Source organism: Elaeis guineensis, chromosome 11 (assembly GCF_000442705.2).
Source record: "Elaeis guineensis isolate ETL-2024a chromosome 11, EG11, whole genome shotgun sequence".
NCBI classification, from domain to species: domain Eukaryota; kingdom Viridiplantae; phylum Streptophyta; class Magnoliopsida; order Arecales; family Arecaceae; genus Elaeis; species Elaeis guineensis.
Genome location: NC_026003.2, coordinates 6,090,740 through 6,162,131, shown reverse-complemented (window position 1 = coordinate 6,162,131; position 71,392 = coordinate 6,090,740). Strand labels below are relative to the sequence as shown.

The 71,392-nt window shown below is 35.1% G+C and overlaps 1 protein-coding gene across 2 annotated transcripts; it reads right to left on the bottom strand.

The window, feature by feature from the left end:
• Positions 1–10,774: 10,774 nt before the first annotated feature.
• Positions 10,775–30,054, bottom strand: LOC105053515 (SAP-like protein BP-73). Of its 2 annotated transcripts, none has more exons than XM_010934709.4 (2): positions 29,909–30,054; positions 10,775–12,077 (listed from the first exon to the last, which is right to left on the bottom strand). In XM_010934709.4, the coding sequence occupies exons 1-2, from the start codon at positions 29,916–29,918 to the stop codon at positions 11,152–11,154; spliced, it is 936 nt and encodes a 311-aa protein (XP_010933011.2). In that variant the 5' UTR covers positions 29,919–30,054; the 3' UTR covers positions 10,775–11,151. The 2 variants fall into 2 exon arrangements, with proteins under 2 accessions (XP_010933011.2, XP_010933013.2); XM_010934711.4 differs by having other exon boundaries at positions 10,775–12,038; positions 29,909–30,041.
• Between the last annotated feature and the right edge of the window lie 41,338 nt (positions 30,055–71,392).

The window sequence follows — 71,392 nt, the reverse complement described above, 5'->3', positions numbered from 1 at the left end:
CAAGTTCATATAAGGAAGATGTATACCTTGTGATAAAAAATATCAAATAACTTTTATTAATTCATAATTTATATTTAATTAAAAAAGTATAATCATCCAAATGATTGACTTTAGAATACATTTTCTAACACTTAATTAATACAATTGGATGGGATAGTACCAGTGGTCAAAGTGTTAGAGTTAGTGGCTCTTGTTGTCCAAATATAATAACCCAAGGGGGGAGGAGAGGGGTGAATTGAGTTCTTTAAAGATTTAAAGTAATTACATACACTAATAGTAATTTGAGAGTGCAAGTGAAGTGAATACAATGGAATAAAACAGTAACTATAAGTGAATATGATGTAAATAAGTAAAGATAAGATGCAATTATAAACAAGCAAATTTATAGTAGTTTGGTCTAAATCCAGCACCTAAGTCTACTCCTAAAGAATCTCTACTTGAAAATTTCATTGTAATTAGCGATGACTATATACTGATTGTTTTAGTAGGGCTTACAATTAATCCAATTGATTTTATATAGGATCACCAACCAAAATCTTTCCAACTAAATCTTCTCTAAACTTAGTTAATATAATGTCTAATTCTAGACTTGGACAAGCTTTTCTCATAAGTTTCTATCCTAAGAAACTTGCAAAGAATAGAAAAAGTTTAAGAAAGAACTAAATTAAATGAGCTAGGGCTTAAAGAAAGAAAAGTTTGTTGAAGTTTGGCTGAAGTTGAAGTTGATTGTTCTTTGAGGCTTGGACTTCATTTCTTCAACCAATGAAAAACTTTTGATGATTGCTCACAGATGTACTCAAGGTTGCGCACTCAATAAATGCTGTTGCATTTCTCTTAAAGACTTAAATGCACTCTTAGAAAGGACTTTGAGCTCTAAGTATTCATTCCTTTCATTTTACTTTATTTTTCACTATTTGCTTATGATCTTTTGCTTTCACATTTTATTTCTTATGTTAAATAGCTTTAATTTTAGCTAGAAAGGATAAGCCAGCCATTGTGGAAGAAGTCAAAATAGCCATTTGAGTTAAAATCTGCTCATTGAAAGCTATCAAAAAAATTAATAGTTAGGTTGTCATTCATAGAGAAGTCAACTTATCTACTTCAGAGGTCGACTTGCTAGTTTCTAGGGTCAATTTGTCTGACTCTTAGATTGATTTGTGAAAGCTATAGTTTTAATGATCCTCTGTTTTTTGCCTGTGGCCATTTTTGGGTTGACTCATGTAGGAGCTAAGATCAATTCATCTACTGATTATTTTTGAACACTCTCCATCTTTCACCTGTGGCCATTTCGAGGTTGACTTATGCTAAAGCTAGGGCCAACTTGTAAACTATGCCAATTTCTTCCAGCATATTGAAGTCGACTCATGGATTTTTACGGGTCGACTTCTGAAATCTTCAAAAATATGGATCTTCTACTTTCACCTATGGTCGTATAGAGGTCGACTCGTGGATATCTAGGGTCGACTCCTCTAAACATAAACTTGTATAATCGATCTTTAAAATCCTTTTGACTTAGCTCATTTGAGAGGTTTTTTTTCCTTAGTTCAATGGGTCATTGTGAGTACCCAAGAGATCCTACAATTATTTTTAAAGCATTCAATTGGTATTATTTGCACTCAAATATTTTGTTATCATCAAAATCTAGATCTTGGATCAACAACTCTATACACTTCTAAGGGGTTCTCTAGAATGACAGAAGGATGCAACTTTAGTTTGGAAAGCAACTGTTCATCCAAGAGTGAGATGTTGCTCAAAAGCATGTTGTCGACCAGAATCACTATGATGCACATTTCGCACATGGAGAACAGTGCATGCTTAGATGGTCACCGCATTGCTCATCTTGGAAATCGGTGCTCTCACTCATCTTGGAAATGAAGAACATCATATTGGAGTACCAAACAAGTGGGGTAGAGAGATGAGCAGGAATCCTCTGTTTTTAAGATGAGTGACATGGTGGCTTTCCAAGCATGTACCATTTTTTGCGGTGTAAAATGCGCACCGCAAAAGATTCAAACTCCACTTTTAATTATATTGTTGTGGGATTTCGGATCCTTTGTAGTATATATTTTGCAATATAGAAGATGGTGCATGGTTTGATAAAGACATGCTACCCATCTCAAAAATGGATGGCTATCATTCCTCACATTGGCAAATGGATGGCTATCATTCATCATGTTGGCATACCGAACACAACAGATCAAGAGATAGACAACAAAAGTCCATTTTCGAGATGGATGACATTTCATCCATCCAACCATGCATAGCTCTGTGCAATGCAAAATATGAATTAGAGATGACCATGAATCTTGCCAAGATCGATACTCCATATTGATCATATTATTATGGTATCCAAATCTTATTATTGTATTCTATAATTCTAAAAATAGTTGTAAATATTTAGACATCAATAGTGTTATTTCAAGCACTAAGAAGAAAATTATTTTTTCTCTTTCTTCTAGATGCTAGAAACCACTATAAAAAGAGTAGAAGATCTTGAACTTCGAATTTCATAACATAAGGAGAACCAAAATCCCCTTTCACGGTAGAATAGAATTTAGCTACTTAATTAATAAGAGACATATCATTGCTCGAGCGAATAGTTCATCATAGTCTTGAATGATTAATCACTTAAATATGGAACCTGAATCTGTAATAAGAAAATAAAGGAACTTCAAAGTAAGTTTTTAGTCTTATCTGCTTTCATAATTAATTCATCTTTAAAATTGTATACAAAGCCTCTTGAGGTCCATCTCCTCAATTCTAGGTCAGATTCCTCTTTTTGTCGAAAGAGGTGAAAGATTTTCTAAAATGGTAAGGAACATACATCAAAATGAAACTTGTCAAGGAGCTAAATATTGACTTTTATATTAACTTTGTCTCCTACCGTATTTGTTAAATCTTTCCTGATCGGAAGATAAACTTTACCCCATATGGAGTTCTATTTTGACGTATCCATTTGGAGTCCAAGGTGTCATCAAACCCTATGTTAACAGGTGTGATATATTTATATAAATTCTTGCACATAGTGCTTGATAGGAGATTCGTTTTGGTGCTTGAAGAAATAGAAAACAAATATCAGACAAGAAAGTTATGATCTTCGAAAATTATACTTGGTAATTTGGTTGCGATTCCTAGACTTTATCCATACCTACTCGAAGTAGAAAACTAGTCCACAATGATCCTCCTAGATCACCGCCATTCAATTAAGAAAATGAAATGATACAAAAGAAGAAACCAAAACCAACAAAATTGGGGGGGGAGGGGGGGGGGGGGGGGGAACAGAAAATTTCCACATCCAAAAAGCAGCAAAAAATTAGAAGCAACTAAGGCATGGTGGCAACCTGATTCCCCATACATCTGACTAATAGCTTAAGCTTTTAGGACCAATTGATAATTAAGTTGACAAACCATGAGCAAATGCGTCAAGCATGCTCCAGTGTCCACATTTGGTGACCAGAAAGATATGCTTAATAATTATCTCGATGAAGCACCCTACAGTGAATGTTCTCCAGTCCATCCAGCAAGAAAGAGAATCAAAGCAAATTATTTTTACATAAAATTTCACTATGTTTTTCCAATTGAAACAAGGGGCCAGCAACCAGATTTACATTTACTGCAAGAACCAATTCCATATGCCACACTTCCGACCACCGTCCGATGTTTCAGTGGGAAGACACATGGAATAATATTTATTCTTTCCTATAAACTAGTGCATGTGAGGATTTGCTTATGTACTAAAATATGAGACTGATTTCTTATCAAAATTATGGAGTTCAAGCTTCACCAATGTTCTCCCCCGAGGAATCCATGCCTTCGGGGCCTATCCTTTGCCTGTGGAGAGAAAAAAAAATGTGGAAGGTTTTTGTTTAGGTGATCATCTCAGGACATGAAAATAAAGATTTAGATTTAGATACATGAGCCTATGGCCCATTAATTGGAAGACAGAGAAAAAGAAAAACTCCACCAGCTCCCCCTCCTTTTTTTCCCTTCATTGTTTAACTAGAGAGACAGCTATATTCCTTTAAGCATAGCTGGCATTTCATTCGAGGGCATGGGTACCGACATGTTGGAGTTAGTTTTGGTAATCCTATGTCAGAAATTTCAAACATGAGACTATCTATAAAAAAGAAGCTTGCCATCTTATTGTACGAGGACATGGCCTGGAAGCTCAGACACTAGCTTTTTTTTTCTTTCTTTTTTATGCTACACAAGCCAGTCTGGCCCCCATGATATGGTGTGGGTCCTCCAATTGTGCCTCAGGAGCCATTAAACAGTCAATCTGCTGCTATATATAAGAGAACATGAGACACTTCTCTTCTGCATCCATTCTCTCCCATTCCTTCCATAACCTCTACCTATCAATCATTAGCATAACCAATGGCCGTAGTTGAGAGAAACCTCTCTCTTAGTGCAACTTCTGTAACGTTCATTCTCCTTGTGCTTCTCTTCCATCCAACTAGTGCAAGGATGCTGGAGAGGCGTGCACCAATATGTCCAAAGTACTCTCCTACCAAGATGAAACAACCATGTCCATAGAAAATTTCAAGTCTCAATTGGGCGATTTCCCGGCTGGAGATTCCCTACCTACCAACCCTGGGCATGGCCCCGGTGTCGGCCACGGCGAAACCCCGGGCGGCCACCTCTGATACTTAATAGTCCTCTCAGATATATGTGAAAGCTTTGGTGGTTTGTATCGTGTGTTATGATAGAATAGGCTGCATGAGGTGATTATTATCTAAATATGGTGAGGTTGATGGGTGCTTGGAGTGAAGGTGGCTTCCCCGTGGCTCCATATATGCTTGTAGGGGTTCACTGATGCAAGGGAAGCTCGAGTGTGACTGAGTGTACGTGCTTTTTTTTTTTAATTATGTGGATTTCCTGTATGGATATATTAATTATATGCATGAAAACTTTGTTTGTTGTAAAACAATATTGGCCAACTACAAACATGGCTATGGATTCGTCCCATGCAAGGAGGTTCCATGTCCTCCCATTTCCTGGGGACCTTGGGAGATGATCTGCCGAGTATTTGACGTGGGTAATGCTTCCATTATTCCCATGCAATTACGAACATTGAAGAAGAAGAAGAAGAAGAAGAAGAAGAAACTGCCTGTGGAACTTCATTAAGAAAATGATCACGTATTAGAATCTTGTTATGTCACTCCATAGATTAAATAAGGCAGTTCAATTTCTGACGAACAATTTCATGGAGTGACATAACAAGATTCTAATATGGATCTTGATAAATAACTCTTGCTTGCTTCGTTTTCTATCACAACAGCAAACATGGTTTAGTCGGTGAGATTTGTAATACCAATCTCATAGGGATGAAGCCCAGAATATATACTAAAGAGAGAAGAAGCACAAAGAGAAGACTGTGTGTGTGCATGGGTGTGCGTGTGGTGCATGGGTGAGAGAGAAGAGAGAGAGGTGGAAGAAAGTCAAGAAACTACTCCATGTAAATATGATTGATTAAAATTCAAGTCTGCCCTAATCTAACTCTAGATTGCCTTATACCCCTTCCAAAATTTAACAAAAATCGTGATTCCAGAACTTCATTAAAATACAAGGAATAATCAATGCAGAGTATACATGAAATATTTAGCCAATTGAGACTCATTGGACCGGTGAAATTGAGAAAATGGGTTTCATAAAATGGCAACTTCCCCTTCTATGCACCCATATCGACCTAAGTAATTAAATTTGGAATCAAAATTTGTGAATGGACTCTGTTAATTGGCAGATTATCAGGCTCTAAATGTTGATGCCAAAAAGGATTATATGTGCAATTTTGATGAGCAGATTGAAAGTTGTCTCTGTTCAAATGAGGCTAATGTTCAGGAAGAGTAGGCTATCTCTGATGAGGCAGAGTATCATACTGCATGATGGCTGTTCAGGAGTCAATTTTGCTCATAAGGTTGATTAATAATTTAGGTCAGGATAGTGACTATATGGTTCCTCTTAATTGTGATAACAAAAATGCTATTCGATGATAGAAAATTTGGTGTGTCATGCAAGTAATCTGATATCTGCTATAAAGTACATCAAGATTCATCGTTACTTCATAAACAAAAAAAAATACTAATAAAAAGATTTGCTCTCAATTTTTATGAAGAACCAACTCGCTAATATTTTCGCCAAAAGATTGATAGTTGAGCGGTTTGAAGCTTTGCACTGCAAACTGGGCATTGTTACCGTGGAGGTCATAATGACGAAAAGTGTTGAAGTCATCACAAACTACAACTCATCATTAAAAAATAAATATTTTATTTTTAATCTTTTATGTTGGCTTATATTAGTCAAGCAGAGCCATAGACTCAATGTATAAGAGTTCATTCTTTAGTTAAAGATAGATAGTGATGTTTTTGTCCTTTAGTGGGAGATATTATTCTTGTGATCTTGTAGTAGGAGAGAGTGTAGTTTTATGAAGAGAGGGGAGTACTTTGGAGTTTTTAAATTTGAGAGGTATTTTTGTGAAAGGGAATAAAACTATTTTTAGCCTTTTTTTATTCTCTCTCCAAAAATTTTTTTTCCAATATTTTTGCTTGATTTAATTAGTATATATTTTGGATTTTGGATCAATGTATTAGACATACTCCAAGTAGAGTGGCACTCTACAACTACTCCATCAAAATATAATTGATTTAAAAAGATAAATTATAAAAATATCATCTCAACTTTAGTCCAATTTTTCTTATATTCAATCGACTTTAAAAAATGTGACCTTGCCATTCACTTACCAACAAATGATATTAGCATTTTATTTCAAAAAATGAAAATGCCTCTCGCTCATATAGAAAAGACTGTCGGCAAAGATGGGGTGGTGGTGGAGGGAGTAGCCATGGAGGGGGAGGATGAGGTCGCAGAGGTTGGTGTAGAGGGGAAAGATGGGGATCAAAGGCCTCATTGGTAGGATGAGGAGAAGGTGAGGGGAAAAGGGGAGGTTGCCAGTAAGAAAGGAACGAAGGTGGAGGGAGCCATCGTGGAGAAGGAGAGCTAATGGGCGGGTATGAAAGAGGAGGACAAGGAAGAGGAAAGGGGGTTAGGTAGAAAAAGAAGGGGAAGGAGAGATTGCCGACGAGAAGGGGCAAAATGAGGGAACCGCCATAGAGGGGGAGAGCTAATGATAGACTTAGAGGGGGAAGACTGTGGACAAGATTGGAAAAGAAAGAGAACGAGAAGGAGAAGGGGATAAGAAGGAAAGGAATGAGGAGAAAGGAGAGGTCACCGATGAGGAAGAGATGGAGATAGAAGGAGCTACCATAAAGGAAGAGGACTCATCGATGGGCATGGAAGAGGAGTGGGTGAGAAGGAGGAGAGAGGAAAAGGAGGGGTTGCCGATGAGAAATAAATGGAGGGGAAGGGCTCATAGGGGATTTGGAGGAAGAGGACGATGAGGAGGAGAAGAGGATGAGGAAGGAGAGAGGGAAGGAGGGATGATGGTGATGGAGGAGGGGAGTAATTATTGAGAGAGAGGAGGGAGGCGGGCATAAAGATAGTTTGGTCATTGTATAAAATAATGATATCATGTGATAGTCATATGACATTATTTCATTAATAAAGATAAGCGGTAGGACTACTTTAAAACATCTCGAAAATTTGAAAGAGTAATTTGACACTTTGATGGGGTACAAGTAAAATTAGACTAACGTTAAAGAGATATTTTTATAATTTAGGAAGGGATGGAGATGGAGGAAGCCATCGTGAAAGAAGAGGACTCATTGATGGGCATGGAGGAGGAGTGGATGAGGAGGAGGAGAGAAGGAAAAGAGGGGTTGTCGATGAGAAATGGACGGAAGGGGAGGGGTCATGGAGGGTTTGAAAGAAGAGGACGATGAGGAGGAGAAGAGGATGAGGAAGGAGAGGGGGGAAGGAGGGATGATGGCAATAGAGGAGGGGAGCAATTATTGAGAGAGAGGAAGGAGGTGGATATAAAGATAGTTTGGTCATTTTATAAAATGATGATATCATATGATGGTCATATGACATCATTTCATTAATGGAGATAATGGTAGGACCATTTTGAAACATCTCAAAAATTTGAAAGAGTAGTTTGATACTTTAATGGAGTACAATAAAATTAGACTAAAGTTGAAGAAGTATTTTTATAATTTATCCTAAAATTTTGAATCTATCTTAAACTAACTCTAGATTACTTCTACAACAAATCCATACAAAATTTAACAAAATTATTAAAATCTAAATTGAAACTTCATTAAAATATCAAGAACAATCAATGTAAAGTACATATAAAATGTTAAAATGATTGAGATTCATTGGACCGATGAAATTGAGAAAAGAGATTCCTTAAAATGGCAACTTTCACTTCTATGCCCCATGCCGACACCAAAGTAATTAAATTTGGTATCAAACTTTGTTAATGGACTCTATGAAGTGGCAGATCATCAGGTTCTAAATGCCGATACCAGGAAGGATTATATGTGAAATTTTGATGAGTAGATCGAAAGTAGTCTCCATTTTAATAAACAAACCATAATTACTCATGTCCCCCACTCATTTTTTTTTGGCACTAACGCACCTTCCCCCCCCCCGGTACAAATGAAATGTATAATTAGCTCAAGTAGCTTGAGCAAGGTCCTGGTTGTCAAGCATTCACAACAACTTTTTCTCCAACTTCCATCTTTATTCTTTGGCCTTGGTATACCATTGGTTTCTTTGCTATCAGAATATATCTTTTATTTCTAGTTTTGTTCCAACATGTATTGGTGCCTGACATTTTATTTTCCCTTTCGAGACATGTATATGATTCGAGATATGGTGTTTTTTTTGGTAATTTCTTTGCATTTTATATATACGTAGGTGCTTGGATAAGGTTACAAATGATTAAATTCCACTCAAAGCTTACCCCTGTCAATAAAATAGATTTGTTTATTTTCAGACCATGGCGTTTAGAGCACAACTGTCAGCCTCTCTCATTCGAATAGATCATATGCCCACCTCTTCTTTTCCTAAAGTTTCAGATGCAACACATCTTTTCCTGAGTTGGCCTGATTACCCAAATCAGGAAATTAGGCTCATCAAAATACATAGTGTATGGTAATCTCTTCCTATATCTTCAAACCGAAGCTATAAAATTGTTAACATATTAAGTGATGTCGGATTCTTTCTTAGTGAAGTCAGGTTCTATGTTGTATGAACATGAGAGTGGCATGATGGAATAGATTCTGCTCGCGATACATGTACTGCAAGGTGATTCGTGACCGACCATGATGATTGGTGGATAACCAATTCTTTATCGGATTGGATAATCATTCTGGCTTTTCTGGTATCTGCAAGGCCATTACATTTAAACTAGTGGAGCAAGAGAGGGAGAACTCCATTCAAGATGTTTATTAATTTTGTGAACATGCTCCAAATTTGAGGGAAATGGTAACAATCCACACAAGGGATATTTCAAGGATCTCAAAGCTGTAATTCCGTCTTGGTGAACTCTAGTAATCAAGATATCTCATGCCTTTCTTTTTAAGGAAATCATTATGATAAAATAATTTTGTTAAGAAAAATGGAGTTGCGAAGGAATTCTCTCTCAACCAATATAAGTGAGAAGGTCTATGTATTCTTTTATAGTGTTTATGCACAGTTGCTTACAATGGCAATAGATGTAAGGATGCAAATATTTAACAATAGATCCTGAGAATATACTTTGGGAATCCCATATGATTTTGGATATTTCATGAATATTCCAAGAACATGGTTCAGCAGTCCCTCAGTAGAAAATATATAATAATAAATTTCAAAAATATGCTTTGATGATCTTTTGAATATTTAGCTATATCCACAGACATTTCTTAAAAAATTATACGACCAACAAATTTGATAAGAGAGTAAACATCTCACGAAACACAAAGAAGATGTACTGCATGCACAAATCTTTGGAAGGAAAGTAAATCTTTGGAAGAAAGGTATTTGGAGGTGGTAACTGAGATGGCTGTCTCCCCCCCCCCCACTTCGAAGTTGGATGAAACAAAACAGAGTCCCGCTATCAGAGTGCAGTAGCAGGATGGTAAAAAGGTTCCATAAGATGCTATTTAAAAATCAAGTTGCTGAATCCAATCATTTTAGGGCAAGAACTAGATGCAGCCAAGTTGTTGGGTTAACCCTCTTTACAAGGAGATGCAGCTTAGTGGAATAAACAATTTATAAGCATGGCCATGATTAGACTTCGTATCTTTTTATTGTGAAAAGTGGAAAAAAAAGCAAAGCAAGATACGGTTTAATCAGGGAATCCTTTTCTTGATTTTTTTTTCTTTTTTAAATAAAAGATTTCCTGCGCTGAAGATTTTGTGGAGGAAACCATAGCATCAACAGTTTTATGTTCTTGTTGGTGAAAGCAAGAAGAAAAATTTATCAAATTTGGGATGACTCATCTACAAGCTCACATTTTAGTTTTCAGCATCTCCAATTCACGAGATTTATGTGAAAAAGGATCAGTCTCATGAATCTAGTGTTTATTTCTAGAGATATATTTGTGAATTTAGTCTCATGATAGTATGTAGTTTACTATTAATCAGCGGTTCATGTGCAAACTAACAATCCACATAAGCCAGTAAAAGAAATATACAGCCCTCCAATTTGAGGGCTTGACATGGCTAATGAGCAGGAATCAAGCATGGGATGGTCTTGGGAGAAGAATGAGAATTTTTCCAACAGAGCTAGAGCACATACTTGAACCTAACCTCTGGAACAGAAACAGAGAAACTAGGAGTCAACAGCAACAAAACAAGGACTCTAATTACAAAAAACAGAGGACAGGTTATAAGTAATTTCCCCAACATAACCAGAACAATATGTCGAATTACTGCATTAGTACACAAAACGAAGCACCTCATCAATTTTAAAATTAAAGTGTAGGCAGTGCCAAAAAAAAAAAAAAAAAAAAAAAGAGAGAGTGGAGAGAAACCAGATACTGGCTGAGGGAATAAACAGTGATGCAGATGCCTGAAACAAAACATATGAAGAGCTGCAACTAAGATTAATATGACTACTCTGTCGATATGATCAAGCACCATCAACTACCTAAAACTTCCAGGAGTTCGCCTTTCTTCATCTTTGAATACCCCTTGATGCCTCGAGACTTTGCAAGGCCCTTCAACTCTGGCAGTTTCAAGGAGCCCAAGTCAGGATTCTCCTCTATCGCAGATGATTTGCTGGTCTCTTCAGAAGTTCCATCAGTGCAGATTGATCAACAAAATATACTTCATCAGGTCCGTCCAATGATATGGACTCTGGATCAGGAGCCAGCTGTGGCTCATTGTTTCCTGTCTTCCTCTCTTTTTCTTGAGATTTCAAAGATGAAGTGAAGCTGACATCCTCCTCAGCTGACAACACAGATTGGAACTTTACTCTAGGGACAGGAGATTTGCGTCTGAAATTTGATGCCGGCCTAGTAAAGGGAACTGGGTCTGGTTCACGAACGTCCTCTGACGTGATATTATTAGGGCCAAAAATATTTGAATTTTGCTCATCCTCAAATTGATTGCTTCTCTCCGGCTGGTCAAGATTAAAATCTTCTTCTCCACCACTCTTCTTCTTCTGGTCAACTGAATGCTTCCTTAATAACTTTAGAAGGGAATCGACGGTTCCCCTCTCTGCCTGCCCTTGTTGGGCAGCTTCAATCTTCTTCTCTTCCTTGATAGCTGCCCGCTCGCGTAGCTGGACTTGGACTTTTCTGAACAGCTCAACAATCTCCTTCTCCCTTCGTCCTGGAGTGGCAGTAGCCTGATACCTGGGATTGCTGACCAGAGAAAGCAGTGGCCCATTTTCAGAAGACGAAAGATTTGCTTCTTCAATGTTCTCAGAGTTTTCTTGATCTTGGAATTGCTTGATCTTGCCCCCGGAAGACCCCTTCCGTCGTCTTGAAAAATCTGGGCTCCTCCTTTGGTTATTAGAATTACAGACAAAGGACACCCTTCTTGGACCATAAACAGGGAAGGTCTTCAATAGGACATTAGTGCCCCGATAGAGTATGGGATCCCCGTTATGAAAATATGATGGAAAACTCATTCTTCCTGACATCCCTGAGCACGGAAGGCATTTCCCATCAGAGACTAGATAACCTGCATGAAAAGCAGTGCTCAGTTTACTCAGTAATATGCATATATGATTTGTTGTTAGCCATGTCTTGAGGAATAAAATATGTGAATCTATGCTTCTTCCCACAAGACCAAGTTACAAATGGATGGGCTGTGTCACAGTGGTCATTAGCCAAAAAAATAAAATAAAACACTCCACATAGTATTTAGATGCAAAAAAGTCATACCTTGTCTAGGAGACATTGGAGCTTAGTAGCCTTATTTTACAGTGGCATGAAGATATTGCTAACCTAATGGGCGGATATAGGCTCTCACAGGATTCACCCTGCAGCTAACCTGGAAGACCAACATGGAATTTCTAACTGCTAGGATGGGGTCATAATATATCTTTTGGTGGAGCATAAAGAACATGGAATTGTTCACTGTAGATCCCACATGACAAGATTCAGAGGTGCAATATATAGAATTACATTGTTAACCGGAGGATTTCAACTTGAGGCTTCCTCAAAAGTGTCATTAATGATTCCTTGGGTTCATAGCTAGAATGGTAAAAGGGAATCATAAGATGGGTATCGCAGCCATAACAGAAGTTAGGATAATGTCACGGTTCAAAAGTCGAGGTAACAAGATTTTAAATCCCGTAGGAAGGCTGTCCCAATTTTTTCATAGAACAGAATGTGCGCCATTCCACCCCATCCCGACACTTAGAACAAGAGATGTCCTAAAACATCCCAATCGGAATGCGAAGATGATGGTAGGACGGTTTTATCTCAACATATGGGATAGTGCCCATCTCGATGTCTCGCAGGACGTCCCCCAGGACCTGAATCCTTGAGGTAAGAGTCCTATAAAGCTTCATATGATGCTAACTTAATGACACACAAGGTCTTTGTCAGACAGGCTTCTCACATGATAAAGTATTCTCAATGAAGATAATGACCTACTAGTACTTCTATGTATCAGAATGCTATGAGCATAAGTCAAATTTCCCTATTGTAATATATGACATATACCTATACAAAAGCAAGTGTAGTATCAAGCCGAGTTGCTAACAATGACCGACAAGATTCACCATACCAGTTAGTACCATACCATACCAAGCATACTATATTGTACCGATATGCAGTCTTGTATTATAGCAACACTTGATATCTCGCTATCCCATACCGTATCATATATAGATACTATAATAGAATAGTATCAGTATAGGGCCCAATACTGAGATAGCAAACATTGGTGACCCATCAATTGCACAGTTGGGGCAACCAGTCTTTTAGGAGTGCATGGTCGGTAACCTTGGACAACTATAGACATGGTATGGTTACCTCCAATAATACTATTATATCATACTATATTTATATAATTATTATACTATTATATATAGTATAGTCATATATCATATTATAGTTATATATCATATTAATTATGATATAACATAATTTCATATCATAACATGTAACATAATAATGTGATATGACATAATGATAAAATACAACATAATTTAATAACACAATATATACACAATACTATAACATATTATATTATAGTATATAATTCATAATATAATATAATATCAATCCATATAATTATTACCTGACAATAACTATAAAATAATAATTGTTATTTTTTATATATTCATACTCAACTATTAATTATATTTATATATAATCACAGTAGTATTATCATCATATGATTATTGGAGAGAAAGGGAGGTGATGTAAACCTTTAACTCTGCAACTATAGCATGCAACTTGAGATGCAGCAGTTTGTGGCTGCATCTCAGGATGCAGGGAAAGAGCCTGAGGGGGCAACTCAGTTTCCTAAATCTAGTCGATATATAGGCAATCAAACACCTGCATCTTTCCACCTGCGAATGGGATGCAACACATCGAAGACCTAGATGCAGGCAACCAAAATGTCTTACAAGTCGAAAGCACTTTAGATAACAATGGCACACCAGCTGTTTGATGAAATGCTTTGCCAGACATAACAACATGATAACCATGGGAACTCAGAACAGATTGTAGTACTTAACATTGATACAATATAAATATTTGGCTTATTTGGAGGAAGGAACCATCATCAATTCATTTGAATATTAGGTTATTCTATCTACATATCGGTTATCAAACTGTTAACAAGGGAAAGGATTTTAGGCACATCCAGTGGGCATAAAGTAGGACAAAGGCTTGAATCGTTATGCCTGGAAAACAGCCTTCCAGAACAGGCAAAACCAGGAATAATTATGCTGCTGCTTCTAACAAGTACAACTATTCCAAGGTGGAGTTGTCATAAGCTATCCCTTGGCACATAGGCATTGCTTTGCCTACTTTTTACTTTTTACGAGTGACTCTAAAAAAATAAACCAAACAAAAAAATTAGAATAAGTTGTACTTGTAATATAACTATGCCATGGGCATAATTTTTACTATTCCCATTTTTCTTAGTTCTTGTAATAACGCATCCCTAGATTCTGATATATATTATCGATATAGTGCTCATTGAATACCTCAAAAATGAGAATTCTAAGTATTTCGCCAAAGAGGTTAAGGGTAGAGGATTTGGTGACTGGTGGAGGTCGAAGTGGAGAGAGATAGTAAGAAGGGAGTTAATGGCCATGAGAGGAAGCGTAGGGGTGAGGAGATTAGAGCGAAGGTACAAGTGGAGGTGTGGAGAGCAAAAAGACTCATTGCTAACCATTCCTACTTATCATGCCAATGCTCCCCAAGGCAACATATCATTGCTGCCCGCCATGAGAGGAAATAAAAAGTAACACAAAAGCTATTCTCTAACAGGGAACCGGAGATGGATTCACTTGTAAACCAAGATCGAATATATATATTATAGGACTAATGCTATGTTGCACCACTATATTCACTATCAAGTTCTTCATATAACATGGCGGCAGCGAACTAGTGCAAGTCATGAGAGATTGGTGTCATTGACATTTTTGCATCTTCCATTAGGTGCTACAGCAATGCCATGTCAGATGGGAATAGAGCAGTGACTATAATGGTGCAATAAAGTTACACGTAACTGCATGCAAACCCTATCATCACTTGAAATTCTGAATGTGAAACCCTCGCTAGTGGAGTTCTTCATGTTGTCATTTGAAGCAACAAATATTTTCCATCATCTGGTTAAGCACTCACCTTAAACATGAAATGTACAAAATATCTTAAATTTAGTGAGTGAATTCGCATATGAGCAAATAATGTTCTTGATTTGACCACATGACATCAAATGAAAACCACATTTCCAATGTTATCTCCATAGCAACACACTAAATTGGATAGTTAAAAAGTCTCATCTAAAAGTTGGTAATGAAAGATAACTGGATGGTCGTTGAGGTTATCTAGTGGAAGAGAGGGTTGACAACAATAACAGCAACAACCTTAAGAATGATGCAGAAACAAAAATTACAATGACAACAAAGTTGATTGGCATGTTGGCTAGGCACGATCAGTTTGGTATATTGGGTTTGATATTGAAATTGCCTAGACCAAGTGAAAAAAGACGAAATGGGATGACAGGCATAATAGTGAAGATTGTGGCATGAAAACGAAAAGAGAACTTCGAACAAATTGTTTCTACTGAAGTTTAGTCCTAAACTTTATTTTTAGTCAACAGACTAAAATGAATTACTGGCCTAGATAAATCATTCAATCTATGCAACAGATTTTCATGTTTAATCTGTTAAATTAATGAACTCAACCTCAAATCGAAACTTTGAAAAACCAATGGATCGCCTTAGCCCAAGTGCCATATGATGAGGCTATCATCCTCAACTTTTCTTTGTTTCGTAAGGTTGCAAAGCAAACTCGCTATGCAGGTAGTCAAGGTACTACATAGTGCTTCAATGGTGTCTAGCCACTTAAAGTGGGTCCTGTGCAATTCTTATTCAACAAAGATAGATAAATTTATAATAATAGCTAAAAGAATCAAAATTTGAAATAGCTCAATAAAAATTATGGAAAGAAAGGAAAAAGAAAAAATATAAAAGAGGTAGGTTGCAACATATTCAGGCTTCGCCTTACATGAGTCACTTAGGCAGCCACCATGCAAGCAATCTACATACAAAGACAGCCTAGATCCTATGTGAAGTGGTCAAGAGACCATGTATGCATATGGGGACAGTGTTGCTTCATCCTCATCTCTCTTTCCTAAACTCGTCTTAATATTGTGATCATCAACTTCAAGGAGGAAAAGATTGACCTCTTGTCTCTCAAATAAACATCATGCCCTAACAACAAGCAGCAATCTAAGTTAGCCCCAAACTGAGGTTGCAGTAACCATCTTGAAAGTGTTGAAACAAAGAGTCACAAAATAGGATAACCAAATTCCTTGTGGTAAATATTCATCTTCGCTCATCGATTGAAATATAATCTGCAGTTTAGCAAAAGATATCATTCTATTTTTCAAGCTGAAACTTCATTATATATCCACCCATCACATAACCTATTTCCCTTTATCCAGCCAAGCCACTCACATTAGACCCAATCCCCTACCAAATTAACCAGGTTAGGGATGGCAATTGGTAGGGTACCCACAAAATTTTCCCTACCCTTATCCAAACCCATTTAAAATCTTACCACCCAAATGCATCCCAAACCCAATTACAAAATTATCCAAAAATCCAAACCTATCCCATTAAAAAAATGGAAACCCGGCAGGTACCTGATGAATACTTAATTAAGTCGCTAGAGACACTAGATATTGTAATAATTGATGTTATTTTATTAAATTTGATGCTCTCGAATCTATTTTGCAGTAATTGGAGTTTGGTTCATATGACTCAAATTAGACTCAAATTGGATCAGACTTGAGTGAACCAGGCAACCAGCTCTATTCCAGTGTGAACACGACTTAAAGATCAATGGAGGAGAATCAATATGAAGATTCAAGGTCCTTATTCACCTCCCACCTCTCTTTTCATGAAATCCTAACCTCCCCACTCTATAAATAGAACCCAAAGCCTCTATCTTCTTCAATGAAGTCAACCCTAAGTTCTCTTCAAGCTTCTCTTTCTCTCTCCTCTTCTTCTTCATAAGTCTAGGGGAGGTACTAACCCTAGCACGACACCATATTCCTCCACAGATCCTTTTCCACATCCCATCAAATCTAGAAGAGGTCCTAATCCTAGTGCCGCTACCCTTTCTCTTCTACATATCGCTTCCATCTATCTTTTTTCTTAGAGTTCCTAGACCAAGCCTTCCACTATCCTGCCGCTGTCTGCATGGAGAAAAATGAAGGATTACACATCCACCATCGGACGCAGCAAAAGATCAACTTGGTTTAGTTATCTTGTATCGCAATTTTATTTCTTTTCTTTATGTACGCTTCTTTATTTGATTAATGAAAATAATTTTATTATAATTTTCATACTTCTTTCTTAGTTTCTTACGATCTATTATTCTTTTTTTTCATTTTCGAAACAATCAACTAAGATCCCTGCGGATACGATCTCGACTCACCTATCTACATAGTAGTGAGTAGGGTTAATTTTGGTGTGCTATGACACGCATCAAATTTTGGCGCCATTGCCAGGATCTTGACGGATTGTTTTAAAAAAAATCAAAAAAAAATTGAAAAAAATAATAAAAAAATATTTTACTGTTTTTGATTTTTATTTCTTACTTTAGATTGCTTGACTGCGTTATATGCTTTACTGCTTTATATTTCTAGTTGATTATTTCCTTCTCTTGTACTCTTGCTTTCCATACTTTACTTTGCTGATTAATAGTTTGCCTTTTATTGTTAGTTAATTTATTTTAATTACTTAATTACTTCTATTTATTTTTTTTAAAAAATTTCTGCCTCATATTGCTTTTCGTATATGGTAGATTTACTATTTTATATCTAATTTCTTTATTTGCATGCATAGAAAAATTTTCTACTTTCTATAGCCTGTGATCTACTGCTTTCTTTAGGTTAGAATAATTTACTGCTTTATATAATTAGTGATTTCTACTTCCTAAGTAGATTAGATTCTTTGCCTTTTATTTAGATTACGTAGTTACCTTTTATTCTTAACTGTGAGATTACTTTATTTGCATAGTGAGTAGTTACCTTATTTATTATTCCCATTATTCCAAGTGATTTACTGCTTTCCATAGCTTAGAATAATTTATTGTCCTAAAAGTAGATTTGATTTGTTGCTTTATTTGTAGGCTATCTACTTGTCTTTTAATCTTAGCATTATTTACTTTCTATTTAATTAAATTTACTAGATCTTCTCATACCTAATTAACCTAATTTAAAACTTACTTCTTATTCTTCTTGCTTAAAGATAATATAATATAAAAAGAATACAAAGACACCATATAACACTTGACTAATATAAATAAACCAATTAAATCTTAAAAGCTACTTAACATGTTTGGAACTTTTTCTTTTTGCATTGCATATTTTCATAAAAAATCTTAAGGGCAAAACCCTAATTAACATAAGGTGGGATTTCATCACCCTTTCTTGGCCCACAAACCACCATTTTGCAATTCATTGACCTAAACCTCTAATTTAAAATCGATTAGACGTTGACCCTTAAGGATCCTCGAGCTCAGTAGGACAAGGAACCCTAAAAGTTGAATCGGATTCAGTTTAGTCAGTTTAACTGGTGTCTAGGAAAGTAGTTCAGGGATTACGTCTCGAAGGAAAGGTGGTTCATTAATTATTTCGTTCGCTTACCTGGCTAACGCAGTTGGTGTCTAAGAAAAGCAACGGGGAGACCCCCACCAACCTTACACTTATCTGGTCAGTTGAGCGGCTAGTCTGCTACTTGGAGTGCTTGAAGGTGACCTTGACAGTTAGGAGCTGTCTAGATCTAGGATAACCATAGATAGGATTGATTGAACCACTTGATTGTTAACTAAAAACATCATATCTAATTAATTCTTCTCTATCTTCTTAGCATTAGAACTCCTTAGGTTCTCTTCTTTAGAACTCTTTTTCCTCCTTTTCTCCTCTTTCTTTCAAAAAAGAAAAAAAAATTGTTAAATTAAAACTCGATGAGATCTTTTGGGTGCATGCTAAGACGTCGATCATTACAACCTGATTTACACCCATTAGACCTAGAGCTAGAAAGAACGATTCGAATAAACCAAATCAAAACTATGAATCCAAAACAAGAGACTGATCCACCACGATAATTGAGGGAGTATTTTACTCCCTCATCTTACACCTACTCGCCATGTATCCAGCCTCCTCCTGTGGAGGCGCACAATACGAAATCAAGTCTAGTATTATTCAAATGCTACCATCATTCTATGGACTGACGAATGAGGATCCGTATAAACACTTGGACGAATTTTTTAGATATGCTCCACAGTAAAAATCAAAACTTCTCCGATGATGCCCTCAGGTTAAAACTGTTCCTTTTTCACTTAAGGAAAAGCCAAGCATTGATTAAACTCCTAGATTCCATAATCATTTCAACTTGGGACCATCTTCAGAGAGAATTCCTTAAAAATACTTTTCAATAGAAAAACAAATCAAATTAAAAAAGCCATCACTAGTTTTTTCCAATTGGATGGTGAACTTTTTCATGAACATGGAAAAGGTTAAGAGACCTTATTCGTAAATGCCCCACCACGCTGTCCCCAAATGGCAACTTGTTCAGTGTTTCTATGATGGTCTATCGGAGAAACACGATAAATGATCGATGCATCGTGTGGTGGGACATTCATGCTAAAGAGTGAGGATGAGGCTTGGCAGCTCTTTGAAACACTTAGTGAAAACTCCTGCATCACATGTCTGCCACCTCTCGAGAACAACCCATGTCTCAACAAAAAAGAGATGGAATCTATCAGATTGAAAATGTTATGGATATCCACAGTAAGGTAGATGAGTTATCCCAAAAATTAGACCGTCTTCTGAATACTGGACACTCTCTGATTCTACCTAACCCAGTCCAAGATGTTTGTGCATTGTGTGCAAGCCCGACTATTTTGTTAGTGAATGCCAACCGCACCTCAATTTTCTGAGTTTGTACATGAGAGGTCCAGCAAGCTCAAACCCAACAAGCTCGTAGACAGGAAATGATCCATACTCAAACATGTATAACCCCGCTAGAGAAACCCAAATTTTTCTGGAGACCACAGCCAGTGGTTGGCCTACTGACTAACTAACTATCAGACCCAACATATAGGCATGGACCGTACCATCAGTTTCAAAATGCTCTTCAACCATCTACCACTGGTCATAATTCAGCTTTTGAGAAAAAAATTTTAAAAGCGCTAGAACGATTAGAAGTCAACACCCAACCTTTAACTCCCACACGCAATCCATTGCTAAGCTAGAGTCCCAAATAGGTCAACTAGCAACGCATTCAATAGAGGGAAGAAAAAAATTACCTAGCCAATCTGAGAGCAACCCGAGAGGCAATTCATGGCTGAGAGCTCCAATGCTCCAGAAACTTTTTTGAACACGCCAAATCAATCATGACTCTTAAAAGTGGAAAGATCATTGAACATACGAGTAAAACAATGAGACCAACCCTAGACCTCAGACAAAGCCCGAATCACCTAAGAGCAAGGAGGACACAAAAATAGAGAATGGACCAACTACACCAGAATCACCTTACTTGCCTAAAACCCATTTTCGAGTGCCCTAAAAGCCCCTACTCCAGTGGATAAGAAGGGAGGAAGACTTAATGAGATGTTGGAATTATTTAAGCAAGTCCAAATTAATCTCCCCCTTCTAGATGCAATCAAACAGGTCCCAGCTTATGCAAAATTTTTGAAGAAATTGTACACCCAGAAACGTAAATCACGATCAAACTTTCAAAGAAAGTATGCCTAACCGAATAAGCTAGCTCTATCTTCCAACATGCTACCCTCCAAAGCTTAAAGATCCAGGTGCACCTACCAATTCTTGCATTATAGGGGACTTTCACATAGAACAAGCTCTCCTGGACCTAAGGGCCAGTGTGAACCTTTTACCTAGCTCGGTATATGAACTTTTTGGATTCGGAGAACTGAAACCCACATCGTCACTCTACAGTTAGCTGATAGATCAATTAAGACACCACGTGGATGATCGAGGATGTTTTGGTCAAGTAGATGAGTTTTATTTTTCAGTTGATTTTCTATTCCTTGACATGGAACTGAATGGCAATCCAAGCAAATTCTCATTATCTTAGGCAGATCCTTCCTAGCTACGGCAAACGCGTGCATCAATTGTAGGACAGGAGTCATGGATGTATAATTTGGGAATAAGAAACTGAGACTGATGTATTCAGTGCATCCAGGGACCATCAACGGATAGTTGCTTCGAGATAGATACATTTGAGGACATTATAGAGGAAGCAACATCAACGATTTTTGCACATGATTTTCTAGACACCCATTTGACGTACTTTAGAGTGTGATATGGAGGGAGGTAGCGAAGAAGTAAACATTCTAGTTGATACATCAAATGATGAAACTACTCCCCTTGGACAATCAAGTACGAACCATTGCCTGCATTAACCAATACACCCATAGCTCCGTCATTAGAATCACCGCCTATGCTAGAATTAAAGCCACTTCCACCGCACTCAAGTATGCATTCCTAGGACCTAATGACACTCTCCAATGATCATTGCATCAGACTTGACCTCAGATCAGGAAGCACAATTGGTTGATGTTCTGAAAGAAAACAAAGAGGCTATCGACTGGTCTATTGCCGATTTAAAAGAATTGACCCCTCCATCTGTATGCACCACATTCATTTCGAGACAGATGCCAAACCCCATCGAGATATGCAGAGGAGACTGAACCCAAACATGCGAGAAGTAGTGAAGAAAAGGTGGTAAAATGTTAGATGCTGGAATCATCTACCCCATATCCGACAGTAAATGGATTAGCCCTATCCAAGTAATACCTAAGAAATCAGGTATTACTGTGGTGGAGAATGAAGAAGGTGAATTATTTCCCACTCGCACACCATCTAGCTGGCGAGTATGCATTGACTATAGGAAACTAAACGCTGTTACTAGGAAGGACCATTTTTCATTATCCTTCATCGACCAAATCTAGAACGGCTAACGATCAATATTTTTCTTATTTTTTAGATGGTTATTCAGGGTACAATCACATACCTGTATTTTTGGATTACCAAAGAAAACCACCTTCACTTGCCCCTATGGTACTTTCGCTTTTCGACGTATACCGTTCGGGCTCTGCAATGCATCTGCTACATTTCAACGGTGCATTTTGACCATTTTTTCGGATATGGTGGATAAATATCTTGAAGTTTTCATGGATGATTTCTCCATGTTTGGAACCACTTTGAGGATTGTCTTCATAACCTCTCCAAAGCCCTTAAGCGCTGCACAGAAACAAATCTGATTTTAAGTTGAGAAAAGAGCCATTTTATGTTCGGAAAGGAATCATATTGGGACATATTATTTCTGAAAGGAGGATTGAGGTAGACAAAGCCAAAATCGAGGTCATTTCAAAACTACCACCCCCCACTTCGATTCGACAAATACGATCCTTCCTAGGTCACGCTGGATTTTACAGATGCTTCATTAAAGATTTAAGCAAAATATCGAGACCCTTGTGCAATCTGCTAGCCAAAGACATCCATTTGTTTTTAATGAAGAATATCTACAAGCCTTCCACACATTACGAGCAGTCCTGACAACAGCACCCATAATAAAACTCCCTGATTGATCCTTCCCATTTGAAATCATGTGTGATGCTTCTGATTTCGCAATAGGACCGTCTTAGATCAAAGAATCAATAAGGAGTCACATGTGATCTATTACGCTAGCAAAACTCTATCCGATGCCCAATTGAACTACACCACGACAGAAAAGAGCTACTAGCGGTGGTATTCCCCTTGATAAATTTCGTTCATATCTGTTAGGATCTAAGGTTCTAGTATATTCTGATCACGCAGCTCTGAAACATCTGCTCTCAAAGAAAGATACTAAACCACGATTGATCAGATGGATCCTTCTGCTTCAAGAATTTGATCTAAAATCCGAGACAAGAAGGATTCAAAAATATGGTCGTGATCATATTTCTAGAATCTTAGTTGATCATACGATGAGTACAGATGAAGTTAAGAAGAAATTCCTGACGAACAACTTTTTGCAACTTCTCTGACAAAATCCTATGATTTGCCCACATCGTTAACTATTTGGCAATAGGGCAAGTTCCTCTTCATTGGACAAAACAGGAGAAGATCGATTCTTCTCACAGGTCAAACATTATTATTGGGAGAAACCCGAATTGTTCAAACATTGTCCTGACCAAGTGATTCGACCTGTGTGAGAGTGAGTATCAAAGTATACTTACCTTTTGTCACTCTCATGCATGCGGGGGATATTTCAGTGAGAAGAGAACGACCGCCAAAGTATTACAAAGTGGGTTTTACTGGCCGACATTGTTTAAGAATGCACATAAATTTTGCCTTGAGTGCTTACTGTCAGCAGATGAGGAACATTTCTAGAAAAAATATGATGCCCATATCTCCCATTTTAGTCGTGAAAGTTTTTGATGTTTGGGAATCGATTTTATGGCCCCTTTCCTCCATCCTATGGATACGAATATATTTTGGTTGCGGTAGATTACGTATCTAAATGGATTGAGGCTATGGCAACCAGGACGAATGATCACAAGGTGGTAATCAAATTCATTCAACAGAACATCTTAAGTCGATTCGGTTGCCAAGGACCATTATTAGTGACGGAGGTGCACACTTCACGAATAGGCACTTTGAAAGTTTAATAAAAAATACGGAATCACTCACAAAGTTGCCACACCATACCACCCCCAACTAGTGGCCAAGTGAAAGTCTCAATAGGGAGATCAAACGAATTCTCGAGAAGACGGTTAGGCCTGATCGAAAAGATTGGTCTGGACGATTAGACGATGCATTATGGGCCTACCGTACTGCATACAGATCCCGATAGGAATATCTCCTTACCGGCTCGTTTTTGAAAAAGCCTGCCATCTGTCGGTAGAGCTAGAAACCGTGTATTTTGGGCTATAAAGCAATTCAATTTTAACATGAAAAATGTAAGTAGTAATAGGAGATTACAATTGAACGAATTAAAAGAGCTACGCAATGAAGCATACGAGAGTTCACGAATTTATAAGACTCGAACTAAGGCTTATCATGATAAATACATTTCACGAAAAATATTCGAACCTAATCAAAAAGTATGGCTTTATATTCGAGGTTACGACTATTCCTGGAAAACTCCTTCACGTTAGGATGGACCATATATCGTAACTCAGTATCCCTCATGGAGCAATTGAAATCAAAGATCCTAAACAGAAAACACCTTCAAAGTAAATGGCCAACGATTGAAACATTGCAAGTTGACTCAATTGAATTGCAGGATCCAGTCTATAATGAAACTTTGGCTTGATCTGACTGAAGATCTTAAACTTAGCGCTTGTTGGGAGGCAACCCAATATTTTATTTTTCAGTTATCCAGTTTCTTTTTATTTTGTAGGAATTTCTGAGAAAGATAATTGCCAAGTAGGGGCGGAGCACCACGATCAATGGAGTCAAGAACATACCATGCCCAGCAATGAAGGACTTTCAATCAAGATAACACATATCGAACTCAAGTAGTGTTCTTTCTTGTTACATTCTATTTTAGCTTTATTATGATTCTCTTCTTTCATTGGGGACAATGAAAATTAAATTGGGGGAGAATAACTAATTTAATTAAGCCCTCGAGTATGGTAAAAATAATTAGTTTTGTGTATCTAAATTTTATCTTGATTTGAAGTTAACTAGGCACCTAATCAATGAGTGGTTAACGGTCTAGATAATTTTAAAGATATTGAGGAAGAAATTATTAAGGATGTCCAATTAATAAGAAATTTAGATCAGACTAAATTTTGGAGTGATTCTAGAACCTTCTTCCCACAATCTCAATGAAGAGTCTGCTTTATGGGGTATGGATGGAAAGTCGAGGTATGCAAAAAAATCTTTTTATTACAAAAAAAAGATAAAATAAAAAAAAATTTAGCATTTCTCACTAAGTAACCGGACCCCTTCGCCTAAGTAAGCGTTGTTGTTCGCGTCAAAAAGTGAGAATATGAAGAAACTTCTTGTATAGTCAGTTTTTAACTCGTAGCATTTTTTATTCGAATCAGTAAGTATGAGAAGTGTTTTACACCTAATGCCCTAAAGCCAACTGGTTTGAGAGTCATTGGCCTAAAGCTCGCTACAAGAGTCAATTAGAAAGCTTAAGCGGTTAGGACATTGCACTGACTGTACATGTAAATATTTTATAAAAAAAAAAAAAGAAAGAATAAGGATACTAAATTGTAAAAAGACAATAAACCCTGCTCACATCAAGTTAGAGGACTTAAAAATAGAGTGGAAAGTTGGTGAAAGAAGATCTTTAGAAATTTTTATGGCTAATACTCAACATTAATTGGGTCAAATTGATAATCCAATGAAGTACCTCATTAATGGTCTAGCCGGATATCCACTACAGTTAGGAATGTCTAAAATAACTTTCGATTCAAGGATAATTTGGTACACAATGCTAATGTATCTATTTTACTCGAGGACGAGTAAAAGTTCAAGTTGGAGGGTATGATGAATACTTAATTTAAGTCGCTAGAAACACTACATATTGTAATAATTGATGTTATTTTATTAAAATTTGATGCTCTCAGTCTATTTTGCAGGTAATTGAGAGTTTGGGTTCATATGACTCAAATTAGACTCAAATTGGATCAGACTTGAGTGAACTAGACAACCAGCTCTATTCCAGTATGAATACGACTTAAAGATCAACGGAGAAGAATCAATATGAAGATCCAAAGATCCTTATTCACGCTTCCACTTCTTTTTCATGAAATCCTAGCCTCCCCACTCTATAAATAGAACCCCAAGGCCTCCATCTTCTTCAATGAAACCAACTCTAAGTTCTTTCAAGCTTTTCTTTTCTCTTTCCCTCTTCTTCTTCTCCATAAGTCTAGGGAAGTACTAACCCTAGCACGACACCATATTCCTCCACAGATCTCTTTTCTACATCCGCTACCATTTTTCTTCTACATACTCGCTTCCATCAACCTTTCTTCCTTGAAAAATCAAGCCTTTCAGCCATCCTGTCACTGTCTGCATGGAGAAAGACGAAGGATTCAAGAAGACACATCCACCATCGAACGCAGCAAGAAAATCAACTTGATTTATTTGTCTTGTATCGCAATTTTATTTTTTTCTTTATGTACGCTTCTTTATTTAATTAATGAAAAGTAATTTTATTATAATTTTCATACTTCTTTCTTAATTTCTTACATCTATTTTTTTTTTTTGCATTTTCGAAACAATCAACTAAGATCCCTGCGGATACGATTCCGACTCACCCTATCTACATAGTAGTGAGTAGGGTTAATTTTGGTGTGTATGACACGCATAAGTACCCAAACCCGCCTGATTAACCTTTATTCAAGTCAGGTTATTTGGGTACCAGAACTCACCCAATCAACCCAAACCTGCCTAATTAATTCAAACATCATATAAAATTAAAATCTAGAACTAGCAATTTACTATGGATTATCAAAAGACAATAAATCCAAAAAAGCAATGCTTCAATACCTAGAAAAATGATGATATGGACATGATAAATTCCTTTTAACCTAACAGCAGATGAATATCAAATATCCAGAGAAAAAAATGACAAAGAAAGATTTCTATTGGCCCAATCATAGATTATTGACCATATCAATCAAAATTGGTTTCTCTAATTCCGAGCATGATTCCTATCCATCCTTTCAAAACAATTAGACCACCTCCTATCGCAACAAAGCTAATGTTCAAAAAGGAAAAGGACATGTTAAACCATGAGCCTTGAGTCTTTGTCTCTCTCATTCTATGGTGGCCAGAGCAAGCTACCATGACACACATTTGGCCCTTGGAGTTGAATAGCGTGAGAAAGGCCTTGTTCATGCATCCACATGATAGTTCAGAAAGGTGGAACTTAGCCTAGTGCAAGTTTCACAACATGGATTTGGTATCATATTCATATTATCATGAGAACAGAACTCCATAAATTGAAAATTTTGTAGCCAATGAAGAATCCTTTCGATCAAAAATCCTCAAACCCTACAAAATATCATGCTTCTACCATGATTAATCTCTCAACACCTCAAGGGACCAACTTACACCACTGCAACTCACACAAAACCCCATATGCTCCAAAAAAAAAAAAAAGAAAAACCCAACTGGAACCGAAGAAACCCCTCCGATCTCCCTCAGGTGCTCTCCTTCCCTACGTATCTCCCAAAAAGAGAATGACATGAAAAGAAAAAGAAGCAAAAAAAAAAAATGATCAATCTATGTGGAAAAAAAGTCGTACCTTTTAATTTTTTCCATCTTTCCTTTGTTTTCATTGATTTTTCCTATGTTTTCCTCTGGTTTTTCCTTTATTTTTTCTATCCTCAGTAGTCTCATTCCTGTGAGAGGCTTGGAGCGGCCGACTAGGAAGCTTTGATGATGGCTAGGGTTTTGTGTTGGTATTTATATATAATAGTTTTTTTTTTTTTTTGGCAAGAATTTATAGATGAGTTTAAGGGCATAAATAATCTGTCAATCAATTTAAAAACAGCTGCAAATTATGGCTTATTGCTTAAGGTAGGGGTTAGACCATCAGAAAGATGAGGAGTTCAAATGCTCTCATCCTCCTATAATATATACATTTTTATAAAAATTTATAATATTATATGTGTGTGTGCGGGTGTGTGTGTGCCTGTGTGTATTCAGATTCAGATAGCAGATACTGTGTTTGGAATGGGTTGGATAACCCAAAAACCCACTGCCCAAGATATTCAATTTCATGTTCAAATAACTGTGATGGACACTACAGCTTTGAAATAGGCATCTACCATGATGAAAATCGGGACATTGCTTGCCGACATGTTAATCCACTAGCTAATTTAAGATATTCCATATATTTGATATTCAACATCAGTACCTAAGCAAATGTCGGCAACTGTTCATTGTTTCAAGCAACGACATGGAAAGGCAACATGCACACAAGCATGTACATATGCATGTGCATGCACAAGCACCACACAAACATATATGCACACACACAAACAAACACATATACATATGAGTCAACATGGACTGATCTGATAAACTTTTAGATATCACTAATATAACCTTTTAAAAGTGATGAACCAATAGCAAACATATATCCTAACCTGATGTCCTTTCAGATATGCAATCAATGAAGATTTTCCATAATGTTGGTGTGATGGTGAAGGAATTCCATTAAAAATACAATTCAAGGTTTTATATGACTCACTGCACACATCAACTCCCAATTAACCTTGATTCATTAAATTTATTGATCAACATTTGAAATATGCCTTCAATTCTCAAAAAATCGTTCCATTAACTGGTCCTTGGTTGCCTCATTGAAACATGATCTCAATGAGTTGTAACTATAACACAACTAGACTAGTAAATTGAAGGAGATTATGTACGTTTAGCTAAAGCACATCTCTCTCCAAAAGCTTCTGAACAAAGGCAAATGCAAAGTGATCAAGAACTTTGTAGGAGGTGGCAATTAAGTTTTCTCATTGGACAAAATAATAAAAGTGGTACTTGTTGGTGGAGAAATCCTAACTTAGAGTATCAATATAGAAGGATACGACAAGACCATTGTGGTAAACATAACAAAAGAATAGTAATCCTGCTATAGTTACTACTTCAATATTTACACACACACACAAAAGAGAGCTGGACTTGGCTATAGTCGAGTGGATCTCCATTCAGATCCGATCATATCATGGTTGGGTGAGCAAAAATCGTACGATCTGAAGACCTCTAACCTATGCATGAAGTGGTCAAGAAAACATTATTGTCTCATGTTATTTCAACTGTCCAATATTTTAACCACTTGATACAAAGGCTAAAGGTATCCATATCATATGATATTTGGTGCATAAGCAATTTAAATGTACTACATCACATCCAACGATTCAGATCACCAATGTTAGACCACCATTGTCCGATCTAGACCAGATTGGATTTGAATGGAGATCCACTCGAATGTAATCGAGTCTAGCCCTCTCCCTATACATACATATACATGTATACATGCATGCATACCTACATGTATGTATGTATCCTGCAGACTTGTTGAAGTTATCATGGACATTGAGTAGGTCTGTCTCTACTTCATCCTCTAGACGACCAATGGTGATTACTCTATGTTGTCACCTATACAATTGACAGAAAAAGAACTAAGCGGAAGAATTTGGAAAGCAAGGTCCAATCTTATGTTTGGTGAACCCATCCCATACCTTCCCCCGCTCCTATCCTGCCACGAAGAGTTCTTCTTCTTCATACAGGGCATACAATGATTTGGTCCAAATTCTCCTCTTGATGCATCTTTGACATCGACCACTTGCCGTATCTCTATTATTGTTCTCAAGATTGTCATAGTCCATTCCACACAAACTCAGGTCTTGGGTCGTGGTGAATGCAAAACAGTGGCAGACCAACTATTTGCTAAAATGTCTGAGAAGCAACGACGGCTTCCAATAATGAGTTATTAAAAAAACAGCAGATCATCGTTTGATGAAATGCTCCACAAGTCATAACAACTTATTATAACAATGGAGAATGAAATAATGCACTGGTTAATTCGGAGGAAGGAGCTGTCATTCAACTCCTGTCAGCATGGGTGCTTCGATTTACTTGCGAAGAAAGCGAAGTGTTTATTCTACGTACTGAAAACCTGACGAAAAATATTTGGGAATACGGTATTCAACACATATTACCTACACATTGCATACTGATTAATACTCCAACAAAGAGCAAATTTTGGAGAGGGGTGAGGATAGAGGGGCGTGTGTGGAAGAGAGAGAGAAAGAATGACTCACCGCCAAGCATTCCGTCCTTTTTGCCGACGCTCGTTGGCACCGCCGCCGCTGCCGTGCCGCTACACCGCCGTGAGAGTGAAGAACGCTAGGGCTTAGTCCCTCCAACAGGTAGGATGGTAACGGGTATGGTACCTGCAAAATTTGCCTTACCCGTATCCGAATCCGTTTAAAATCTTACCACCCGAATCCGTCTCAAACCTTACGAAAAACGAAGAATCCCGAATCCGTCCCATTTAAAATTGATATACCTGGGTACCCATGGCCGCCTGATTAACCCTATTCATATTAATATCATCATGTGAATAGAACTCATTAATTGAAAATTTTGTAGCCAAGAAAATCCTTCACAGCTCGCACAAAATCCAATATGCCCGAGAGGAAATTCTGATCAAAACCTAAGAAAAAAAGCTGATCATGAATCAACTTCGAATCTAAACTTATTTATTTTTAATCGAACCTCGATCGGATTTACGTAAAATTTGATATTTTCTGAGCTCAAACTCAGCTCATGATTAGATCCACTAAGAACCCCTCCGATCTCCCTCATGTGCTCGCTTTCATAGATCTCTAAAAACAGAAAATGAAATGGAAAGGAAACGCAAAGAAAGAAAAAAAAAAAAAGGTTTTATCTTTCGATTTTTTTCCTCTTTCCTTTGTTCCGTTCATTTTTCTTATGTTTTCCCCTGATTTTTCATCTTCAATAATCTCAATCAAGTAGAAACTTAGATGATGGCTAGCGCTTTGTATTGATGTTTATACATAAGAGTTTAAATAATATAAGAGATTTTTGTATATACCTTCCAAATATTAGATTTTACATGAATATCCTCCCAAAGTTAATGTTTACATATATATCCTTCTAAAATATTTATTTTGTATGTTTACTTTTTTTTTTATTCTTTTTGTTGTATATGTACCCACTCTAATTAACACCATTAAAAAATTAATTGATTTAAATTGAAATGACCGAAATACCCTTAATGGGTAGATATGCAATATTTTTTTTTAAAGGTATACATGCAAATAGCAACTTAGCGAAGATATTTATGTAATTTTTTATATTTAGTAAGATATATACATGTAAATAATATGAAAAAAAATTCAAATATATTAATTAATGTGGTAGCTTTCGTAATTTTATATTTATCAGCTGTGCATTGCTATTTTTCGGATAGTGGCACGTGTGAGCTCATGCAATCCACTGACCGGTGACCGTCCATGTTATCGCTTCCATCCTCTAATGGGCAACACTGATGGAATGGGATGGTTGTGCTACCATTCACGGCACATGAAACCTTCATACAGACTTCGTTCGATAAGATTACAGATATGGTGTATGTTTTAGGTGTATTTGTATATTAGATTCGACAATTAGAGCTGGCCCTTCTAGGTTGTATGCCATGCTTTATTTTTTGAACAAAGAGATCAAGTTGCTCAAGTAGTATTCGGTCAATTTATCGGAATAAATCAATGGGACTGTCCTAGTGGGGTTCACTGGAATGGAGCCTTGAAGATATCCATGGTGAGACACTAATTGGAAAGAAACTTGATATCTATTATCTGATGACAAGTATAGACAAGAAAAAGGAAAGAGATTTTTTTTTTTGTCTATGACCTCAGTTGGATAAACCATGAGGACAAAAAAACAATTTATGACATGCCTCAGGTAACCATAAATTTATGACATGATAGATACAAAAACAAGAAATAGGTAGCACTTTTATCACTTTCTGCACACTGGTTCAGGTTGACATTTTCTTCTCTACATGAGATATGAAGCAAAACTCAACATAAAACACTATTATTCCCTAGAAAAGTCTACCTCTAAATCCACCACTAAGCTTTAAATGGAATAGGAAAATTGTGTGCCATCTTGTTGCCACACTTATTCACAATGAGTAATATAAGGCTAATTTAATTTTTTGACCCACATATGTAAATAAACTAATATATTAGTACATGCAATATTTTTCATAAATACTATAAAATAAAGATTGATATTTCAACTATATTATCTAAAATATATGACATCATATAGTAGTAAAGTATGGAGCTTCTAATTATAAGTTTCATATTTGCAAGTCATTATCATTCTATCTGGCTCACTTTTGAGAACTCTTATACAAATTCATTTAGTATAGCATATTGACTTAGTGCTATCTTGAATTGTTCTCGACTTGCATATTTTACCCCTACGTCATGTTAGGATTCTCATTATCCATCTTATATGTCTCTTCCTCATACTCAATGACATTTATATCATCATCAGAATCACTATTATAAATACTGTGATAACTACTCTCAAAACCATAAATTTCAGTATCTGTTTCTTGCTCTTTTTGAAATATAGTTTTATCATTTATCCTAACATAGTCATTATTTTTAATAGCACCAATTGAGGTATCAATGCCTATGGCAGCCAGAGGCTCATTTTGATTCTACCTTTCAAATTGGTCTTGGCTGCCTAATGTTAATTGAGAAATTGTATATCATCAACCTCTTTTGTGACAAATAAGAAGCATTCTTTTAAATCCTTGCATTCCTCAATAAACTCATCAATTGTGATCTGTGTTTAATATCATATAAGACTTAGACGATAAATATCTAACCATTCACCAAATCTTTATGTTCTCTTAAAAGTTCAAATTGAAAGTATGCACTATATCATCATATAGGTCTTTGTAGCAATAGCAGTCAATGTCAATTAACCAACTCTTTTATCTCCCAAAGTAATACTTATTCTTATAGAATTCTAACCTTCTTAAAATATCCTCTAAATTTTACCTTCAATTTGAATAGTTCCTGCTCCATTTAAAAAGCCTGTGCATGGAATGAATAAATATAAACCATATAGATTATAAAAGAGAATGCTTATCAACCAAAACTATACTAACAAAATGAAAGAAAAGGGAGACCAAAGAGGAAAACATCCATATCTTTTGTATGGCATCTTTAGTTTTTGTTTGGCTTATTCATTTTTTTTTTTTTTTTTTTGAGTAACAAATGGAGGAAGAAATATTAGGAAATTTAGTATAGTCTCAAGATATCACAGTACAATATGTAAGAGAACTATGACAAACACTATTATATTTTGCCGAAGTATTTATAGATCTTATACAACAATAAAAAATCTCATACTATTACTAATTGATATCAGTACAGATATAAGAAGTACAAATTCACCAATAGGAAAACATAATGTGAGCATGAAATGGCATTGTACAAACTAAAAAAAAATATGTAATAAGCACCAACATACCTTATATAAGCATGTATAATTATTATGAAATCAACAAAACATATATATATGATTAAAATATTTACAATCATTAGAAATCAAGTATGGTAAAAGCATCAGAGCAATTGACATTAACCTCTCCATTTTGTTTCAACAGAGGCTTCTACCAACAGAAAGGGATCAGAGAACATACCAAAAGAAAGAGAACAGGGGAGACGAATGGGGTGAGGAGAGCTTAGTAGTGAGGAGAGATCTGATGACAAGGAGAGCTCCAAGAGAAACAGCACAGCAAAATGACTAGGCGAAGGGATAGTATCGACAATGATCTCCGATGATGAGAAGTGATCAACAATGAGAGGGACTACGATGAGAAGAGCTCCAACAGTGAGGAGATCCTTAAAGAAAATGTAGTGAGGATGGCAGCGGCGACGATCTCTAATGATGGAAAGAAAATAGCAATGAGTGAGAGTACAACGGTGATTAGCATCGAGGAAAGAAATGGTGAGAGGAAGAGAGGGAGGCAGGCTGTCGATAGTAGAGAATCGAGAAGATCGATGTTTAAGGGGTTGCGAAAATAGGAGAGAAAATCACGGTGGATACACAAATTCACCAGTTAGGGATAAAAACATGATTTTAAATTTCTAATTGAATTTTAGTTTAAATAACAACTATTTTTGTTAACGACATTGGTAGAACTGTTACATTTTCAAAAATAGTTTTTAATGAGGGTACAAATGCAATTAGCAATTTTTGAAGGGTATTTATGCAAATTCAGATTGTTAGAAAGATATTCATGTAAAAATCTCATAATATAAATATATTATCAATCAACTCATTAATAGGGTCCAACCATGCCTTATTGGTTAATCTGGTGGTTAAGCTAACCCATTTGAAAATTCTAACTATAATCCCACAAGATTACAGTTCGATTGTTTTCAAGGGTTCACAATATAATCCAATTAATTTTTCTTGACTCACTAATCAAAGTTTTACAACTAATTATTTTTTTCTCAGACTCGCGATCAACTCAGTTGGTTTTCACTGGCTCATCAACCAAAATCTTACACCATCCAATTTATGGCTTAAATCAACTCCTAAAAACCCAAGTTTCTTTCTAAAAAGTTATCATAATGATTTAAAGAAAGATATACAAGAATTTAAAATATAAATAATAAACTCTTTAAACTCTTGAAGAAGTTGAAGTGGTTGAGCTTTTGAATTATTTTGATTTTTTTCTTGAATACTTAAGAGATGTTTGATGAAGGCTTAAATATTCTTACTGAATGGTTGTTGGCTCAATTCAATACACTGCTTCTTTTTTAAGTTGAGTAAATATAAAAGATCAAAATTGAAAGCTCTTGAAATGTTCTTTCTCTCTCTCTTTTTATTTTACTTAATAGCTTGAAGAATAAATCTAATGGGCTCAAAATCTTTCAATTCTTTTATTTCTCTCATTTTAATTCTTCATATTTATGGTCTTAAAAATGTCTGTAATTAATGCTCTAGTTGTTAGAAGCTTAAAAATAGTCACTACAAATAAAATATGGCCATTTAAAATAATCCAAAAAATTAGTAGTTATTCTGTTAGAAATCTATGAGTCGGCTCATCCAAGCTTTTAATCGACTAACTTAAAGTATTGAGTCGATTAATTAAAACTCTGAGATAGCTCAAAAATAGATATAATTTTTTTTACTTTCTGTCTGTTTTGTCTATTTGAGACTGAATCGGCTTAAATATGTTTTTAGACGGCTAACTTTCATGTCTTGGTCTACTAACTAACTTTCTGGATCGACTTAGAGAACTTATAAATTTTCACTACTTTCTGTATTCTACTATCTCTGAGACTAAGTTGGTTATCCCATTCTTGTGAGTCAGCTAAGCTCTAGTCTTGATAAACTATATTATTTTCATAATCGACTCAGGAGAATTTTTGAAATCTTCAATCTCCTATCTTCATCCTAAGTTTGAGACTATCCAAATAGGTGACTCGATTATGATTCTCTCTTGATTGACTCATATAAAAACCTGATCAATCAAGGAAGATCATTTGAATTTCATATATTTCTATCTTTTCCTTTAAATGAGATTAGATCGACTAAGCTTCTTTCTTAGTCGACTTAAAGGTATGCCATGCATGTCAAAATTAATTTTTTTTATATTAAGTATTTTTTTTCTTCAAATATCTTCGAGACTGAACTTGCCTTCTCCAACTTAATTTTTAAATTATTAAGAAGTCTTTCTAGGCTAGACTTTTTTTATTAATTTCTTTCATACCAAACTCAATTTCTTTGCTTCCAAAATAAAACTTGAATCTTTGACTTGGAAGTACATAATCACTTAAATTTAAGAGGACTTTCTCTTGAATGAGGTCAACCTTTGAATATTATAAGAAATCCTATGATTACTCTCAAAAGTATTATTAATAATCATGATTTGTGCTGAAACTATTTTGACATTATTAAAATCAATTCTAAGGTTAACAATCTTCATCTTTTTATGATGATAAAATTCTTTGAATACTACCCTTCGAGCATAAATAAGTTTTGAAATTTTAATATACTACATCTTAAAAGCAAAGATTAAGCATTCATCAAATTTTAATACAAAGCTCTCCCTTTCTTATGTAACTAAGGCAATATTTTTGAGATAATTTTGATCAAATCAAATTTTAAGCAAGTTTTAAACAAAGCTCCCCCTTTCTTATGTAGAAAAATAATATTTTTAAATTACTTTTGATTTCTGTTATACTCTCCTACTTTCTTTCAAATTTTCTTTTCAATTTCTCCCAATTCTCCCAATTCTCCCATTTTCTCAAATTTTTTACTCCTTCCAAATTTCTTCCATTTCTCCCCCTTTTTGTCATAATAAAGAAGGGTTAATTAAAAATTTCTTTCTTAATTTCTTCCACTTTTGGTTAAATTATTTATCAGCATAATCAATTATAAGTCAAATTAATCAATCATTTAATCATTTGAATAATAATTAATCAATCATTCACTCATTCAAATAAAGATGTAGTCATTCAATCATTTTCATAAAAACATAACATTGCATTGATAATAAAGTTTTTATATAATATTGAAAGGCTTGTCCTTCTATAAAAAGGAACACACATTAGGACCATGCAAGTATGCACAAATAGATAAATATATAAACATGCAAGGCATGAGATATCCGAAGGTGAAGGTCAATTAACAGGAGGTGCAAGGTCAGAAAGAGGTGGCAGATCTTGAGAGTTCAAGGACTGTGAAACACGATCCTACTCATCCAATATCTCTCTAATCAGTGTCCTCATGGAATCCAAAAATCTGTCATGAATGTGCTAGACTATCTCCTTCAACTGATCTTTAGCTAACCTAACCCTCTGAGGAGTAGAATCTTCTAACTGAGTTGGCAGAGCAATAGATGTGCCAGGAGCTTAAATTCTCTTATTATTTCTCAGGCTCTCTCTCTTTCTCTGTCTCCTTCTGCTTCCTCTCTTTTCCCTCCCTTTCTGATCCAATGACCATCAACTTTGATATAACCCATTCTTCTTAGTGATCAATCATTATATGTGTCAAATTGCTGCAACTTCTTTGAAAGTTCACCATCTAAGTTGATTCCAAACTCTTTGAATACCAGTGTGAGGAACATTCCATAAGGTAGAGCTGATTTTGCATGAGAAGTTGCATCATGCATTACCTTAACAGGAACATGATCAAATAGGCTTCTCTCAGGCACATGTATTTTAAACTCATATAAATTTAAGAGATCAATATACATTGAATAGAGACTTATCAAGCCTGAAGAAGCCTATCTGAAAAGTCCCTATTTAATGTGTATTGATCTCTTAAATTTATATGGTCTTAAAATACATGTTATCCTCTTTCAACATTATATTATTTGAAGTTTTTGGATTAGTTGTTTGAAAGTTATAAGGCTTGAAAGTTGGAAAGTTAATAAGTTGCATGCTCATGTGCATAGTGAGGTGCGTGGGGCATGTGGACAGTTTTCCACAGTCCATTTTGATCTTTTTTTTTTGTAAGCTCAAAATAATGTTAGAATTTTTCTATGATTTTAAAATATTTCTTTTGAGCAAATAAAATTTTGAAAAATAAATATTTTAAAGGCCTAAAATAATTTGGTTAATAAGGTTGATGCTTAGTTTGAAATTTTCTTTGGGTACTCGAGTATTAACTTTGATTGTTCATGATAGTGTGTAACCTTTTAATATTAAAATAATATTAGAATGTGAACATATTACACATTGACCTTGTATATTCTTTTAATGCATTAATGTGTGGTTATTCCCTTTATCAATTCATGATTTTAGGGATTAAACAGTTGAATAATGTGTGTGTGTGTGTATTGCATGTACTATTGGAGATGGTTTGTTTAATGAGAACTATAAAAGCATTGAGAGGGGCATGAGCTGTGAGGTTGCTTCATCCCATCATGGAATATAAAACAAATCCTAGACATGGTATAAAAGAACATATTGCTCACATGAATGATTTATTCAAGAGAATAGTAGATCAAGGTTATGTCATTAACAAATAGGTGAAATTGTCCATCTTGCAATATTCTTTACCAAAGAATTGAGCAGAGATTTTAAAGCAATTGAGTTAGTAGAACATAATGGCATCTTATGATGATTTGGTATCGAGATTTAAAATTGTATACGAATGCAGTCGTTATGTGATTACTGTGTTAGGTAAATTATGGCTCTACCAATAATTCCTAATCTTCGAGATGCTAAGCGTACTGCTTTCGGGAGATCCAAAAGGGATCTATGGTTACAAAGGGTTGGATCAAGAATTATCCAATTAATCACCCATGGCACTATTTGAGAACCTTGACACTAATATTGTTTATGTGAATATCTGAATATTAAGTTAAATGTATCTATGTATCTCAATTATATGAATGTTTTGTAAATATATGAATGTTTACTATAATGTACTTACTTGTGAATACCATGTTGTTTATGCTTTTTTTTATGCAATATGATATGATTGATTAAATATCTATTGAATTATATTCTGATATATGATTAAGTAGGAATTCTGAGGTTAGTAGGAATCAAAAAAATTCTTACGTAGAATTATATCTTATGAAGTTAGTATTAAATTAATAATATTTAGATATTAAATTATAGAAGATGATTGAAAATATTGTGAGCTTTCGATTTTATGGCTCGTATAAAATTATTATTGATTAATTCATAACTTGCTGCATGATTAATATGAGTTACTGGTTGTGTTTGTTGTTAATTGATAATATGTACATATGTCTCTATGCAATTGAATTGATCATGGCAAATGCATCTAAAAATATTATGGCTAAATTGAACAGAAGTGAGAAACTAAACGGTGATAATTATGATATATGGCATTATAAGGTTTAGTATATATTTGAGGAATCAGAGGCCAAAGAGGTGATCATGCATAACATGATTCAGCCTGAAAGGGGCACTAGTGCTCAATATAGAAGAGACGGTGAGGAATATAAGGACTGAAAAAAGAAGAATAGTGTATCTCATATTACATCACTGAATAATATGGAAAATAACATAATGTGTAAATATTAGAAGTATGAGACTTTCCATACATTATAGGAAGCTTTCAAGGAAGTCTTTAGGGATATTTTAGCTTATAGATTGAGAAGGCTGACCATCAAGTTTGACACTTATAAGAAACATCCAAATATTATAATAAGACAGCATCTGCGAGATATACCAAACATAATCAGAGAGCTTAAGTCTACTGATAATATACTCACTGATAAGTAGTAAGTGCAGGTAGTGATTTGATCCTTATCTAAAAGTTGGAAGCACATGACTACCAACATGATTCACACTGACAATATTAAGACCTTCGAGGATATCAAGCATCATCTACAGCTAGAGGAGGATCATCTAGATGTGACAAAGTATTCTGACCAAGCCTATATGACTGAGGCTGGTCCCAGTAGATTTTCAGGATACAAGCTAAAGAAAGACCGAAAGCCTTATAAGAAAGATAAAAGAACAAGTTAGAATCCAAGAAGATTAGAAAAAACAAGCGCAAAAGAGGAAAGTGCACTAGTAAAATGAACAAGACAAAGATAACTTATTTTGTCTATGGCAAGCTAAGTTATTTCGCGTTTGAGTATAGTGAGCAAAAATAGATATTGTTTTGCAGCACCATTCAAACTTATGCTTATATTTCTCGCTGCATATTATTAATTGAATCTCATTCTTTATAGACTGTAGACTCGGGTGCAACAAAATATATAGCTAGAGATCGAGGAGCATTTGTGGAATACCGTCGAATCAATCCTGGCATTAGATGGATATACATTGGGAATAACTCAAGAGTAGAAGTCAAGGGTGTTAGCACCTATAAGTTATTGATGTGTGGTCATACCTTGTACTTATATGATGTCCTCTACACTCTAGAAATAAGATAGGATTTAGTAACTATGGTTATTCTTCTTAATCTTGGTTTAAATTTGAACTTTTCTAGTGATAGTATGGATGTTTATTTTGGGACAACTTATTATGGTTCTAGTTATATATCGAACAATTTCATGGTACTAGACGTAGATGATGATATCTATATTAATTATCGAAAAGATTGTTTTTCTTTGCATACATCTTCAAATAATATAGATGTTGATATGAATGTATGATATGCTAGACTAGGCTATATTGGGCAAGATAGAATGAATAAATTGGCTAAAAAGAAAATATTAGAATCTCTCAATAAAATTAATTTGCCCACTTGTGAGCATTGCCTTGCTAGAAAAGCAATGAGAAAATCTTTTGGTAAAGGAATAAGAGCATAAATTTCATTGCAATCAATACATTCCGACATCTATGGTCCAATGAATGTAAAAGCAAGATTTGGGGTTATTTATTTCATCATATTCCTAGATGATTTTACACATTATAATTATGTCTTTCTGATCTCCCATAAATCTGAGGCATTAGATTGCTTTAGATAGTATGTGAATTTGGTAGAGAATCGGTAGATAAAATAATTAAGACATTGAGGATAGATCGAGAACATGAATATCTTTCTAATTAATTTAAGACATTTTATGATGAAAAGAGTATAGATAGACAATTGACCATTCTTAAAACTCCACAACAAAATGGTGTTGCAGAGAGAAGAAATAGAACTTTACTAGAAATGATCAAATCCATGATGGCACAAGTTAATCTACCAATCTCATATTGGAAAGATGTCTTACTGACTGCTGCCTATATATTAAATTGAGTGCCTTCTAAGTCGATCACTGCAACTCCTTATGAATTATGGATAAGTAAAAAACCTATTCTCATGCACATGCAGCTTTGGGGTCAGCAGCTTATGAACATAACTCTTCTTACAAATATGGAAAACTAGGTTCAAGGGGAAGAAAGTGCATTTTTATAAGGTATCCTAAACATTATAAAGGATATGTATTTATTGGTAAACATCCAGATGGAAAAATGACTAAAATTAAGTCTCGAGATATCTCCTTCTTAAAAAATGATTTTCCAAATAAGGGAGAGATAGATAAAAGTTTCTATCTATATGAGATGCAGAATCTAAAGATGGTGTCACACCTGAACAAATAGCTAAGGTAGAAAAAGAGCTATCTCGAGCATTTTTTCCAAGTGGATTGACATATTTTCTTATAAATATATTTCACAGAACTCACAACTACGTAAAAGTATATGTAAAAGTATTCTCCGTCATTGATTTGAGATTGAAAGGGGAGCTTTTACGGTGGCTTTGCATGATGAAGTCGAGCCTAAAACTATGATAGAGGCTTTTTCGTGCCCTGCTAAGAAATAATGAAGAAAAACAATAGAAGAAGAGATGGAGTCAATGAAAACAAACTGAGTCTGGGACTTGGCTGAGCTACCACCAGGTCAAAAGACTATTGAGAACAAATGGGTTCTAAAACATAAGCAACAAGTAGATGGCACAATTGAAAGATATAAAGCTCGCCTAGTAGCAAAATATTATACCCAACAAGAGGGTATAAACTATGAGATAACTTTTTCACCTATTGTGAGATTTGCCTCATTCTAACCTTAGTTGTAAATATAAATTTGGATTTCTATCAAATGGATGTTAAGACTACTTTCATTAATAGAGAGTTAGATAAAAAAATCTATTTGGAATAACCAGTAAATTTTGTTATGCAAGGCCAAGAGTGCAAAGTATGCAAGCTAAAGATTAATCTATGGCCTCAAATAATCATCAGATAGTGATTTTTGAAATTCCATCAAGCAGTTATATCTCATGATTTCAAGATGATTGATGAAGACCATTTTGTTTATATCAAACATCATAGAATAAATTTGTGATATTATCATTGTATGTAGATGATATTCTAATGGCTGAGAATGACAAAGAGTATATCATAACTATAAAATAATGGTTGTCCTTCAATTTTAAGATGAAGGATATAGGAGAGGTAGCTTATATACTTAAGTAAAAGTTGAGAGACATCGTTTAGAAAATTAGTGGCTCTTTCACAAGAGTCCTACATTAAAAAGCTTCTTGAACATTTTCATATACAAGACTACAATTCTGTGGATAATCCTAGGGCAAAAGATGATGACTTAAGTCTTCAAATGTATCTAAAGACTCTAGAAGAAAAGAAGGAGATGAAAAATTTTTCTTATTCAAGTACTGTTGAAAGCCTAATACACGCTGCAATGTATACAAAACTAGACATATGCTTTGCCGTGGGATTGGTGAGCCGCTATCAATCAAACTCTAGAAGGAAGTATTAAAAGACGATCAAAAAGATCTTGAGATATCTTAAAGGTACAATAAGCTATTCTTTGTGTTATCAAGGAAATGATTTGCAGTTAATGGGATATTCAAATACAGATTGGATAGGAGATCTAGATGAGTGCAAATCCACTTCTAGCTAGCAATGTTTTCTTTCTAAATAATAATGCCATTTCATGGAGTAGCAAGAAACAAAAATGTACTGCATTATCAACAATGGAGGCTGAATTCATAGCATGCTCAGTTGCAGTGCAAGAAGCAGTTTAGCTGAAAAAATTCTTATAAAGTTTGGAACTTGTTAAGAATATTAATGAATCAATGATAGTTTGTTCTGATAGCCAAACAACGATTGCTTACATGAAGGATCCGAAGTACCATAGAAAACCAAACATATTGATATAAAGAATAATTTTATGAGAGAGATTATTGCATAAAAAAAGTGATCTTTAAATCATGATGAGAAAAGAGTATTTTTACGATGGAATTATTTACAATGCAAATATTTTCATTGCCACTAAATGTATTTATGATGAAAAAAATATTCATCATAAATAATAAAATATTTATGATGAAAATAATTTTTTATCACAAATAGTTGCATATCAGCGATAAAAAATATTTCATCATAAATATATATTATTTATGATGAATATTCTCATCATAAATAATACATCATTTATTTTAATTTTAAATTTTTAAATATTAATGATAAAAATATTTTCATCGTAAATAATTTAAGTATTTATAATAAAAATATTTTTCATTGATAATAAGATTATTTCCAATGCTAATATTATCATCATTAATATTTAAAAAAATAAAAAATTAAAAAATTAAAAATTATAGATTATTATGATAAAAATATTTCATCATTAAATATTTGAGATGAAAATTTTTTTATTATAAATACTTGATTATTTATGATGAAAATATTTTATCATCAATAGTTAAAAAAATAAAAATTTAAAAAAATCAAAAATTACTCATTATTTATGATAAAAATTTTCATCATAAATAATTAGTTTTTATGATAAAAAAATATTCATCATAAATACTTGATTATTTATGATGAAAATATTTTTATCATTAATATTTAAAAAAATTAATAATTTAAAAAAAATCAAAAATTACTTATTATTTATAAAAAAATTTTCATCATAAATAATCAAGTATTTATGATAAAAAAATTTTATCATAAATATTTTTATTTATAATGAAAATATTTTTATCATCAATATATAAAAAAATAAAAAATTATAAAATTATAAAATTATAAAATTTAAATTTCTAATTTTATGTAAGGCAACTGCATCTATTTTTTATAGCAGCTGTATACATCTTTTGTCCTTTTACATGATAAAGAAGTAAATATGAGTTATGATCTAGATCGTACTTTTTATATAAAAATTATATAAAAATGGATAATATTCTCAGATTAGAATGAATAGATCTTTTTGAATAAAATAAGCTATAAATTTATTTATGACGTAAAATTCATCTGTTCATCATTGTCACTGTTACTAGTAATATCAATGAATCTTTCTGATGGAGTGTCTATCTTAAGTTGCATGAAATAAGCCTCTTTTCATACAAAACTATATAGTTAAGCAGCGTATTCTAGCATGACTTCTACGATCTCGAAAAGAATCATACTTTTGCATCGATCGATACTCAAATGTATCTCTATAGAAATTTCAATCATGAGAAGATAAATAATACGAGTACTTATCTTCCTAGTAATGCAAAGCATAAATATGAGCTTGTACTTTATAACACAACTTGCACTACCCGTAGATCCACTTTGATTCTGCTTAATTGCTAAATCTTTGATACTCACATAATTTCTCTTAAATTTTTCAAGCTCGATCCTCATATACATGCAATATACAAGCTTCTGGACCTCTAATTTTCTATCCCTATCCTATCCTCCAAATCTCAATCTTGATGAATTTCTCTCGCGATCTCAGAATTATCGTAATATTCTCATACTTCGACTTTCAGAATGCGAACTCTAAGAAGAAGGACTCTTTGGAGATCAAAGATCTCAAAGCTATCGATCTCCACAGTGTCCATTCCATTGTGAAAGCCGAAGAGCTATTCTTATAACAATTATTAGTGACGTAAATTAAATTTTCATCGTGATTATATTTTTTTATATATAATTTTTTTTAAAAAAATTTTAAAAAAATTATAAATTAACTATTTATATAATTTTTTTAATTAATATAAAATAATTTTTTTGATAAATTTATTTTGAGAAATTTTTTTAAACTAAAAATTTTTTAGATTAAAGAAAATTAATTTTATTTTTATCATGAATATTTTTTAATGTCATTTTTTTTGTTAAATTTTTTGGATGGAAAATTTTCTTAGTGAAAAAAAATTTAAAATTAATTTTTATAAAATTATTATTGAAAGATATTTTTTTATTTATTAGTGATGTAAAATAAATTTTTATCATAAATAGTCTATAAATTTTTTTATAAATTTTTTTATGAAAATTTATTTGTGATGTAAATTTATTTTTTATCGATAATCATGTTTTAAAAATATTATTTTTATCAATTTTTATGAACAAAAAATTTATTAATGAAAAAAAATTTATTAGCTATGAAAAGATATTTTATCAAAAAAATTATTTTAAAAATATTTTTTTTTAAAAAAAAATTGTTAGAGAAAAAAAAATTTTTAGGCGGTAAAATTAGATTTTCATTGCTAATAGCCTTATTAATGATGAATTTTTTTTTCATAGTCAATAATTTATTTCATGAATTTTTTGGGTGAAATTTTTTTTAAAAAAAAAATTTTTAGTGAAAAATTTTTTGGCAGGACTTATTGACGATGAAAATTATTTTTTATCGCTAATAATGATATTAGCGATGAAAAATTTTGTCGCTAATAGTTCTGCATTAATTAGACATCAACTCAACATCTCTTCGTGCCAAACCCTCTTCCTCTCCCCTCCCTCTTTCCTCTCCCCTCTGCCCTCTCTGACCAAGCTCTCCCTCTCCGAGCTCTTCCCCCCTCTCTTTCCACCAGTGAGCACGTCTCCACCGTCGTCGCCATCGTTGCCGTCTGCACAATTGCCATGGGCTTCTCCACCACCACTGTTGCCATCCGTCGGAGGTAAGAGTTCTTCCCATCCTTTTTTTTTGATTGATCGGGCCATCGGGGGACGGAGGGGGTTACGGGGTGGGGTGGGCAGCCGGGGGTGACACGAGGGCTAGGGGTTCGGGGTGCGGAGGGGGTTGCAGGAGTGGGGGTGGGCAGCCGGGGGTGACACGAGGGCGGGGAGGGGGTCGGGGGGCAGTCGGGGCCGACACGAGGGCGGGGAGGGGGCTGTGGGCGATCAGGGGTGATGCGGGGCAGGGAGAGGGTCGGCCGTCGGAGAGGTTTGCAGGGGTGGGCGGCCGGGGGTGACATGGGGGCGAAGAGGGGGCTGTGAGCAGCCGGGGGCGACACGGAGATGGGGAGGGGTCGGTCGGTGGAGGGGGTTGTAGGGGTGGGGATGGGCGACCGGGGGCGACATGGGGGTAGGGAGGGGGTCGAGGGTGGCCGGGGGCGACACAGGAGCAGGGAGGGGGTTGGTCGATGGAGGGGGTTGCAGAGGTAGGGGTGGGCGGTCGGGGGCGACACAGGAGCAGGGAGGGGGTCGGCCGATGGAGGGGGTTGCAGAGGTGGGGGTGGGCGGTCGGAGGTGACACAGGAGCAGAGATGGGGTTAGGGGGTGGCCAGGGACGACATGGGGGCAAGGAGGGGGTCGGGGGTGGCCAGGGGCGACACGGGCCAAGGAGGGGGTCGGTCGGGGAGGGAGGAAGGTCGACTGGGGAGAAAGGAAGAGAAGAGAGAAACGAAGGAGGAAAAAAGAAAAAAATAAAATATTAATCAAATATTTTATTATTTGATTAATAAAAATAAAATCTGGATCATGATCCGAATTGGATCGAGATCGGGATCTGGGTCAAGATCTCAATTCGGATTGAGATCCAAATCGAGATCTGATCAGGATCCGAGTTGTGATCCAGGTCGCAGGGGGTTGGAGAGGGCGGCGGCACCGTGGGGGGTGGGTCACGAGTGGTGGGTGACAGCAGCGGCACCACGGGAGCGAGGGCCGTGGGCAGCCAAGTCTGGAGCTCGTTTAGGGAAAAAATATTTAGAAAAAAAATATTTTTAGGTAAAAATTATTTTTTTAAAAAAATTATTTATTATATATATATATAAGTTAAAATGCAGATTGGGTTGGAGTCGGAGGAAAGGGGGGTTAATTGATCCGAACCCAATTAGCTCGGCTTTAGGCCGAGCCAAATGTCTGCCTGAGCCCAGCCCGATGGCCAAATGGGCCCTATTTTTTTGGCAAGAGCCCGACCTGAATGGTTTGGGGTTAAGTCCGAAGCCCAGCCCGATGGGCCTCCTGACGGTCCAATCCACTTTCAGTCCTATCTGTAGAACTGCCTCCACGGTGCTACTTTTGATGAATTTGGAAGATGAGGGAGAGAGGTGGAGGATATTCGGTGTGGGATTGAATTTCGTGTTATTATTTTGCGTTAATATTATTTTACATGCTAAACTACTTATACTTTATTTTATATTTATAATATAAATTTTTTAGTGTTACTGTTAAAATTTATAATTTTTTTATTATTTCACAAATACAATGCATATTACTTTTGCTTATTATAATTTAATTATTTTGTTTGCTATTTTGTATGCTTTTACTTATTATAATTAAATATAAAAAATATTTTTATTTTAAAAAAAATTTACTAAAATTTTTGATGAAAAAATTTTAATACAGAGTTACTCTTTTTTGATAAATTAGAAATCCATCTTTGAATGTATGTTCAGAGATAGTAGTTAAATTGCATTGAGTCGTAGATTTCCATTCAAGAGTCGATCTTGATCGACTTTGGATGTCCCGTATTCGGATTTTTTAGAAAAATAGTAATCTTATTATTGTTAATAGTTGATATTTTATTTTATTATGTGGTATTCAATAGTTATCTGTCCATTATTCTCCGGGTATATATGGATAGGGTGCGTAGGCACCATATTCATGTCGTATACTTAGAGAACCATGAGAAGATGCTACCAAAATTTTTACAATAATGAAATAAAATATCGACTAATAATAATAATAAGATTATTATTTTTCTGAAAGAGATAGGGCCACACCTATTAGTAATGATTTGAAATGGATAGGATCATACATTTTTGCTTTATTAAATTGGTGGAAGAAGATTTTCTGTGTTATTGTTCAGTCTGTGTTTTTTAATGCATACTGTTTTGTATAAAATGATCCGTGTTTAGATCCAGATCAAAATTTAATCCAAAATTTGGATCAAAATTTGATCCAAAATTCAGGTCGGGATTCGGTTCAGATGAATATCACTGAAATTTTTTTATTGTTAATGGTTTTCATTTTTATTTTTTGATGGATATCAACAAAAATTGGATGAATGCCAGGGATACTTTTTTGTCTGAATATCGAAAAGGTATTCGAGATTTTATTGAGTTTATATGGCATAAGGCTGACAGTACTAGTCGGATAAAGTATCCATGCAAGAGATGTGTCAATATGGTATATCATCATATAACACTTATTGAGGAGCATCTACTATGTTATAGTATGGATAATAAGTATACTTGCTAGATATGACATGGAGAGAGTGATCCGAATGAAGTTGTGCGTGATGATGACGATACTGAAGATGATAGTGATGCTGCTGAACCTGTCGAATATGATGGTATAAAAAAACTATTGGATGATTTACATCAAGGTGTTTGTTCAAATATATGCATAAGTACTAGTGCATCTGAAGGCAATTCTGATCATGAACACAATATTCGGCTTGAGGTAGAAGAAACTTTTGAACAGTTTACAAAGCTTGTAAGAAATGCACGAGAGTCACTCTATTCAAATTGTGCAAAGTTTTTCAAGTTAGAGTTTTTGATAAAATCATTTCATATTAAAACTGTGAACCGATGAAGTCAGAAGTCATTTGACCAAAATTTGACATTGATTAAAGCAGCTCTTTTCGATAGAGAGAGACTTCCAAAATTATACTCTGAAGCAAAAATATGCATGCGAAAATTAGGACTTGGCTATATTCCTATACATGCCTACAAAAATAATTATATATTATTTTATAAGGATAACGAACAAACAACTGAATGTCTAAAATATAGTGAGCCTAGGTACAAAATCGATAACAGGAAAGGTAAGAAGATACCTCAAAAGATTTTGAGGTATTTTTTCTTAATTTCAAGACTTCAAAGGTTATATATATTCACAAAGACAGTTGAAGAAATAAGATGGTATCATGAGCAGCGAGTTCCAGATAAGAACATACTTAGCCATCTGACCGACTCCGTAGTGTGGAAAGACTTCGATGCAAAGCATCCACACTTTGCAAGTGACTCACGTAATATCTGGCTTGGTCTAGCGACAGATGAATTTAATCTCTTTGACACTTTGAGTACTTCTTACAATATGTGACCTATGATGCTCGTTGTATATAATGTGTCACCTTGAAAGTGCATGAAAGAACCATTTATTGTTATGTCACTATTGATTCCGGATCCGAAAACATCAGATAATAAATTGATATATATCTATGACCGTTAATCAATGATCTGAAGGAGCTATAGAAAAATAGAATACAGACACATGATTCTATGAGTCGAAGAAATTTTAAGCTGCATGCTTCGATTTTATGGACCATAAATAATTTTTCTGTTGGATTTGTGCCCTATAAACCAATTGTTGGCTGACACATTATGTATTTTCAAGATCTAAATTTATACTTATAATACTTTTATTAAAAATAAAAAAATTTTCTTTTCAATAATGCTTATGTGTCTATGATTTATCCTAAAAATTAACAAAGATGATTTTTGTATATTCTTAAAGAGTTAAGAATTTGAGACATACATTAATTAGTGGTTAATTTCTAAATGTTCCTGATCAAGGGATCATCACGGAGAACAATGATCAATCCATTTGAGATCGGTGCACGGTTCACCTCCCTTATGGGCAGATGAGTCTTAGGTCTGCAGTGTAGAGACACTAGGGTGAAGGTGCAGATGGTTGTTAGAGAAAAATTTATACTGAGCATGACCAACACGAGAACCACATGGATGTCTACTCACTCATCAGTGGTCTTCTCGATGCTGCAGTGGTATAAGTGATCCTTTGACCTATGATGATATTGGCTATTCGCAGCAAGGCTACTGAGTTTGACTGCATGTTCTCTTTATCTCTAGCCATTCAGATCCTTGCTGTGTATATTGGCTTCAGTAGGTTCAGGTTCGCTGTTTGAAATAGGATGCACCTAGATGAAATTTATCGACTTTGGTAGAAAAGGAGAAGACTTATGTGACTTGTGAGATTGAGTTCAGAAAGTCTTTGGCCAAAGCAAGCATGAATACTGAAAAAGAGTTTTCATAGGATTCACAAATGAACTCGAATCGAGCCAATCTTACATAAGACTGACGATCGAATTTGATGAGTTTTCCATGACCTCCATCAAGTCGGGACTCACGATAGAAGGATTACATCACATAATAACTGTACCTAAGGGTTTGTATTTTCATTCTACTGGATCGTCACTACGTACTGCTAGGTGACACTGGTGGATTGTGAGATTCATCGAACATCATCTTGATGATCGATGGCCCTCAAAGGGTAGAATTGGAAATATTTCAATACATCGAAAAGAGTTTCGATGATATTGTGATAGATATCACAATATATCTCACTACCAGATAGAATGAAACCTATGGGGTCACACATTAAAAAATTTAATCACGAATTTGCCAATTGGGCCTATGAAGTTCCAATTGGGTTAAGGTTTATTTGAAACTCTATTAGGTTTATGAGAAACATGCTAACATATGGTTAAACCTAATTCTTCTCGAGACTTTGATTTGATCAAGTCCATAGCCTTGAACCTAACCTAAATTCATTTAGATTTAATTTGGCTCTTAATTATAAGTCCAAGAGGATTTAATTAAGTCAATTAGTTGACATAATTATCCTAACATTATCTCTTCCATATCTTTTAATTATCTCTAAGTATGCATGCAGAATAGATGGAAGAATGAGTGGCGTAATTTTTTTAAAAAAAATTATTAAGCACCATATCCTAGAGGGGCCCACCTCCTCTTATGTGTCATGATGTGAAGGAGAGAGGATGAGGTCCATGCTCCATCTCTTATAGCTGGAGATCCCTTTGTGGGGTGCCAAGAGTTGGCGTCCCAATGATCTGACATGTATTCCATAGATGACTATTGTATATGCTTAAAAAGACTGATTAATTATCTTTTATATCTGATTTTATTTGGCATAAATCATATTTAAAAGGTAGAAGATTCTTATGAGATAAGGATCTATCTTTTTAAGATGACAGGATTCCTAATATGTGTCAAGGCTTATGTCTATTTAAAGGGAGGTCTCTAGGGTTTCTTTGAGATTGATTTTTCATCAAGAATACATTTCCTCTCTCCATCTCCATGCCTCTTCTCTCTCATATTCTTTCTTTTCATGCCCAAAGGTTGGGTGTTCTCTCTTCCACATGCTTAGAAGGAGTTCTGATGACTTAGAGATCAAGGATCGAGGAGAAGAAGAAGAAGAAGGCTGCAGATCAAGGAGTTGATCTGTCAGTTAAGATCAAAAGAGTTGATCAGAGTCTTCAAAGCCAAAGTTTTTCTTGAAAAGAAGAATCTTCTATGAGAAAAAAAGTTCGAGATTGATCCCGGTGGATATCCATAGAGGCCGAATACGTGTGCGGCTCCATCTTCTACGAATCCGAGATCATCTGAAGCGGTGAATTTCTATCCACGCAAAGGTAATGAGATATGATCTCATATTTTTTTAAAATTTTATATTAATTATATACATTTTCTTCTGGACTTGGATATGTTTAGATCTGGTATCTTGCATATGAGGTTAAAGGGTTTAATCCAATTTATTTTTCGCTGCATATTTTCAAAATTTTAAAATCTACACATATTGCCTACCCTATTTTCTATCAGTGGTATCAGAGTCAGATTTTTTGAAAACACATATGATCTAGTTTTTAGGTTAGATCTGAAGGTTTTAATTATTCAAAATTAATTTTATACCGATATAAGATTGTCCTGGTATAGGGTTTACCCCCTATACTATAAAGGTTGTCCTAGAACGAGATTGATTGATTTTAAAAATTATTTTTGAAATAATTAAATCAAATCTTTTAGATCTAAAAATTAACATATATGATATATTTATTTTTGATTTAGATCTAAAATTTGATTAAAAATTTACATCAAACTGGTATAAGATTATCCTGATATAGGGTTTACTCCCAATATTGTAAAGGTTGTCCTAGTTTGATGTAAATTAATTTTTAAGAAAGTACTTTCAAAATATTTTAATCATTATTTTAGATCTGATGTTATACATATTTGATATGTGTAAATTTAATTTTAGATCTGAAATTAATATATCTGTAATGCATATTTAATTTAGATCTGAAACTACATATATTCGATATATGAAATTAGGTTTAGATCTGAAATAGTTTCAAGATCATAAGTCATTAATAGCATGTAATGAAATATAATCTAAAATTATTTTTAGATCTAAAATTAAGTTGTTGCATGTGGGTATGGGTTAAACAAATTAGGTCTAAGTGATCAAACTACAATTAGGGTCTAATTGATTAGGTGAGGCCACAGGACTTAGAGACCTAGCCCACTGCATCTTGTTTAGTGGAGCAATAGATAAAGTGTTGTCCACTTGTCGATCTGTACTCATCAATAACTGTTAGGTGAGGTATGTATAGATTAATGAGACCGCAGTACCTACTTAAAATCAATCGCATATCGATTTTCGTTTCTCCACCTGAGGAGTGTGGGAGATTCGAGGAAATAGTGAAAGTTTTTTTTTGTTTATTTTTAAAGTCTTTAAAATAAATAATATTATAAGTATAAAATTTAATTAGAAACTATTCTCTCTGCAGATAACCATATCGAGTTCAAACCTTTTAGTCCGAATCCTCAATACAAATAGGTTGATCGACACCAATTACAAAGACAGACTTCGAAATTTAGGAATCGTTCTCAATTTCGAAAAGCTCACCCATATCCTCGATCAGGAAGCATTTAAGTTACCTGCTCACCTATCCACTGATCAATAAGCTATACTTGAGAAGTAGATGGATGAAGATAACAAAGTAAAGTGCTATATTTTAGCATCCATGTCCAATGATCTTCAGCAACAGCACGAAGACATGAGGACTGCCAAAGAAATGCTAGTTCACTTGCAAGAGTTGTATGGTGAATAGAGTCACACAGCTCATTTTAAAATCTTTCGGAGACTTTTTAGAGCAAAAATACATGATGGGCAAGCCGTTAGTGATCATTATTTGACAATGATCAAGGACATAGAGGAGCTTCAGAAGCTCGGTATGAACATGGACAAGGAACTGCAGGTGGATTTGATCCTCCAGTCTCTTCCTGACTCATATGGACAGTTCATTATGAACTACCATATGAATAAGATTGATGCTACTTTGTCAGAGTTATTGGATATGCTGGTGACTGCAGAAGGCACCTTGAAAAGTTCAAAGGGCACAGTTCTGGCTGTGGAGCAGACTTTCTCCAAAAGGAAGTCTTCTTTCAAGAAGAAGAAAAAGTCCGTAAAGAAGCAAAAGAACAAGGCCAAGCCCAAAAAATAGGTTTCGAAGAAGGCCGACGATAAAGAAAAATATTTTTATTGCAATGTCGAAGGCCACTAGAGAAAAAACTATCCGGCCTACCTGGCAACTGTCAAGAACAGAAAGAAGGATGGGCCTTCTAAAGGTACATCTGAGTTGTTTGTTATAGAAACTAACCTAATGATTTTCTCTTCTTCTAGTTGGGTTCTTGATTCTGGTTCAAGTGCTCATTTGTGCACTTCAATACAGGATCTTGAAGAAGTTAGGGGGCTGAGAAAAGGTGAGATCACTCTCCGAGTCGGCAATGGAGCAAAGATTGCTGCTATGACCGTTGGAACCTACCCTCTACGACTACCGTTAAGATTTAGTTTATTTTTGAAAGATTGTTATTTTGTACCTATAGTCAGTAAAAATTTGATTTCTATCTCTGTGCTGGCACAGGATAATTACAATTTCTATTTCAATAAAGACATGTATTCTATTTATTTTGAAAATAAATTTATGACACATGCTTTCTTGATTGACGGTCTTTACCATTTGCATACCGACACAAGTGTAAATATTAACGAGCAAATTGTGAATGCCATAGGATCTAAGAGATCTAGAGATAGAATCAGCCAAAAGTATCTGTGGCACCTTAGGCTAGGCCATATTGGAGAGGACAGACTCAACAAACTGGAGAAGGATGGTTTTCTTGGACCATTTATTTCTGAGTCTTATCCAGTCTGTGAATCATGTCTTCAAAAAAAAATGACCAAGCTACCTTTTATGGGACAAGGGGAAAGGGCCACTGAGATATTAACCCTAGTACACACTGATGTGTGTAGTCTATTTGATGTAGAAGTCAGGGGTGGCTATATCTACTTCATAACCTTTACTGATGATTATTCACGGTATGGTTGTGTATCTGATGCATCGAAAGTCTGAAACTTTTGAAAAGTTCATAGAATTCAGACATGAAGTAGAAAAACAGATTGAAAAATCCATAAAAATTCTTCGATCAGATCGAGGAGGAGAATACCTTAGTGAAAAATTTTGGGCCTATCTTAAGAAAAATGGTATAGTCTCACAATGGACACCTTAAGAGATACCTCAACTCAATAGGGTATCTGAGAGGAGGAATCGAACCCTATTAGATATGGTTCGATCCATGATGAGCTTCACAGACCTTTTTAACTTTTTTTGGGAACATGCTTTGCTATCTGCGATTCATCTCTGGAATCGAGTTCCCTCTAAATCCATTCCCACCACACCATATGAGTTATGGCATGGTAAGAAACCAACTCTTGGGTATCTCAAGATTTAGGGATGTTCGACGCATGTCAAGAGACAGCAGACGGACAAGTTAGAGGCTAGGTCCTTTAGGGCTCATTTTATAGGGTATCTTAAGAAAACCATGGGATACTACTTCTATATTCCTGAGGATCACAATGTGATTGTGAGCCGTCATGCCATATTTTTGAAAAAAGAGTTTATCCAAGATGGAGGCAGTGGGAGGAAGATTGAGCTCGAAGAAAAAATCTCTGAAGAGCATCGAGTCCGAGAACCTGAACCCAGTAACGAGCCAGTAGATGTGATACCTCCTCCACCTCATAGATCAAATAGGTGAAGCAAAAATTTAGTGCAGGGGCAAAATGATAATTTTAAAACTTTTTCAAAATTACTATTTTACAGTGAAATTATTAATTAATCTCATTAATTAATACTAATTAACCCTACACTAGGATCTAAATATAATACAACAGCATGTATTTAAATTTGAAATTCAAATTTGAATCAGTAAATGTTTTACAGTACTGTGTTCAGAACACATCACCTTTTACGGGTAGTCGATCACTGTAATCTGATCACCGTCGGGGGGCTCTGATCATCACGTCACAGCCACACAAATATCTGGCCTCTGCGGATCATCCACACGAAGCTCCCGTCTGATCAGCTCCTCACGAATGCTAGTTCGTGATTTCATCCTTTTGATGGCAGATGTTGATCTAACTCTTTCGATCGATGTGTGCTGACTTCTCGGATGCTCCGGATCATCTACACAGTTGCTTGAGAGGCTGATGGATCTCTCCCTGAAATTTGGTGGACTCACGACACTCGTGGCATACCAATCTCACTTCCCGAACCCTAGGTAGAAACCCTAGGGTACACACTAAAAACCCTGCGTCCAATTTTCTCTCTTTTTTTTTTCTTTTTCTCTCGGAAGGTTTTGGACCTTCACCTTATGCAGAAGCCTTCCTCATGCCCCAAAGTTTCTCTCCTAAAATTTTTACGCACGTCCCACCTTTCTCCTCTTTTTAAAATAACGTCGAACGTGTCTTATCCGCGTGAGAGGATAAAGACAAGAGGTTACACATTTGAATTCAAATCAAATTTGAATTCAAACGAAAACCAACTTATCCCTATCCTTTTGGGCGTGAGAAGAGAAGGGGCGTGGCTCTTTGTGCATGGAAAATGTTTCACGAGAAACCTTTTCTCGTGTAAGTAATGTGGCGCACAAAATAGATAAGGATGAAAGGGCAAGTGATAAGTTATCCATTCAAATTCAAACATGCTTTGAATTTGAATGGCTAACTAATTATTTTATCCATCCATATGGCACACAAATGAGGGCGTGGAGAAGGGTTTTGCGTGAGAAAAATTTCACGAGAAGTTTCTTCTCATGAATTCAAATGGGTGCAAGGAAGTTGGGTGTCGCAGGAAATTTAAAACAAGGTGGTTTGATTCAAATTGAGCCAACCTAGTTTAAAATAGGTTAAGCATAATTAGACCAGATTAAACTCAACATAATTAGGCTTAATTAAGCTCAATAAAATTCTAATCAAATCAGAAATTAACTAAACCTAACCTCTGATCAAATCAGGGACTAAACCACCTTAGAGATTAGGTCAACATTTAACCTAATTGGGTCAATCCAAACTGAATCCAATTCAATTGGACTTGATTCAAAAATAATTACTCAATCAAATTGAGTTAATTAATGATTAAATCACTAATTAAACCTCTCATAAATATTGAGTCCAAATCCGATGGGCAATCAGGCATCAGAGACCATCGATATGAAACCCTGATCAAAGAGTTCAAATTTCAAATTCAAAATTTGAAATTTAAAATTTTGACCCCAGTACCCAAAATATGTGGAACTCATGATTAGAGAATCATAATTCTCAATCATAGAGTTCCAGATAGATAAGACTCATAATCAGCCATCAGATCAGAAAGGAACCCCTAATGTGTGTGACCCCGCAGGTTCGAACCTAAACCGGTAGCACAGGAACCAATTCCTGTACTAATCGAAGTGACCATCTAGCAATGGTACCCGATGACCGGATAGGTCGAATAATCGCAATCGCAACATTCAGAACCTACGTGAATATGGTTACCGTATAATTCATCCCTTTGACCCCTGTGTTTAGGATGACTCAGGGTTAAACTGTCAACCCTGATGATATCATCCGAATCGTGCTCAACTCAATTAGTCCTGTGACTCCTCACTAGGACTACCCTGGCCAAGGTTTTGCTAAATTGAAACACGACTGTACACAGCTCCTAAACTGGAGTGGTCAATCCCATCTTGACACACGCACCGACAAGTCAAGTACTTGACTACACCCAGCAACCTTCCGTCACTGAATTAGAAATTCAGGTAGTCCAGTGCCTAAGTGCAGTGAGTTGCTTGCAAGTCACCGTGGCGGTCTCAGGTCGGAGGGACATTTATACCCATATCCCATCGGAGAAAATCTTGACAGCAGAAATAGCTCTGGAGTTGGTCACGTTCAGTGCAGATGTACCATTACATCTCACCTGTATGCCATACCAGTGTCTCCACACTCTTTGGTTATGAGGACAACCAATCCATATGGCACACAACGACCTATGCTCGATAAACGTTGTCATCTTTGGTAACAACGTATCATTTGGTCGCGAACATGTTTAAGGACTAAGCGACAAATCCTCCTTTGTCGAGTCTAAATAGTCCTAAGAACTTCACCACAACACAGGAGTTCATTAGAAGATGAAACATTTGTGATGAAAAAAACCAAAATAACTTTTATTTATTTATAATTCATGTACTAATACAAAAAGGGGCACAACCGTCAACAGGCTGATGAATGGCTTTGAGACACTATTCCCAACAATAGGATCTCCCGTCTTACTGAAAGATACTTAGGTATTCTTACAGAGAATTTAAAGGAAGCGTTCCTTGTGGGATATAGGGACATTAGAAATGATCTCAAAACCTACGATGAGGCAATATTAGATGTAGACTCCGAGAAATGGATGGAAGCAATGAAATCAGAAATTGACTCCATGCATTCCAACTAGGTTTGGTCTTTAGTAGATCCATCTGAAGCTATTATACCTATTGGATGTAAATGGATTTACAAAAGGAAGATTGGGTCGGATAGTAAGGTAGAGACCTATAAGGAAAAGCTAGTTACGAAAGGTTATAGTCAATGTGAAAACATCAACTATCATGAAATATTTTCTCCTGTAGCCATGCTGAAATCTATCCATACTCTGCTTACTATAGCAGCATTTCATGATTATAAAATTTGGCAGATGGATGTGAAAACTATTTTTCTAAATAGATATCTGGAGAAAGATATCTATATGGAGCAGCCTTTGGGTTTCATATCCAGTGATAGTGATCACAAGGTTTGCAAGCTGTAAAGATCCATAAATGGACTCAAGCAAGCATCTCGAAGTTAGAACACTCACTTCAATGATATGATCAAAATATTTGATTTCATCAAAAATGAGGAGCCATGTGTGTATAAAAAGATCAATGGGAGTGCTGTCACATTCCTTGTATTGTACATAGATGACATCCTCTTGGTTGAGAATGATATTCCCATACTGACATCGATCAAAGTATGGTTGTCGAAAGAGTTCGTCATGAAAGATCTAGGAGAATCTTCCTACATTCTTGATATAAAAATCTATAGAGATAGATCTAAGAGAATGATAGGACTCTCACAGCATATGTATATAGAGGAGGTGCTGAAGAGATTCAGCATGGAAAACTCCAAGAGGAGTCTTTTGCCCTTTAGACATGGCATTCATCTCTCCAAAAAGATGTGTCCAGACATACCTAAGGAGATCCAGCGCATGAGCAAGATCCCTTATACTTCGACAATAGGAAGCCTCATGTATGCCATGTTATGTACACGTCCTAATATAGCACTTGCCCTGAGTGTCACGAGTAGATATCAGGCAAATTCAAGTGAAGAACACTGGATTACTGTTAAAAATATTTTTAAGTACTTGAGAAGGATTGAGGATTTAATGTTGATCTTTGGTGAAGGATCGGAGCTGATAGTTGAGGGATACACCGATTCAGACTTTATGACTGATGTCAATGATAGAAAGTCTATATCGGGGTGTATCTTCTTGTGTAATGGTGGTGCGGTTAGCTGGAAGAGTTTCAAGCAGCCAATCATTACAGATTCGACTATAGAAGCTGAGTACATTGCCGCTTCTGAAGCTACTAAGGAAGCCTTTTGGTTTAAGAAGTTCATTGCAGAGCTGGGTGTGATGCCATCAAATGTTATTGCACTGCACTGTGACAACAACGGTGCCATAGCCCTTGCTAAGGACCCAGGTCTCATCAGAAGTCCAAACACATAGAGCAGCAATTTCATATCATACGCGAATACTTCAAGAAAAAGTTCATCGAGGTGCAAAGAGTTGACTCCATGTTAAATGTAGCAGACCCGCTAACCAAGCCTCTCAGCCAACAAAAGATCGAAGCTCACCTTAAAAAGATGGGTCTAAGGTATATGGCCAATTGGCTTTAGGTCAAGTGGGAGTTTGTTGGATTTATGTCCTAGAAGCCAATTATTGGCTGACATATTATGTATTTTCAAAGTCTAAATTTGTACTTGTAATACTTTCATTATAAATAAAGGGCTTTTTCTTTCGAATCATGCTTATGTGTCCATGATTTATCTTAAAAATTAACAAAGATGATTTTTGCATATTCTTAAAGAGTTAAAAATTTGAGACATATATTAATTAGTGGTTAATTTCTAAATGCTCCTGATCAAGAGATTATCACGGAGGACAATGATCAATCTATTTGAGATTGATACACGGTTCACCTCTCTTGTGGACAGATGAGTCTTGGATCTATAGTGTAGAGACACTGGGGTGAAGGTGCAGGTGGTTGTTAGAGAACAACTTGCACTGAGCGTGACCAACACGAGAACCATATGGATGTCTACTCACTCGTCAGTGATCTTCTCGATGCTGCAATAGTATGAGTGGTCTTTTGACCTACGGTGATATTGGCTATTCGCAGCGAGGCTACTGAGTTTGACTACACGTTCTCTTGGTTCCTAGCCATTCGGGTCCTTGCTGTGTATATTGACTTCAGTAGGTTCAGGTTCGCTGTTTGGAGTAGAATGCACCTAGATAGAATTTATCGACTTTGGTAGAAAAGGAGAAGTCCTATGTAATTTGCGAGATTGAGTTCAGAAAGTCTTTGGTCAAAGCAAGCATGAATACTGAAAAAGAGTTTTCATGGGATTCACAAATGAACTCGAGTCGAGCCAATCTTACATAAGACTGACGATGGCGTTTGACCCATGACCTCCGTCAAGTCGGAACTCATGATAGAAGGACTAAATCATACGATAACTGTACCTAAAGATTTATATTTTCATTCTACTAGATCGTCATTACATACTGCTAGGTGTCACTGATGGATTGTGAGACTCATCGGGCATCATCTTAATGATCGATGACCCTCGAAGGATAGAATTAGAAATATTCCAATCCATCGAAAAGAGTTTCGATGATATTGTGATAGAGATCACAATATATTTTACTACCAGATAGAATGGAACCTATGGGTTATACATTAAGAGATTTAATCTCGAATTTAACAATTGGGCTGATGAAGTTTCAATTGGTTTAAGATTTATTTGAAACTCTATTAGGTTCATGAGAATCATGCTAACACATGGTTAAACCTAATTCTTCTCGAGATTTTGATTTGATCAAATCCATAGTCTTGAACCTAACCTAAATTCATTTGGGTTTAATTGGGCTCTTAATTTTAAGTCCAAGAGAATTTAATTAAGTCAATTAGTTGGCATAATTATCTCTTCCATATCTCCTAATTATCTCTAAATATGCATGTGGAATAGATGGAAGAATGGGTGGCGTAATTTTTTTTTAAAAAAAATTATTGAGTGACATATCCTAGAAGGGCCCACCCCCTCTTATGTGTCATGGCGTGATGGAGAGAGGGTGGGATCCATGCCTCATCTCTTATGGCTGGAGATCCCTTTGTGGGGTGCCAAGAGTTGGTGTCCCAACCACCTGATATGTATTTCATGGATGGCTATTATACATGCTTAAAAGAGCTGATTAATTATCTTTTATATCAGAGTTTATTTAGCATAAATTATATTTAAAAGGTAGAGGATTCTTATGAGATAAGGATCTACCTTTTTAAGATGACAGGGTTCCTAATATGTGTCAGGGCTTATGTCTATTTAAAGGGAGGTCTCTAGAGTTTCTTTGAGATTGATTTTTCATCAAGAAAACCTTCCCTCTCTCCATCTCCATGCCTCCTCTCTCTCATATTCTTCCTTTTCATGCCCAAAGGTTGGGTGTTCTCTCTTCCACACACCTAGAAGGAGTTCTGGTGACTTAGAGATCAAGGATCGAGGAGAAGAAGAAGAAGGCTGCAGATCAAGGAGTTGATCTCTCAGTTAAGATCAAAAGAGTTGATCAGAGTCCTCAAGGCCAAGGTTCTTTTTGAAAAGAAGAATCTTCTATGAGAAGAAAAGTTCGAGATTGATCTCGGTAGATACCCGTAAAGGTCGGATACATGTGCGGCTCCATCTTCTACGAATCCGAGATCATCTGAAGCAGTGAATTTCTATCCGTGCAAAGGTAATGAGATATGATCTCATATTTTTTTAAAATTTTAGATTAATTATATTTTTTTTTCTGAGCTTGGGTAGGTTTAGATCTGATATCTTGCATGTGGGGTTAAAGGGTTTAACCCGATTTATTTTTCGCTGCTTGTTTTCAAAATTTTAAAATCTACACATGTTGTCTACCCTGTTTTCTATCATTTCTTGCATATGAAAATTTATCTGGGTGGAGCACCAAAGGATATCTGGCATGTCCAATATGCAACAAGGATGCATCCTCCTTACATTTAAAGCATGGATGGAAAATATACTTTATGGGTCATCGACGGTTTCTACCTGGTAATCACTCTTGGAGGACCCATTACAACCAATACTTTGATGGTAACTCCGACCGGCGTCTGCCGCCTAAGGAGTTAAGTAGAGCAAAATTTTAGAATAACTTGAAGTCATTGAAAATATTTAATTTGAAAAAATATCGGGTACTCGCAAGCGAAAGCATACTGAAGCTGAGCTGAATTGGACGAAGTGAAGTATTTTTTCGAACTACCATATTGGAAGCAGCTACTACTTCATCATAATCTGGATGTAATGCATATTAAGAAAAATATTTATGATAATATCATTGGTACAGTATTGAACATCTCAGAAAAAATAAAAGATAGTACAAAAGCTTGCCTTGATTTGCAAAAAATGAGAATCCAGTTAGAGTTGCATTTAGTTCATCGAGGTGATAAATTTTTTATGCCACCTGCATGTTATTCACTATTTGGCAAAAAAAGAAGAGTTTTAGTGGATGGTTCAAAATCATAAAGTTTTCTGACACATACACTTCAAATGTATCGCGGTGTTGACAACAATGATGGCAATATCTCTGACATGAAAAGTCATGACTCCCATGTGATGATGCAATGCTTGCTTTCTATGGTCATGCATGGCTATTTGGGTGGTGATATTCAAACTGCATTGATTGAGTTAAGAGTGTACTTTCGAGAACTGTATTGCCAAAAATTGAAGATTAACTTACTTGAAAAGTTTGAGAAAGATATTGTGCTCATTCTTTATAAGTTAGAAAAATATTTTCTACCATCATTTTTTGATGTTATGATGCACTTGGCTATTCATCTTTCAAAAAAACTCTTTTGGCCAGACTGATACATTATCAGTGGATGTATCCTATTGAAAGATAAAAAAATTATACGTACTTTGTCATATCAGTTATAAGATGTAAATATATTTCTAAAATTTAAATTTATTTTTATTTGCATATTCTTGTGTACCCTAAAAAAATATATACGCAATAAAATATGGCCTAAAGAGTCTATAGCGGAAGCATGCGTAACTACGGAGTGTGTCACATTCTGCTCGATGTATCTTGATGATATCGAAATAAGATTCAATCATACAGATCATAACGTAGATCATGAATAGGATGATAATGAACCGATACTGTCTATATTTAAATAAATAGTTCGACCCATTGGTGAAAGAAGATATGAATTTATGGACGTGAATGTGCTATTCAAGGCACACTTCTATGTTCTAAATAATTGTGAAAAAATTGAAGATTTTATTGAGTAAGTACCATCTTAGCATACTGTTTAATGTTCTGAGTAATTTTTTTATGTCGATATAAAATTAAAAATCATGACTTGTTACAGTGAGCACAAGAGTATACTATGCAGAGAGAATTATATGGATGCTGATGATCGACATAGAAGAAAATTTACAAAATGATTTGATGATCTTGTAAGTTACACTAGTAATACATTATTTTTAATAATTATAGAAATAATTATTTAAACCAACATAACTTTTTATATTATGGTGTAGATGAAATATAAGTATTTCAATAAAGAAGAGGGTATGACGATGAGTTGTACGATTTAGCATGTAGTCCTGATCGAAAGATTAACCACTATACATCCTATATCATTAGAGGAATGAGATTTCATACAAGAGAGCTTGAGATATAATGATGGATCCAGAATAGTGGAATTGCTATGATAGGATATGAAGAAGAAGAAATTGAATATTATGGTGTACTGATAGATATCATAGAACTAAAGTATGGGTCCAATAATTCTGTATTCTTATTTCAATGTGAATGGTGAGATATTAGCAATAAAAAGATCGATATTCGTATCGATCCACACTTTATCAGTGTAAACTTTGCATGAATATGATACCAGAATGAGCCGTATATATTAGTAACTCAAGCGAAACAAGTAATATATTTAAAGGATTTAAAGTATCGAGATAATTGACATGTCATACAAAGAATAATACCTAGAGGCGTATATAATATACCAACCCAATTAGAGATGGATAAAATTTAGATTTACATGAAAAAAAAAATTTCAAGAGAAAGAACAAATATTAGCCGAGCTTCTTGTTGATGAAGAACTTGTAACAACTCCTTTGAATAGGGCTGATCTGCCGTCCAACGAAATTAAAGCTAATTTTATATTTAATCTTGATGAGTCAGAGGGTAACGATCAGTTCATAAATGATGATGAGATAGAAGACAATATATTAGTCGATTATTGTGATTCGGAGGAAGACCTATACATCGAGAAAGATACGAATATTGATGAGTAGATCTATATTCTTTGTTGAATCTTCTCTTGCAATAATGGTATGCGATATAATTCTATTCATTAGAATATAATTTATTTTTACTATTATTATTCAATATTATATTTATTTATATATCAAGAATTGCAGGTATGGCATCAGAAAACAGACGATGATGTTCGCATTCACAGTCTACCCCTGAGGCTGAGGCATCTTCACCCATTTTCACTGTCGCACCAGCTCCATCGCTAGAGGGTCCTACACTGATAGGTCCCAATGAGACAGGTCTGAATGAGGTAGATTCGAGTGATATTATTATATTTTTTTATATAATAAAATTTAATTTTTTTATTTAGATAGCTATTATACTAATGATTTATTTATTGTTGTTTCAGGCCAGTCTCCACTGGTGGTGAGGTGAGGGTGAGGTCCATTAAAGAACCTCACTTTAGAATGTTAGAGATGCGAGTACCTAGGACAGTGTCTCCGTATTGCGATACCACTCGACTACATCAGGTCCATTAGATGATGGTGCGAGTCGTGGCAAACCAAGCTGGGCATTATATGCCGCAGCTATGCCTCTATGACGCTTTTCGATTGGCGCACATTGTATGGACTCAGAGAGAGATTTTCTACACTCAGTTACAGATAAAATAAATTATACTGTAAATATTTAATTAGCACGGTATTCTTCTAATATTTGTTATTGGTAGGGTATCTTTGATATTATTGATTTTGAGGAGAATCGTGTGCGACGAGCTGTGGATGCTCATTTATGTTTGTATTTCAAGGAGTATCGCTACCGCATCCATCAGTATTGGTACCATGTGATACAGGATTATGGGGTGGAGGCAATACAGCAGCGGCTCTATGACAGCATCACTATGGATGATTGGGCTCTCATATGCCGGCATTACGAGAATCCGGCATTATCAGGTTACACATCCAAACTTCTTTTTTTTTAAAGTTTAATGATTAAATCATTTATTCTTAAATTCAGTTTGTTACCTACTAATTTGACTGCTAACTGTATAAAGATGATGTGCCCAGAATGCCGTGAATCGGGCAAGACAGACCGTATCGTATTATAAGGGTTCGAAGTCGTTCATTCGTCATATAGAACAGATGGTAAGTAATTTTTAATTAATATATTTTAACTCTCTAACTATTTAAAAAATTTTTAATTAATTATTTTCAAATTGTAGAGAGATATAGAGAGTGGCGAGCTTTTTGATAGGATCGATATCTACCAGCAGATCCACCAACGACGGTCAAGGGAGTAGACGACGGAGAGCCAAGAGCTTTTTATAAGTTTTTTTAATTATTTTTTTCATTCATAATTTAATTTTTAGTACGAAATTAAAATAGTTATAACTTTAATTTTCAGGATCATATGATAAGCATCAGATCCCAGCCTACCCCTGAGGGCTCGACCACACCCACAGATGACGGATCTATGATCAGGTACTTGGTATGAGAACCTGTTATGTCAGAGGTCTAGGGCATGGGATCGATGCTCCCTCATCCTCACACTCATCCAAGGCTGACATCCATGCTGCCTATGATGCTTGGCTGGCGAAGGTACAGAGGCAGGCTACTGAGCATCGACAGAGGGCTGAGCAATGAGCTGATAAGTTGGTTACACGCATCGATGAGTACCAGCTACTCCAGACCCAGATGATGGAGCGGATGATACAGCAGCAAGCCGATCCGAGCTCTTTCGAGTGCTCTCCTTTCCCAGTCCATTCTCCTTTTGCAGATGCCGATACTTGACGGTCTTTTTATATAGCTTTTTATTTTTATTTCGGACCTCTTGTAATTTTAATTTAATATAATAAAATAATAAAATTTATTTATTAATTTATTGTATGAATTTCTTATTTTAATTTTATATTTATAATTTATAAAAATATTATAAATATAAATTAAAAATATATATTCATAAATTATTTTTAAAAAAATATGTAAATTTTTAGCGATAAAATTATTTTTGATAAAATATTGGTCATCAAAAAAAATATTAGCGATGAAAAAATTGATCGTAAATAATTTTTTTAATAAGTTTAAAAATATTAAAATTTTATATTAAATTAATAGCAATGAAAATATTTTTATCGTAAATAATTGATAATTTATTAGTGATAAAAATATATGTCAAAAATTATCATATTTGAGATGAAGAATTTACGTCGCTAATATTTTTTTTAAATTTAAATTTTATAAAAAAATTTAATTAAATTAATTATGACAAAAGTGATTCATCGTAAATAATTATTTTTTATCGACGATGTAATATTTTATCCCAAATTACTCTTTTTTATGACTAAAATTGTTCGTCAGAAATAGTTTTCGAAAAAAAAATTTAACGATGAAAATTTTTTGTCGATAATATCTATTATTGGTGACGAGAATTTTTTTTGTTGTAAAAAATTATCAACGACATCATTATTTGCGACTAAATATTAGCGATAATAATTTTATCATTAATAATTATTATCGATAAAAATATATTATTAGCAACGAATTTTTTATATCGCTAATATCCTAATCTATTGTAGTGAATATATATCTATGTGTCAAATGGTCGTGGACCCATTTAGTAAGCCCATTTCAAGAGATGTATTCATATCTCATGCTGAGTCTTTGGGCTTTTGTAGATTGTAATGTAATGCTATATACGAAAAATCATTATATATCAATAAATTATGTCAGTTATAACTCATGTCATATTTGTAAAATGATATGATGAGCATGAACACATAAATGTTAAAGGCATATCATCAAGTTTGTCAGTCAGCTTACTCATACAAGCAGGCCTCAGGCACTAATGTAGCGAGCTGATACAAGACACTTGTACATTTGTTTTGTGACCAAGAGAATACACATATATATTAATATTATATGTATCACCTTGATAAAAAATAAGATGAGGTCAGATTTGAATGACTGAACATAATTACCCCACAATCATGTGAACCTGATCAAGCCAGATATGAGATCCCAAAATGTGAGATATTTCTTTTGGGTGCTCAAATTAGGTATCTGATCTAAGACTTATGTGACATAGATAGATAGATATCGAATATGACATACGATCCTAAGAGGAGAAATTATACCGTAACACAAGTTTCATACCGCATGTGCTATTTGACCAATGGAAAAGTGAGTAAGATTAATCCCTATGTCCTTACTGTGTGAGAGTCCTTTGGAGCAAAGAGATTATTATTAGCCTCATTAGGTGTTCTATGTTATTTTTATCATGTTTTGATGTGATGGGCTAATGTTTGCTATTTTAGTCTGTTTTCGATGGTAATGAAATAATTTAGCCTTATGGGACATATCTAAGAAAGCAATTAGTTCAAAATTAAGAAGCATGAGTGCGAAAAAAAAGATAACATCAGGTCACGTTCATCATATGTATTCATTGGCCAACCAATTGTATCACTAAGTTTGAGCTTTAATATAATTGTGAATGCATAAATAGTAAATGAGGATTATGCATAACCTTTGAGGGGTTAGGTGTATTTCATTTGGAGTAACCAAACATATCTAGGGCATTGGGAACCACATTATTCATAAAAAGGATTGTAGCTGCTATGTCAATCCTAATAGATGCATACAAAGGATTGTGTTCGCTGGTCATAGGACTCACTTGCCAATCTAAAAGTCGTAGAAATTATGGGAACGCTTGATCCATCGTGTGTGGGAGATATTGGATATTGGATTCGAATTGGGCACCCATGATGGGCCAACCTGACTCGATCCATTAAATAACTGAAAACTAACGGAGAAAGTAGGATGTGGCAGTTTTTTTCATGGATAAGTAACCACCCAAAACTGTAGTTGTCACGCCCCCGACCCGAGATTGTGAATCGAGGGTCATGTCAACCGCCGCATACTTATAGAATACTTTTCCCATAAGCATGCAAGGCATCTCATCATGATATCTTCACAAATAGTTAAATAATTTTTTTTTTCTTTATTCAATAATCAAACCTTGGTTCAAATAACAAATCAAAACTAAGTGTTCAAAAGAAAGTAACTGTCTGACAAAGTCAATACTAAAAACAAAACTAAAGGTCTTGAATCAATTCTGAGAAAAATCCTAAATCAATGAGTTAACTCCATCTCTAATCGCTCTCCCAACCAAAATCCCGCATCATGCTAATTTTCTGGATCTGTAAGAAAAATATAAAACTTATCATGAGCTAAATAGCCCAGTAAGCAGTGTATACCTCTAACTGAATAATCAGGCAAATAATACTATGCATAACAAATCAATATGTAATTTCATGAAATCATATTCATACTGTCAATCATATTTAGAAGTCAATTCATCATAATTTCCAATTATGCTTTTCTTCTTAATTTCATCAATTTCTTAAATTCTTCTTACCAACCATGACTATGACCACATTATCCCTGTGGCAGGGTCATAATATCGCGTATCTGCTTGCGGTGGGCTGCGAATCATCTGGCAGCCAAGTCCTTTGGAACCGCTGGTCTAACTGGCGGTTTTGTCGCTGGTCTATCTGGCGACATGTCGCTGGTCTCACTGACGACATAAATCCTCAGGACAGTCAATTGCCAACGTATATGCCCCCATTGGCGGAGTCCTCAACACAGTCAGGTTGTCAATTTCATATTGTCTTCCAATTTATATATTATTTTTAAGAATAATAAAATTAATTGATATTCGAGTCAAATCAATTATAACATTCTTTGAGATCATATATCATCATAATAATTGCTCAACAAATAACTTCAATCATAAATAATTTTCTACAATTAACTTTCATCATAAATAATTTTCAACAATTATTTCAATAAATAATTTCAATCGCAAGCATGCATAAATTTATTTAATTCATAATTTATCAGATAAATTCAGTAAAAGTAAACACTACTTACCTCAAACGTATTTCAATAAATCCATATAATTCTATAAATTTTCTTTCAAAAATTCTGTTCGTAGATCATATCGCGATATCCCATGATCAAACATCCACTATCCTATACAGAGTCAATTTCAATAATTAGAAAGAATACGAATACCATATTTCAACGGTTTAGATTGGGTCCGATCATCTAATTTTATCTAATCAAAATCTATCTAGGACCTAAATGATCCAAAGTTTGACTATCAGATCAAATCAGATTCGAAGTGATAGGATCGAGGTTTCTTCATCGATTTCATAAAATCAAGTGGAGAGAGAAAATCAGAGGAGAGAGAATTCATGAGGTACAATTCGAATTGATCAAGTGACACAATCCAACATTACGATTGGTCCAATATCTCAATTGGTGAAATCAATCATGATCAAATCAAGTCATGGCTAGATCGAAATCATGGATAATCAAATCTAAAGATTCATGGTCTGATTAAGGTGGGTGCCAGTATGCTGTTTGACAATCATGGATCAGGATTCTTCATTAGAATCAGATCAGACTTATTAAAAGAAATTTTTTATTCACTAACCTTTTTTAGAGAGAGAATCAATCAAGAGAGAGAATATTTTAGAGAGAGAAAATTCTAGAGAGAGAAAATTCTAGAGAGAGAAAACTCATCTTGAATTTTTCAGACAATATGATTCAACAAATTCTGATCGATCAGATCAAATCATGCTAAAATTATCATGTGGATAATTCAATAAGATCATGAGAAATAAAATCTAAAAATACCTGATCTGATCAAAGTGGATGTCGGTGTATCGTCCGACGATCACAAATCAAAAATCCATTATGAGAATCATTTAAATTCATCATCATTCTTCTCAAAATTCTAAAAATCTTAGGAGAGAGAAATAATCTAGAGAGAGGATTTTTAGAGAGAGAAAGTAGAGAGAGAAATATCAGTTCAGGCTGAAGAGAGAGAGGAAAGAGAGAGAAACTCTCTTTCTCATATTTTATTATTTATCTCATTATTTATTAATTAATTTTATTTTTCTCTTTCTTTCTTTTCTTTCTTTCTCTTTTTTTTTTTTTCTTCACGGAAGAGAGAGGAGAGAAAATCCTATTTATTATTATTATATTATTATCATATTATTTTTCTTCTTTCTTTCTTTTTTTTTTTCTTTTTTTTTTCTTTTTCTTTTCTTTTCCTTCTTTTCTTTTTTTTTTTTTTCTTTTCCTTCTTCTTCTTCCCGGGCTTTCATTGGGCTGAAACAGGGGACCTAGAGGTCCCCGTGCCTTGATCGGCCGATCACGGCCATCTCATGGCCGGAGGTGGCCGGCGGCAACGACCGACTCTCCCGGGTTCGGAGAGACCAGGGCCGGCGGTCGGCGTGACCGTCGGCGTCGGAAAATCAGAGGAAAAAGGCGGCGAACAGGGAGTTTCCTTCTCCAACTAAATCCGGCGACACCCGTCGCCGGCCATCGTGCACACAGGCACGGGAAAGAAGGGAGAGAAGAGAGGGAGAGGAGGGAGACCTTACCACAACCTCCGGTGACCCCCACCGGCGAGAAATCACGGCGAACACGGGTCGAGGAGTCGCGGCTTCAAACGAAAAAATCGGAGAAAAATCTCCGGCAATCGACGGCGACGGAAGGGTCTACCCATAGAGGAGAGGGGAAGGGTTCTTATAGAGCTCGTCCTAGGGTCTTTCAATGGCCCTAGGACTCCGATTCTTGATCGGAGAACAGGAAGACTCCGGTCGGGAGTCTTCCCGCTCTGTTTTTCTTTTTTTCTTTTTTTTTTTTTGTTTAATGGGCTTAGTGGGCTGGTTTTGGGATATCACATTCTTCCCCTCTAAAAGAAATTTCGTCCTCGAAATTTTTTTCTTGCTTGAGTCTTCATACTTTCTTACTTGAATCTCATCCACAAATATTCTAATTCTTGATATAAATTCATTCTTAAATCATTTCATAAGAAAAAGTCGGTACATCAAACATCGATCTAAAATGAAACTATTCATTTTCTTATTTATCAAGATCAACATCTCAAAGATTTTCATATTTCAAGATTTCAAAATTATGATCTCATTTCCTGTAAAAATTAATGTTCAATATCTCATGACTCAAATTAAAATCAAATCTATCTCTTGTGAATAGAAGAGGATCAATATCTCTATTCTTGCATAAGAACTTCATTCATCATCATCATTTATTTTTTTTTTTCAAAATATTAACCACTCTTAATTTCAACCCATCATAAGATAGAAAAAACATACTTCTTATGAATCATATGATGGCATCCTAATCAATCAAAATTCAAAAATATTTTCTCTTATTCGTACTTTCAAAGGTTAAATATTTATCATTTCAATCTCATTCTCAAACTTTTGATATTTTATTTCTCGATGCAACTTCATCATTAAGTCATTTCATAAAGATTGAATCAATATCACCATTGTTGATTGAATCAATATCACTATTTCTAGTCATCGAAATTTTCTTACTCAAACCCTCAAACTCTTAATTAATCAATTCATTATCAAATTAAATTATAAATAACTCCAATCCATCTTTTGTAGAACAATCATCAATATCAATAGATAACCTCAATCTTTTTCATTCAGTCTGAGAAATAATAATGATCAAAAGAATTCTAACTTCAAATTTTATTATACCTTGGAGATAAATATTTGAGTATAATAATCTAAGATCAAAATCATCATTCGATAAACAATCTCAAGTTCTTCCTAGTAATTAGAGAATTATAAAATTTAATTCTAGGATAGAAAAAAAAAATTATCTCTAAATATTCTAAATCTAAAATCAAAGATCCACTCATCCTAGAATTAGGATGCTAATTATTTTTGTAGCATAGTAGATGGAAGCTCTACTTTTTAAAAATCACATTAGGATATATAAAATAATTCAAAATTTTAAAATATTATTCTTTCTAATATCAATAAATTTCTTGTATCAAACCATATCATTTATCATAATTCGTTGACTCAAAGGGTCAACATTCCTGACTTACTCAAAGTAGTTCAGATTACCATGCTTCCGCTGCGCACTCTGATCTAACAATCAAAATTTCTTAGGTTCACCAAAAAAAAGTTGGATCAAATTATTTCTTTATCCTCAAATTTCAAATTTCAATTGAAATCAAAGATTAACTTTCGATTCTCATTCATACCTTTACTGGTGTACAATAATCTTGATTAACCCTTGAGTCCAATATCATATTTAAACCATCATATAGATTTACTATAATCAATATGAATCAAATCTTAATTCTCATATCACTTCAATTCGATAATTTTCAAACCAAAAATCTTTATAAGTCAAATCAACGAGAAAATCTTTCGATGCTCCACCAAATTTGGACATAATCAGAATATATATGAATTTCAAATCATTATTATTGTTATTTTTTTTT